Source organism: Sceloporus occidentalis, unplaced genomic scaffold (genome assembly GCF_023333645.1).
Source record: "Sceloporus occidentalis isolate IW3139 unplaced genomic scaffold, rSceOcc1.0.p SCAF_3, whole genome shotgun sequence".
Taxonomy (NCBI): Eukaryota; Metazoa; Chordata; class Lepidosauria; order Squamata; family Phrynosomatidae; genus Sceloporus; species Sceloporus occidentalis.
In genome coordinates this window covers 110,989,265-111,061,353 of record NW_028316983.1, presented here as the reverse complement: position 1 = coordinate 111,061,353, position 72,089 = coordinate 110,989,265, and positions in this window count along the sequence as shown.

Genomic DNA, 72,089 nt, shown 5'->3' with positions numbered 1-72,089 from the left:
GTTTTCATTTTCAGTTCCAGAAAATAACAAAAATCTACACAGCACTCCTAATATTCTATGGTAAACTGTTTTCAAATAAATTGCACACATCATTACAAGAACTTTTTAATTCTAAATTTTCTTTGTGATTTAAAAGAATTTGATATTCTTTTTAATTCACTCCATCTTAATATAATTTTACGGGGACTCATATTGATACCTGAATGCAGTGTCTTGCAATTTCCTGTTTTCTTTTCCCTAATATTGAGTCTTCTACTCCCTGTGAATGTGTAGCTAAAAGCTTGTGACTTGTTACTGCTTTGTAAGTGTTTATTATATACTATTCCACTATAAGCAGAGTTGCCTTAATTTTCTGCTGTTATGACTTTCACACATTCCTGCTCTTAGTTTCCATTAGTTGAATTAGCCAACTATCTTATCCTATATTCTAGCTGTAGCTTAGGTTTCAGACTGCAGTTTTATTGTGTGATGCAATGGTGTGTAGCTATTTCTAATGGCTTATGTCCATAATATTTATTTCACATTCATAGAAAAGGGTCATAATCCAGAACAGAAATTGATGTACTTAAGCCTATGGAAATAAGTATTTATTTATTTAATTAATATCTTGCCGAATAATGACATTGATATGGGTTAACAAAGATAAAACCTAATACAAATATGATTAATATATAAAATAGGTTTACAACACCATTGAAATGATTTGTTTACAGCCCCTTCCATAGTCATCCAGTACATTGTCAACATGCTTGAAGAAAAAGAGAACAAGTAGGAAATCATACCTCCCATCTACACAGAGGTCTAATAGTGCTTATCTCTTTTAAAAATCTCTGGGTATTCTGCTGTACTTGTGGTGCTGAAATAGCGTTGCCAAATCCTTTCTCTGGGAAATTCAACTTCAACAGCTGCACAAAAGTAATGCAATTGGGGTGGCTTACATTAAAATTGTACATTCCCAAGACCATCCATTCCAATCCCCCTTAAACACACAATTAAACACTATTAGAGTTAAAACATACTTAAAAATTATTATCATGACAAAAGCAAACAGCGGCTGTAACGAGGTTGGATCCAAGCTGGAATCCCTATTTTAGCGTCCAGGGATTTACTCAGGAAAGGCCTGAGTAAATCCCCAGCCACTAAAATTGAATGAATATATATATATATATATATATATATATATATATATATATATAATCTATTCTTAACTAGTAGAAAACTCTGCATTTTTGCAGAAAACAAAGTTTAGAGAGTGCCAAAACTTGGGGGAAAAACATACAAGGACTTTTATTTCATAAGACCCAAACACACGGACCAAATGGAAGCAGCACTGAAGCCACAATCCAGTCCTCAGGACAGAGCAAAAAAGAGCCAGGATAGTCTGAGTCCTGGTGGCACCGGTCAGCCTCTGCATCCTTAGCCCACCTTGGAAATAAGCCTTGTGGGCAGTGGTTTCCGACCAGCTCTGGCCAGAGCGGACTCAGACTGCTCTTTCATGCCTGTCTATTCCACCCCATAGATACTTTAATAGAATATGATCAGTTGTACTTCCAGGCAAAATAACCAGCCATTTTTGCATGGTGAGAAGAAAAATAATTGACAATTTTGTAGCAATTCAGTAGTCATTTTTAATGTATTTTCAAGAACTGAATGTTGAAAATGGACCTCCAAATAATCATTGGCTTTTGGGCGTAAGCGATATTGATATATTATTGAAATAGAACAACTAATAATAGACAATATGCATGTGGAGAGAAAGGTGATTTGATAATGTATGACTGAACATATGAGGAAAAGTTGAGGGATCTGGAAATGTTTAGCCTGATATATAGAAGATGAAGGAGTGACATGATTCAGCTCGTCAAATAACTAAAGGGCTGTCGCAAAAAGGATGCTGCAGGTTTGTTTTCTGCTGCCCTAGAGGGTATTTGTTGCTGCTGTTGTTAACTGCACTGAGTCAACTTTGACTCATGGTGACCCCATGGATGAGACTTCCCCAAGAGTCCCTGTCCTCCCCCTCTCTGCTCAGGTTCTGCAAGCCCAGCCCTGTGTCCTCCCTGATTGAATCTAACTATCTGGAGTGTGGTCCTCCTTCTCTCTCTCTTTTTATTTTTAAATATTTTTATTGAATATTAAAAATCTTTTCAAGGTAGCAGTACATAATGCCAGCATAATGCAATATAAAAAATGGAACATAAAATAAGTTAAAGGATGAGGAACTTTTTCTACTGCTTTCTACTTTTCCCAGCATCATTGTCTTTTCTAACGATTCCTTTTTCTTTATGATGTGGCCAAAGTATATCAGCTTGAATTTAGTCATCTTCGCTTCCAGGGAGAGTTCATGTTCAACCTGTCCTAGCTCCCATTGTTTGTCTTTTGGGGCATCCACAGTATCCTTAGCAATCTTCTCCAGCACCCCATCTCAAATTAGCTGATTTTCTTATATTGTCTTTCTTCACTGTCCAGCTCTCACATCCGTACATGGTGACAGGGAATACAGTTGCTTGGATGATCCTCACTTTATTTTTCAGAGTTATGCCTTGATTTATTTATTTATTTATTTATTTATTTATTTATTTATTTATTTACTGTATTTATACCCCACCCTTCAGCCCTAAAGGCTCTCAGAGTGGCCTACAATTCTTATTTTAATTAGATGGTTTTCTGCCCTCAGGCTTAAAATCTAAAAAAAAAAAAAGACAAAAAAGGAGAAAGGAATGGTGGTGGGGAAGGGGCCCAGGTCCAGCAGTTCTTCTCTCCCTCTGAGGCCTGGACCAAGGCAGATGGACTGGAGGGAGGGCTCTTCTTCTTAATCTAGGTGGGGCCTAATGGCATTAGGCCTGTCCTTTCATTCCCTCCAGGCCAGAAGATGACAGTTGGCAAGGAGGGAGGGCCTTCTTTACATTCTATACGTTAGAAATGTCTTTACATTTCTAATCTTGTCCAGTTCTTTCATAGTCACCCTTTCCAGTCCTAGTCTTCTTTTGATTTCTCTGTTATGATCAATATTTGAACCAAGGTATGATAACTCTTTGGCTATTTCAATTTTCTCACTATCTAGGACAAATTATTGTAGACCTTCCTTGGTTGTTGTTGTTGTTGTTATTGTTAGCACTTTCTTCCTTGACGTTCTTCAGTAATTGTTCCAAGTCTTTCTTTGTTTCTGCTATAAGTATTGTATCATCTATATATCTTAGGCCTGGTACATACGGACAGTAAATGGCATCCTGGCAGAGATTCTACGGTTCAGGAGCATGCAGCAACCACGTGCTCCCGAACCCTAGTCTGTATGGATGCCGCCATTATGGTGGCCTCCCGTCCACATGGGGGCCGCCATGATGACGCAAGCATTTTTCAGCTCCTTTTTGGGGCAGATAGTTGTTGCGGCTGTGTGGTTGCCACATATAGGTTGAAGCCCTAGAGCCCTGGTGGAGCAGTGGTTAAATGCCTGTACTGCAGTCATTCACTCAAGACCACAAGGTTGCGAGTTCAAGACCAGCAAAAGGGCCCAAGCTCGACTCAGGCTTGCATCCTTCCGAGGTCGCTAAAATGAGTACCCAGACTGTTGGGGGCAAATTAGCTTACTTGCAAATTAGCTTACTTGATGTTCACTGCTATGATCTTTGGAATAGCAGTATATAAATAAAACAAATTATTATTATTAATAATAATAAATTAGGTGATAGTATGCCTTACCTGACTCCTTTTCTGATTTCGAACCATTCCGTTTCTCTGCATTCTGTTCTGACAGCAACTTCTTGTCCTGAGTACAGGTTGCACATCAGAACAATCAGGTGTTGTGGCACTCCCATTCCTCTAACTGAAATCCACAATGAAGCACATTCAGATTTTTTTCTGGAATTCCCTGCTCTGCACCATTATCCAATGTAAGTTTGCATTATGATCCCTAGTGCCTCTTCCTTTCCTGAATCATGCTTGCACCTCTGGTAGTCTCTGCTGCAGAATTTTGAGCATGGCCTTGCTTTCATGGGAAATTAGTGTGATGGTTCTGTAACTGCTGGAATCTTTCTGTCTCCTTTTTTATGTATGGGAATATAGATTGATGTCCTCAAGTGTGGGCCATGGCTTTGTTTTCCATATTTATTTACAGATTTTAGTTAAAACCAATCTACTGTCTCTGTGGATTGTAGAAATTCTATTTGTAGGTCATCTGTTCCAGGGGATTTGTTTTTTCCAATTGTTTTGAGTGTGGATTTCATTAACTTTCCAGAATGTGGGGTCCATCTTCCTATATTTTTTCTTCCCATGATCCATTCATCCTTTCACATTTTTTAATATCTATCTCTTCTGTGCATTGTTTTTAACTTTTTCAAATACATTCCTTGTAGAACATCTGCACCCTTTTTAAAATTTCTCTTTGAATTCTCAGAGCTTGTGGAAGAGGTCTCTTGTTCTTTTACTGTTGTTGGTTTCTTATTTCTCTGCATTGATTGTTGTAGTAGTTCTCTTTATCCTTACGCATTAATTGATGGTCATTCAGAGTTCTGATCACGTTTCAGTCTCCTTTTCCTTTTTCTTCCTTTCTTTCTTTAACTGCTTGAGACATTTTGTCTTTCATCTATCTTTCTTCTCCTCTTTTTGTCCTCTGGTATCATCTTTCTGCTTTCCTCTTTGATTATGGCGTGTTACAGACTGCCCAAAACGGGCAGTCTCGCGCTGCTGCTGGTTGCTCTGCAAGGGAGCTGCAGCAGCCAAACCGCACGGCTCCCTCACGGAGCAAAAAGAAGTCCTAAAATGGTGCTTCTTTCTGCAGTGCAGATATGATGCTGCGGGGCACCAATGGCGCACTCGCAGCGTCATATGCACTGCACGATGTGAGGATGCAGCGCATCCGCTACGTAAAGATGGTGACCCCTGTGTGGAACGGGCGCCGCCATTTTGTATGGACTGGGTCCATATTAGGGTTAGGGGCGTCCGGAAGGGATGCCTCTTTCTAATCCTAATATGGACCCAGTCCGTACTTTATGCCCGTCTGTAATGGGCCAAAGTCCCCAACATCTGACTATAGTTTTTCTGATTCCTAGCCAACTAGGCTTAATAGTGTGAATCTATTCCTCACATTATCTTCAAAATCTGTTGGGATGTTCTTTAGAACATATTATGTCATAACAATTGTTTTGGTGTTCTTCAGCTTTATTCTAATTTTGGATATTAGTAGTTCATGGTCTGTACCACAATAATTTGTACCACAATGTACACCTGATCTTCTTTTTTCTGTAAGAAAGAAGTTTCTTCATTATTGCTTACATATTATGTAATCTGTTTGGTTTTTATGTTGTCCATTCAGAGATGTCCATGTGTATAGCCTCTTCTCTGGTTGAACAAAAAAGGTATTTGTAATGAATAGGTTGTTGTCCTCACAAAACTCTATCAACTGCTGCCCTGTTCTCTCCCTTGAACTGAGCCCAAATTTCCGCTACTGTCTTTGTTTCTGCTATGCTTCTTATTTTGGCATTCCAGGTCCTAATGATTACCATTCAGTCCTGTTTTGGTGTGTCCTCATTTCTTCTGGGACCTGGTCACAGAAATGTTTCTTCTTCCTTTGTCACTGTGATTGCCATGTATTCTTAGATTATGGTGATGTTTACTGGATTTCCCTGAAGACTTAGTGGTACGTTTTAGTGTGACTTAATATTATATGTTTTGACTGAGTTTGACATGGCTTTCCTCACTGTTAATGCTACTCCATTCTTTCTCCTTTTTTCATTCTACAGTAAAACATTCTGTAATTATCTGACTCAAAATTTCTCATTTCTGTCCATTTTAGCTAATTCAATCTTAGTATTGCTATGTTATACATTCCATTTCTTTTTTAAAACTATGTGCCAAAACAGACCAACCAGCAAAGGTGGCTTCCAGCCTGCTTGGGGGCTTGGCATGGAGACAGTGCACCCCCCCAAGATGCCAGGAAGCTGGTTTCATGCTGGGCTGTGGGCTGGCTTCTGGGTACTCTGAGCGCCTTTAGGGCTGAAGTGCAGGGTATAAATACCGTAAATGAATGAATGAATGAATGAATATTCCAGCCACTGCGGGGGCAAAAAAGCCAGTTTTAGTCACCTGAAAAAGGAGTGTCTCTTTGTTGGTCTTTTCAGGGAGGCTTCAAGGTAAATTTGGGTTCCAGCATGTGATTGCTGATGCTCCAAACTGCCTTTAGAAGGGGCGGCTTAAAGCCACCCCTTCACAGTGATCTGTTTAGTCCCTATGTCTAATTTCCCTTGACTCATGCTTCTGACATTACATATATCTAACACACCTCTAGACATTATTTTCATAACGAAGCGTGTATGTTGCTTGGCCTCCCTTTTTATTGAGTTCTGTCATGCCCTTGACCACATCTCTATGCATATTCTTTGTTCTATTCTTTTATTTCCCTGTTTGTGTTCTGTAACTATCCCTTGAATTCTATTTTTAATCCTCCAGTCCTGCCCTCCCTCCTTCCTCAACCTTCTAAGTTTCCCTCCGTTCAGATTTATCCTTTGTATTGCCCTCCTCCTCTACCCAGAGGGTATGGTAAGGCCTAAAGGTTTTAAGTCACAGGTGCATAGATTTTCATTGAGCTTTAGAAGGTACATCTTGATGTTAATATAAGTTTGATACAAATGCCTACAAAGGTGGTGAAGTCTCCTTCTCTGAACATCTTCAGATGGAGGCTGGACAACTACCAGCTGGGGATACTCTTGCTGAACTTAATAGCCTATAGGCCCTTTTCCAACACTTCTATGATTCTATGACTATATTTAAACAATAGTGCCTGTTATTGTTTTTAGATTAGAAAAAGAATGCAAAATTTTAAAAGAAAAAATAAGTCTAAACTGGGAATAGCTATAAACATTGATTTTGCATTTCTTTCTGTGCATTTTTTATATAAATTTGACAGAAATAACTTTTTTAAAAAGTGAAAGAAAAACCGACAGATTTAGCTATTCCGAGCTTCAGGAAACCCTAAGGTTTGCAAATACATAACCTTAAAAACCCCAAGGCAAACATCTGTCATTCTTACTTATGGCAATCCTAAAGTGAACATATGTTTTTCTTCTTTGCAAGATTTGTTCAGAGGAGGGTTGCATTTAGCTTCTTCTGAGGCAAAGAGAGTGTGACTTGCCAGATCACCAGTTGGGTTTCCACAGCCAAACAAATTATTTGAACCATGTTTCCCAGAGTCTTAATCCATTTCTTATATCACTACACTATGCTGGCTCTCAAAGGTAATATCCAGATAATCATACAATAGGTGAACAATGGCTGAGGAAACACCTTGGCTATGAAAAGTTAAGTATGCTGTTATGTGGGAAAGAAAAACAGTAAATCATTGATGGCAGCAGAGGGCAGAAAGAGAAGGTCTTGCCTGGAGGGAAGGTTGGCTAAGATCCTGAACAACAAATCTCTGCTTGGAGGTTAAGGTACTTTGCAACAGTATGTTATAGGTCCCATTTGTTTATACTTATTACTTCTACTCAAAGCATGATCAGTAAAACACAAGTGTTAAAGGGAAGCCTTTTTAAAAAAATTAACTGTATAGGCTAGTTTGATTAAAAAAATATAGAGCACCCTTGATTTAACATCAGGGCAATATAAAGTACCTACATTTTTATCTTTCATAGTTCTGCAAGAATCTCCCATATACAATAAATTATTTCACCAAATTAAATGATGTTTAACTCTATGGGCTATTCATCCAGTCTTTCTTAATGCCAATGTGGATAACATATTTTTTCCTCTATATAGTTGCTAAAGTATTTATTATGCTGGAGTAGGTAGTTTCTGTTTTCCCTTTAGTCATGAATTATGGGTACCATTTTAGATGTAACTGCAGCAGAACGAGCACTTATCTTGGGAAATAAACTGAAATTACCTGAAAAGAATAGGATTACAAAGTTGGCAAAAACAAAAACAAATACCTTTAGGAGTGATCTGTATTATGAAAATCTTTAAAAGGCATTTTCATAGTTCTGAGAAGGATATTTTTGACTTGGAGAAGCCAGTTTAAATTCAAATATGAAAGCACAATGTTGTCAAAAGAATTGGAGATATACAAGGAAGAAGCAAAAACTTCTGGGGGACCTATAGAAACATCTGGAAGAGTAACAAAGGAAATAAAGGTAACAAGAGGTACCAGACAAAGATGACTGTTATCACCAATATTACTTACAATGATAATAGAGATATTAGCAAATGTTGCAAGGAAAGATAATAGTTTAGAAGGAGTAGGATTGAAAACAAAACATAAAATTAGTTTATTTGCTGATGACACATTATTAACCATTAAAGATTTATTGAATAGACTGGGAAAAATAAAAGTACATTTAAACGTGTTTGGTGAGATGACAGAGGTACAGATTAATTGTAAAAATCAGAAATTATGTTATTTAATTATAGAAAAGAAGAGGAATGTGAATTTGTAATACAAAGAGGTTTAGAGATACGATTAAAAAGTAGTATAAGATACTTAACAATAAATATAACAAAAGATTTAAAGGAAATGGAAGAAAAGAATCTGATAGTATTAAGGAAAGGAGTGGAGAAAAAATTCTAGAATATAAGAATATTCAACCATCATGGTTTTGAAGAATAGCATTAATTAAGGTAAAAATGTTACCAATTTTTAAAAATTAGGATGCTACCACTAAAATTTCAGAAATCAAATTGAATAAATGGCAACAAAAATTAAATACATATTGTAATGGAGGGAAAAGAACCAAACTAAATAAACAACTTTGGTATAACTCACAAAAAGAGGGAGGGTTGGGCCTTCCCAAAGTAAGATGATATTATGAGACTAATCAACTGAGATATGTGACAGAAGATATATTAAGTGTGGGAGATTTAGTAGGATTAGACTTAGATACAGAGGAAGTAGATTGGAGAGTATGGAACATTGGGGGGGGGGATTTACGAAGAAAGAAAGTAAGATAATTGAAAACCAATTTATGAAAAATATAATAGAAATATGGAGTAAATATAAAAAAGAGTGAATGACTGATGATTCAATAATAACACCAATAATAATGGAAAAGAAATTTCCAAAGAACTTCAGAGAATTGTTAGATAAGAAGTTAAAAAGGAGGAAAATAGAGGAAGTAGAAAATTGGGTGGATTTAAGGTTAGAGAAAGAGAGTATAAAGGAAAAACGTATGGGGATAAAAAATTTATGGTTCCATTTTATGCAAACAAAACAACGGATTAAAAATTGGAGAAAAAGGATTGCAGAAAGAAAAAAGTGAACACAATTTGAACAATTAATTCAAAAAGGAAAATAAATGGAGGAAAATGAGAAATTGAAGGGAATTATTAATAAAATTTATAAAATGTAGATGGAAAATAAGGGGGATAGGGAGAATATTTTGAGAGGAATATGGTAAGAAGAATTAGGATGTAAAATATGTGATAATCAATGGGATGAAATTTGGGAACAAAGACATTTGAAGAATTTAATGGTATTGATCAAAGAAAATTATTATAAATGGATATGGAAATGGTATTTGATGCCAGTGAGATTACACAATATTGACAAGAATAATTCAAAAAAATTGTTGGAAAGTTTGTCAAGAAGTAGGGTCACATATGGATATGTGGTAGTAATGTAAATATGTACTAAATTTTTGGGAGGAAATGATAAAAGTATTATGAATATAAAAATAGATAGAAGTCTGAATATAGTATTGTTTCCATTATATAACTCATAGAAATGGGAAAAAAGAGAAAAAAGATTTGATAATAAATTTGATTACAGCAGAGAGATTAATTATAGCAAGATGCTGGAAAATGAAAATAACTGTACAATTGGAGGAGTAGGATACAGAGGTATGGAAATTAATGATTAATGATAAATTGACATGTAGATTGAAATAGAGCTCATCTACAGTGAACTGGATACTGACTGAGCTGAGAGTAAAATGTGGGCTAGACAAGGTGTCTGTTACATGGATTAGCCCAAAGGGTGCTCAACAATAGTTCCTTTTCATCCTGGAGAGAAGTGGCCAGTGGGGTCCCACAGGGGTCTGTCCTGGTCCCAGTGCTATTCAACATCTCTATTAATGACTTGGATGAAAGAACTGGAGGCATAGTTATCAAATTTGCAGATGACACCAAATTAGGAGGAATAGCTAATCCCGCAGAGGACAGGATCAAAGTTCAAGATAACCTGAGTAGGCTAGAAAGCTAAGCCAAAGCTAATAAAATGAGGGCGGAAAAATGAAATGCACAGATATAGGATGGGGGACACCTGCCTGAATGAGATTACATGTGAAAAGGATCTAGGAGTCCAAGTAGACCACAAGTTGAACATGAGTCAACAGTGCGATGCTGCAGCTAAAAAGGCCAATATGATTTTAGGCTGCATCAATAGAAGTATAGTATCTAGATCAAGGGCAGTAATAGTGCCACTCTATTCTGCTTTGGTCAGGCCCCACCTGGAATACTATGTCCAGTTCTGGGCACCACAGTTCAAAAAGGACGTTGAGAAACCGGAGTGTGTCCAAAGGAGGGAGACTAAAATGGTGAAGAGTCTGGAAACCATACCTATAAGGAACAACTTAGGGAACTGGGTATGTTTAGCCTGGAGAAGAGAAGGTTAAGGGGTGATATGATAGCCCTGTTTAAATACCTGAAGGGATGTCACATGGAAGAGGGAGCAAGCTTGCTTTCTGCTGCTCCAGAGACTAAGGCCCGGAGCAATGGATACAAGCTCCAGGAAAAGAGATTCTACCTCAGCATTAGGAGGAACTTCCTAACAGTAAAGGCTGTTCAACAGTGGAACATACTCCTTCTGAGAGTGGCAGAGTCTCCTTCCTTGGAGGTCTTTAAGCAGAGTCTGGATGGCCATCTATCAGGGATGCTTTGATTGAGAGTTCTTGCATGGCAGGGGGTTGGACTGGATAGCCCTTATGGTCTCTTCCAACTCTACGATTCTATGGTTCTCTGATAGAAATTAAAGGGATAAGTCAATCATCATGATTAATTTAAGTCCCAGTGGGTCTATATTATTATTGCTATTGCTGTTGTTATTATTATTCTGCTTTCTCCTGAAATCTGGGATGCAAAGCAGCTCACATTTTCAAGAACAATACTATTAAAACATACAAAAAGAGAGCATTAAAACAGAATCAAACTATTTTTAGTTCTAAATTCACTCTTAAGGTAAAAGAATAAAGTGGAATTTAAAAAACAGAAAGCCCTTTAAGATAGTTCATTTAAAACCATGCAACACTTCCTACCCTATTCTTTAAAAATATTATGTTAAAAACCTGTCTGAATTAAAAAAAATAGTTTTAGCCTATGGATAGAAGGACAATGAGGAGCAGGCATTCTAAGGATAACTCAGGGTGCATCTACATTGTAGAAATAATGCAGATTGATACTAGTTTGTTTCTTTGGTTTACTATTGAGAATTTTATTGTGCTTTTTACTGGGATGTTTTTATGATGTTTCTATATTGTATGTTTTTATATTGTATATTGCTTACATTTATGCTGTACCCCACTTTGATCATTTTTTGGAAAAGCGGGCTATAAATAAACAGTATTATTATTATTATTATTATTATTATTATTGCCATGGCTCAGTCCTATGGAATCCTGGGATTTATAGTTTGTCACGGCACCAGAGCTCTTTGACAGAGAAGGCTAAACACAGAGAAGGCTAAACGTCTCAGAGTTACAAATCCTATAATTCCATAACATTATGCCATTGCAGTTAAGACAGTGTCAAACTGCATTAATTCTGCAATGTAGGTGCAGCCCATCTTAGAATACAGGAGATGTTGACTAATTAAGTTATAATTTTAGGGACACACAACTTGTGCCACATCTTAGTATATTCCATCAGCTACATGTAACACACTGGCAAGGGCTTGGCAACTAGTGATGTAAACTGTGTGCTGGTTAATCCTTGTATGTTAAGATGGACAGCCTGGCAGAGAGGTGGGGAATATCTTAACTGCAAAGTGACAAGATTTACTTATTTATATCTTCATTTATTGTTTGATAGTTTGATTGACTGATTGATCATTTTTTCAATCCCGTTTGACATTTCTAAGACTGTTTTCTGGGCATTTCTGAAAATGGGAAAAAATGAAAATGAAAATGACTCTTGCCTTGCTGCATGGATTATTAAAAATTAGAAATATTGGATGGATCGGCTGCCCATTTGTGAAAAGTAAATGCTACTATGTTTGCTTAGCTTTTGGAAAATGGAGAAGACATTAGAGTTGTGTTGCTTTTAAATTGCAGTAAGCAAACCTCCTGAAAAAATGTCTGGTGTCTTGCTCTTGTATCAGAGGCAAGATTTCTCATGGAATCATAATAATTCTCAACAGACTGTCTCACTGCATCACCACAGCTTGCCTCAGCAATAAACATTACATCACAAACAATTCTTCACATCTCTACCATTACCCACCATTTTTCTCCCTCATTTCCCCATATGGGAGGGAATTTTGGAAGCAGCTTTGATCATACAGTGCTCATGCAAGGGCATAAATGCACCCCTGTATCAATTTGGTGAAGTATCCATTTATTGAAATGAATTTTTGTACTATACACTCAGATACATTTGGACTCACACGCTTGACGTGTGGAAGAGGGAAGCAGATTTATAAATATGAATGATAAAGTTATGCTGGAGAATAATGGACTCTTTTAAAATTAATTTCATTTGGCATTTATTGGCAACCATTTATATCACATTGAAACTGACTGGAAATCCCCAAACCACTCTACTTGTGACATCTACATTAATACCAAAGTAGTTCAAAACTGATTAACTGCATCATTATTTTAAAGGGCTACAGACTTTTCTAATGCCAACTACCTGGCACAGGACTGAAACTGCAATTCCATAGATACTGTAGAAGAGGTACATTCATCTTCCCCTTAAAGATTCATTCACTTTTTGTCATTTCCTTTAGTGCTCCGATTTGCAAACAAAGATCAATCCATTTGGGGCATATCGTCCTTTAGCTTGTCCCTAATATTTGGTCCTAGAAATGGCGCTAAAATTAGGAATTTTGGTCCAGAGATCAGCAGTTCAACATCCCAAATACTGATAAATGGACATTACTTTCACAGAAAATGAAAGTGGTGAGATTTTTCTTATTAAATTATCTGCTTCCTCACACTTGATCCAGCTTCTCTAATTTTCTCACCCATCCTTGGGTTCAGTATGCAGCAAGTAGATTCTACCTTCAGCTTGGTTGCACTGGGTAGACAGGCCTCAATTTGTTGCAGCTTCTATTTATAAAGCTTACAACTAGGTTGTTCATATTTCTTAACCAGTAGTCGTTCCCAAGGTATCTTCTTATGCCTTCATCAATCAGATATGGATTTATACTGGGATCACCTGTTCTTGTTATCTGCCATGAAGCATAACTCAGGTAATTAAATTAACAGATTGCATGTGGTTTTCTTCTTTCCCCTCTCTAATTTATTGAGCTTCTTACTGTTGCCTCAACCTAAATGACCACTGATTTGCTGTGACTATGTCCAGATGCCATTTTGACTGCCATTGCATAGCTGAGAAAAAAGAAACATCTGCTGCCTTTCTGAACCTCTGGTATAAATATGTTAGTGGATCTTTTCATATCGACAGCATCAAAGCCACACTGTCAAATCCAGAATCTCAGCCCATGACTGAGATGAAAAATCTAGAGAATGTGCCCATATACATTATAATGTTCAGAGTACTTGGCTCTAGGGCCTTGGGTGTTATCTTAGGTCTTCGGGTGTTGTCTTAGACTAGATCCAACTGTTTGTTAATCTAGCACTTTCTGCTCTGACTGGCACAAGACAGACAGGGTCTCACTTCAGAGGCCTTTTCTGTTCACTTGCTCAAGCATGTCAGGAGCTGGAACTAGAATTTATAGTTAACACAGCATCATGCGGACCAGAATTCAGACGAGAATTTATACAGAACTAATGGATTTAACTGGAATATTTCTTCATCCATATGCGATCATTTTCACATTAATGCCTTTTTGTTTACTATCAGAGCCTATAACACCATGATAGGTGTGCCTTAGTTCTACCATAAGTCAGAAATGACTTGAAGGCACACAACAACAAATAAAATAAAAAACTGTAGGAGCAGAAATACAGGCATGTTTACTCAATGCTACCTTAATGAATGCAAGAAAATGGAGACCTGACAACTATGATTAAGAAATGTCACAGGACTAAAAGTTATGCCAATCACACTTGAATAAATAATTGAGCATAATGTACAGAACTGTTACAAGAGAAAACAGAAGAAACATATTCATACCGACAGCAAGAGTACTTTTAGGGCAAGAAGTGCAGGCTTCTTCTTTTAAGTATATTTACATGACTCAAGAAAGCAAGCAGCATCTATTTAGTGTTCTCCTTCTAATAGCAACCAAAAAGGGAAGTGAATTTTGTAAAATGAGCTCTAAATTCAATGTAAATAAGCAGTGTAATCTTAGCAATGAACTTCAAAGGTAAAGAGATGGGAAAAAATGCAATGCAATCATAAGACATCAAAGGAAAAGTCTGATATCATCATCATCATCATAATTTTTCTCCTTCCTTTTTGTGTACATGTTCCCAGAATGTATTTAAAGATTTTTTTTTCTAATCAACTCTGTTACATTATTTCTGTCCTTTGCAAAGAAATGAGATCCCAGCAGACAAACTCATGGAAGAATCTGTTTTCAGAAAAGTTAATAATGATCCAACTGAACCATGAGTCATAGATTACATATATGGCCAGCCTTTGTGGTTTACTATGATCCTATGCTGATGAGATAGAGTATAAATTTACACTCACAGCTGATAAAGAGTGTATAGCAATGTGTCTTCATTGGTGACAACCTAATCAACTTGTGCGTTTCTATGTGCAGTGTACAACTATGTGCAATGCACAGTGATGAGCAATGTCCAAATGTGAAGTCAAAGGCTTTCATGGCCGGCATCCATAGTTTTTTGTGGGTTTTTTGGGCTATGTGGCCATGTTCTAGAAGAGTTTATTCCTGATGTTTCACCAGCATCTGTGGTTGGCATCTTCAGAGAAATGTGCAAATGCATCTGAGGCCACTGTGAGGGTACTGGCAAAAGTTTGCTCCTTACTGGTGGCCCATTTGGCACTGAGGCTCCCCACTTTCAAAGTGGTCCATCTTTCAGAGCTTGCCACAGTCTCCAGCTAATCATGGGCCGATTGTGGTTAGAGCAGCCAGAGGGCATTCCAAGTTGCCAGTCTACAGTTCTAGAAATAAATTGGTGCAGTAGGAGTAAAGATAAATCCTATCTTCTAGCAGTGGTGAAGATAATTTCAGCAGTACTAAATGTTTTAACATCAAAAGTCTGAGGGTATTGCAGAGCTTAACAAAAAGCCATCCATCTGTAAGTCACCATCTTGTCTCCCCTATATCTTATTTTAAGTGCAGAAAACACTGTTTCATGCACAGAAAATGCTGTTTTCTGCGCAAAACAACCACGTGCAAATTTTGTATAGCATAAGTCCTGAACTGTGAATAAGCCTTTGAAAACTGCAGGGTTTTCAAAAACTTTCTTGCAGGAAAAAAAATACTGAAATTACTCACTGCTAAACTTGATAAGAAAATTAGTTAAGACTAACATCCCAATTCACCATTAAACAGAATGAGGCAGCTAGGGTGATGTTCCAGCCATTCCTTCTTGATTCCCCAGGCTATATCTTTTTCTTAGTAGTGAAGAGTTAGAAGAGATTCTTGCATCCAAATGTCAAGTAAAATGCTACTACAATTATCTGCTGGGGCATAGCCATAACAATTGGGCATCAACACTTTGTTTAAAAACCTTCAATGAAGGAATGTCAATCACTTTCTGAAAAGCTTAATCCACTTTTGAACATCTCTTACTATCAAGAAGTTCTTCCCAATTTTTAGTTGGAATCTCCTTTCTTATATTTTGAATCTATTGAATGGGATCCTATCAGCTTGACAAGTGGGAAACAAGCTTTCTCCATCTCCAACTTGACTTGCCTTCAAATATCTTGGAAGACACAGTTCTCTGTCCTGCATAGCTTATCCTGCACCCTGTCAAGTATCCTGTCAGTGTCAGGGGTAGCGGAAGTCAATACTGAAATAAGATGAACTTTCCATTCCTGTCAGCATCTATATGTGGAATGGACAGGGCTACAATCTTGTTCGTTGTCACAGACAACAAAAATAATGGGCATGGTAGGAAAGTTTCCTTTGACGCAAAAACTCCTCCCCCAAAACTCACAAGAAATAAATTCCAGCGATTGTGTAGCATATACTGTAGGAGCCCTTCAAGAATTCCTCTGCCATGTGGCTACAATTCATTAAAGTAACAGACATGCTAGGTTCTCAGTTCAAAAGCACATCATTTCAACCTCAGTTTCCAGTCCAGAGAGGCAGCAATTCATGTGGTTAATACTGTTCCTGGACTGACCCACTTCATTGACTGTATCACTCCTTTGAATTGCAGACTATCCAGTATTAAACTGGTTGTATTTTAACAAGGAACATATTTGAGGCAGAGGTCAGCTGAATTTACAAATTTCATCTCAGCCTTGTTTCCATGGGCTCTGAAGAGCTGGTCCTTATCTTTTGGGAACTGTTCTACAGTCTTTACAGACATATCTTTTTTCCTTCTTTTTAACTAAAAAAGTGCTGCGTTCCGTATTTCTTCTTTCTCCACCTTGTCCTCGGCTTCATTTGTCTGCTCTGCCATTTAATCCGATTGACTTTGGCAACCCAACCAATACAATTAAATGTCAGTTTGTACTGACAAAACCGTAGACCTTGAAAGCAGGTGGAGGAGAGGGGAAGATAGGCTCTAACATCAGTAGCAATAGCCAGAGCAATTAAAGTGTATGAAAAAACTGTTAAACACTATGGATATTTGTTAAGATAAACATGCCTTCTAAGTAACTGATCCAATTGCATTAGTGCAAAACATATATTAAAACAGAGGGATATTCTACTTAACTCTAGTGTTATTATATGATGAGAGAGTAATTGACAGTTGAAAGTAATCATAAGTTGTCCAAGCTCTGCTTCTCATTCATTTTAGTCTTCTGTCTCACTTGTACATCTCTCTGTGTTCCTTAATGATTGTAAAATATATTTTTCATAAACCATCCTTCTGCAAAGAATACAAATCAGAAAACGCTGTCTTTAGTAATGCCTTCTCACTCTAATTCATATTCATTTGCTCTGTACTCCTGCACTGACCCAAATTTCAACTAATTACACACATGAGAACACAACCTATTACACACACGAGAACACCATACACATGCCTATCATGCCTCAAAAGTTGGTCATTCCATTAAGGCACTGACTTGGTTCAAACACTGCAGGTTCTGAGTCCATGAACTACAGCACCAGCAAAATTGAGGCAGGTTTCTTGGCCCTTTAGTAGTTGAAAAGTTTCTTTCCCCAGCATTTTCCAGAATCTTCAGTGAGGCTGAATTCCAGCTTTACTTAGCCCAGCATCTCCAGTTTGGTTTAAGCACGAATTTTTAAATGAATGGACAAATCTGAATAATATCTAGTGTGTGTGTGTGTACAATGCTGAGAAATATACTGATGTCAAAACAACCTAAATGCAGCCTACTCATAAGAAATGTCAAAAGAACAGTAGGAAACTGAGCTTGAAAGAACAGGAGTAGAGGAGAAGGATTACTACCTGTGTCTAGTAACCTGTGGGTGGATTGTGGCAGAAAATAGTTGAACATTACTTGTAGTTTTATGAATTTATTCCACAGATACACTGCAAATCCCAAGGAGTTTCTATTAAGCATGTATAAGGGTTTTATCTGTCCATACCTCTTGAATAGAAGATCCCTGCACTATGTCACAAACCTGTGGTAGTCCTTTCCATTTTGAAGAAGTTAGTGATATGCCATAATATTATGCACTTGGCTCCTGTATTGCTTTTCAATTTACTTAATGGGTTTCCAATGACTGTCCACCAGCAAAAGATGCTTTAGACTGATTTTTTCATTCTCCCTGAAACTGCCATGCCACCTTCTGGACTGTTTCAGAGTCTACCAAAGTCAATTTTGGTTGACACAGGTGGCTTGTCATAGCTTTTCCTATGTTCCAATTTCTTCAGCAAAGAAGAAAGGGCTAGACAACAGGAACTCACTGCTCTTATCCAGCACCTACTTCTCTACTTTTCCTAGTGGAAGGCAGTGATATGAATAACCCAAAGTAAACCCACTTTTCCCTCCCCTCCCCCTTGAGAAGATAAGAACTTGTGCATCTGACAAGTAGTCAAAAGCAATTGTAGGCTTAACAAAGACTTTAAGAATATTTTATTCTAAGGAGTACATCGGTTTTCTGGATATCTTATCATGCAGTATTCGTCTCAGGGATATTTTAGAAAGTTGCAAAATTACAGATCCAGATTACAGATTACTTTTTAAAAACACCTTGGAACTGACAACCTGCTAGGGAATACAACACAAAACCCTGATGTCCCCTATCTAAAATGGTCCCTTGCCACTTATGCAGAAGTAGACCTTCTCTTCTCAGTTCTTCCCATTGCTAAGGAAGAGGGAGTCTTACCTTTTGGAGATCATCCTCTACCTGTCTTCCTCAGATCATCATTGCAAGGAGAGCTTGAACGAATAGACCAATAAATCCCTGAGAACAAAGGTAGTAAAACTTTTAAAGCCCTGACCTCCAAAGGTTCTAGATGTTTTGTTATTGTCGTTGTGTGCCTACAAGTAATTTCCAACTTATGATGACCCTAAGGCAAATGCATCATGGAGTTTTCTGGGACTTGAGAGTGTGTAGCTTGGCCAAGGTCACCCAATGGGTTTCCATGACTGTGCAAGGAACTGAACCCTGATCTCCAGAGTCATAGTCCAACACTCAAACCACTATACCACCCTGGTTCTCTAGATGTTTTGGCACCTTTATATTCACAGGAAGCTTGATTGTCAAATGGTATCTCCCCAGTCTTACTTAACCCTCTACCATCCTAAGTGATAAACTAACCCCTTGTTAGCTGTGTGTACCTTGGTTAATAGTCACTAGATAATGTATATGGGGATGTAAGGTAAGGAGGAGACAGCGGAATCTCATAGTTATTTTACCAATTGGTTTATCTGATCAATTAAGCGTTCCTGGGAAATTAGGATCAAAGTAATGTACTGGATGTAATTGAACAAAATGAAGCTCATTCCATCCAAGAGAGAGGTGCTCCTAATAAAACAAAACAAAGATTATAGACTAGAGATTCATAAACTAGAGTATATCATTCTTGGTGACATCTCATCTGGCTACAATGACACTATCCTTATTTACATCCTATTTGGATTACTGTAAAACCCTCTACATGCCAGTGCCTTTGAAGAACATTTTGAAAACTGCAGCTAGTACAAAATGCTCCAGGCAGACTGTTAGAATGTAAAGCAGACTGCTTACCATCTCTAATTTAAAAAAAAAAAAAAAGCTTTGTAGTGTTTTAAAAGCTTTTAACCACAGAAAACAACAATGCAATTATTATTATTATTATTATTATTATTATTATATTTATATCCAGCCTTCCTCCCAGTACAGGGACTCATGGCGGCTGTGACTGTGTAGATCACCAATAATTATGTTTCTGCCATAGCACCCTCAATTTTCATTTTTTTTAAAAAAATGTTTTCTATCTCTTGTCTAATATAGCAGATTTTTAAACTTATCACTGGTTCCTGCTGTTCAACCAACCATTTCTAACAAGAGTTAATATTTAATCAAGGATTAAAATAGGAGAGCTTTGTAAAATGTCCTACAAAACTACTCTCTACTCTGTTTCCCAATATTCAGTGGAATTCATACTTGTTTCACTATTTAGGCAGTTGTGTAGGATAACAATGAAAAAGCAGCTCTGAGGTCCACAAAACCTATCCTGCTTCATTCTCAGAATTACATTTTTTATAATTTGTATTAGAGAAGTATAAAAGTATATTTTGTATTATATTATACCAGGGCAACCATACATTTGATCACATAGCAAACTTATATTTGATATTTAAGTGTACCAGGGAATTCCAGAAGTAAATTTGCATGTGCTTTATTGACTACAGCAAGGACTTTAACTGCATAGTTCATGGACTGCACTAAGAGGAGTGAGAGTTTCAAAACATCTGATTGTCTTGATGCATAACCTATATGCAGGATAAGAGCCTGTCAATAGAACAGAATATGGAGAAACAGAATGATTCTCAATTGGCAAAGGGGTAAGGCAAGGCTGCACTTTATCACCCTATCTATTCAACCTGTATGCAGAAAACATTGTATACAGAGCTGGCTTAGGAGCATATCACATGGACAAAAAACCAGACTGCGCCCCAATGGGATGTAGCCAGGTCACGGGATGCAGGCAGGAATTATCACACATAATCCACCAGTGATTCCACCGGGTGAGTGCAGCTTTCTGACTTTGAAAAGCAGCCTCTGAAGCACACCTTGGACCCAGGGTGCAGCCAAGCTGCACTCGCCTGACAGAACTGGTGGCAAATTATGTGTGATAATTTGCAGTCAAGTTATTTGTCCATGAGATAAGCTCTATAGATTCAGAGGCAGGAGGAGTAAAGATGGGAAGGAACATTAAAAACAAATAAAATGCAGCTGGACAGTTAGTTACAAGAACATGAGTTGCCTGTTACTTGGAACGATTACTTAAGAAGGTCAAGGCAGAAAGTGCCAAGATGAGATTAATGCTGAACATTAAGAAAACAAAAACAATGAGCACACAAGATCTAAATGAATTAACCTTAGACAATGAGAAAATTGAAATAATCAGAGTCCCCATACTTGGGTTAAAATATTGATCAAAATGGAGACTGCACTCAGGAAATGAGAAGAAGATTGGGAAGGGCACCTATGAAAGAAATTGACAAGTTCATAATTCTGAACACTAAAGTGAGAATAGCCCAAAACACTGTATTTCCCATTTCCATGTGTGGATGGGAGAGCATGACAGTGAAAAAAGCAAACAGGAAGAAAATGAACTCATTTGAGATGTGGTGCTGGAGAAGAGTGCTGAAGATACTGTGGATGGTCAAAAAGGTAAACAAATGGGTTCTAGAACAGATCAAGCCCAAACTCTCTCTGTGTCATGGCCAGCCAAGATGAGCTCTCGGAGGAGGAGGAGGAGGATGAGCCTCCTCCAGAGCAAGGGCTGATTGAGGCTACGCCAGGTGTTAGTTCTGCTCTGCCAGGTCCCAGCTGTGCTTCCCCAGCCCCAGAGCAGGAGGTCCAACCAGATCCTAGTGCTGAGGAAAGACCTCCTATGGTGCCACAGTCTAGTGGTGACTCTGGAGACGAGGCGTGCCTGCAGGTGCCTTCTTATCAAGAGAGAAGGGCCGAGAGTGCTTGCAGGCGCAGATCCAGGAGGATTGCAGAAAGACAATTAGCAAACCAGCCTCAGGTGGCTCAAGGGAGAGTTTCCCTGATTTAAGTGGGAGAGAGGCTTGAGTTTGTTGCTAGAATTTATTGCATGAGCCCTTGGTGTGATTGCTGTCGCTCTAGTTCCTGACATCTTGTTACCTTGCTACTTTGTTATCTTGACCTCGGACCGGACCTTTGTTATCTCTTGGCTATTGTGACCTCAGACTGTTTTGACCACGCTGCTTTCTGGCTTCCTGACTTCGGCTCGTCTTTCGGCACGCTTGACTTTCTGCAACCCCGACATCGGCTTGTTTCCTCGGCTTGCTCTTTGACTGCTTCTCCACAAGGTTTGTTTTGCCTACACGTGTTGGCTGCAGGCTTGGTTATCAGCATAAGTCAGAGATTGCTGGCAGCAATCCCGGACACTCTGGAAGCTGAGATGACTAAATTGAGCCTGTTGAGCTTTGGCCATATCATGAGAAAATATGAATCATTAGAAAAGATAAAGATGTTAGAAAGAGTGGAAGGCAGTAGAAAGAGAGGGTGCTAGATGGTTGGAGTTGATGAGGGAGGACATAGGCCTAGGCCTGCAGGACCTCAGCGGAAAGGTTGAAGACAGGGGGACTTGGGAGTCAAAGTTAACTCAAGGGCAGCTAACAGCAACATAATTTTTTTATACTGCTAGACATAGACCAAAATAAATATTTGATTAATTGATTGATTGACTAATATAGTTTGAGTGAAAAGCTGTTTTTATTTTTACAGTATATATGAAGGCTAGGAATGTGTAGAACCACCTGCAGGGATTTGTTGGAAGAGTCTGCCCAGACATGGTTTCTCACAATGGATCCAACTTTTTATGTTGGAAGCACCTCTGTTCAATGATACTATGAATTGAAAAGCAACCAAATTGTTCTCTAATCTAGAAGGCCATATGTATGGTTGATCAGCCAAGATATTACGAAACAAATGTCCCTCTAGAGAACTTAAATACTCCTTATGACAGAGGTAACTTCTATGATCCACTGGGGATGGCGACAGATAAGAGAATGACTTCCTCCTAATAGTTCCCCCCTTCCCCATATATCCATCCCCATTCAGTCTACTCAATGTCAATATTCATGGAGAAAAATGGTGACAAAGATAGCTTGGAGTGTGTTCTCAATGGTACTGATACATTTCCTGATTAAGATTTCAGTTCTGATCGCTTTTCTTCAGACATTTGTTACTCTTGACAACCTCTATTGACATGGCAATCATTAACAAGCTGAGATTTAGTCAATATAGATTCTACTGTTTTTGTACTTTAGTTTTCTTCTTAATTAATGGCATCCTTAGGCGTATCCTGCAGAGCTATTTGTATCAGATACAGAAGTTAATGGACTGTTTGTTTCACAAAAAACTCTCTAACGTTTAGGGTCATTTTAACCCTGAAATATCCTAGAAGGTCTCTGGCAGAGATAATTTAATTTCAAGAATGTCTTTGCAGGTAAGTATAAATACAGTTGAATATAATCAAGACCTTGCAACAGAAGTAGACTAGTTTTTGGAAGATCAGCAATGAAAGAAGTAGACAAAATCATGAAGTGTGTAGATGGGAGTTTCCATGTGATCATATTTCCCATTTCTATGTATGGTTGTGAAACCTGGAGAGTGAAGAAAATAATCTCATTTGTGATGTGGTGTTAGAGGACAGTTCTGCAGATACCTCTGCGGATTGCCTGGAGAGGGCCTTCTCTCTGTCTCACCAGCCTCTCAGGCTCATCTGGTGGGAATAAGGGAAAGGGCCTTCTCAGTGGTTGCTCCCAAGCTCTGGAACTCCCTCCCTAGAAAGGCCAGGATGGCTCCATCTTTGCTTTCTTTTTTGACAGCAGATAAAAACATTTTTACATAACCAGGCTTTCACATATTGACATGGGTGCTATTCTGTTTTTGTTTTAAAGAGATTTAAATTTAAAAATTTAATAACGTAATGCTTTAATCATTTGAATTGTTTAATTGTTTTAAAACTTTGAATTTTTAATGTTTCATACTGTTTTAACTTAGACTGTTTTAAATTTTGTTAAATGCCTTGAATCCCTGTACCGGGAGAAAGGGAGAAAAGCAGCATATAAATCAATAGAACAACAACAACAGTAATAATACTCTGGACTGCCTAAATAAATAAATAAATAATGTGCTTTGGAGCAAATCAAGCCTAGAAACCAAGATGACTAAACTGAGATTGCTGTACTTTGGCCATATCATGATTAACATGGCTTACTAAACAAGACAATAATGCTTGGTAAGATAGAAGGTAGGAGGAAAAGAGTAAGGCTTCATTCCAGATAGATAGACCTCAATTGAAGAAGCCACAATCCTATGTTTGCGAGACCTGAGCAGAGCTGTTGATGATAGTGGTGACTAGAAAGTTTCTCATTCATAGGGATACCATAAACTGAAGTCAACTTCAGACTACCTGCTAGGCGTTCTTGCCTATGTGCATCAACTCTGCATGTGTGTATGCTAGACACAGCTTGTCTGCATAACCCAGCAGAAACATCAGAAGATGATGTTTCAGAGGATGACATAAAGCTGGTGGAAAACTTCTGAAGCCTGCCTTAGACCGTGGTGGAAGGCAGGTGGGAGCGCTGAACAGCCACACCACTATGGAGAGTGGAGGAGTTCCTCTATACACCCTGCAAATCAAACTAGTAAACCCAAAAGAGGCAACAAGTGTGAACTTGGTGGCAGCAACAGATTGTAGCTGTACTCAGTGTTTTATAAACCAAGCTATAGTCCAGGAGTTTAATTTAGGGGTTAAAAATCTTGATCCAATTACCTTCCAGCAAATGGATGGTTCACTCATGGGAGGGGCTGCTACTCTAGAGCAAACGAAGGCAGCATGGCTCTGGGTGGAGGACCACTGGGAAAAAATCAGGTTAGTGTTGGTCCCCACTTCAGATTACCAGCTGATCCTGTATATAGACTGGTTGCAGTTTCACAACCCAAGGATCAGGTGGAGGCTGGGAGAACTGATCTTTGAAGACTCATGATGTAGAGAATACATCAGAGCTCCCAAATTACATCCAGGGGGTGAGTTAGTGGCTGTTGCCATCCAGTCAGTCCCTTTGCATGAGCAAGTGGGAAAAACTGTTCAGGAAAACCAATTGGGCTACCCCTCTGTTTATAGAGACATGGCTGAAGTGTTTGCTGAGAAGGAGGGTGACCAGCTCCCCTACACTCAGAGACTGATTGTGCAATTGAATTAGAGCCCAGGGCCCAACCCCCTAATCCCAAATTATATTCAATGACCCCACTGAAGCTTAAGGGCCCTCAAGGAATTTATTCACAAACATGTGAATGCTCAAAGGCAAGTTCAGAAAACCTGTTTATGTGCAGCTCTATTGGCCGTGCAGTAAAATACAACAAAATCCACAAAACAGTGATACCTTTATTGGCCAACCAAAATGCAAAAAATGAATCATGCAAGCTTTCAAAGCTTTACTGGCTTCTTCATCAGTATGTATGTATTCATGTAAGTATGCACCTTCATGTTACCTATCGACTTATGATAACCCCATGAATTCCAATTGCACCCCCACTGGTTAAGTGCTCGACTTAGTACTGAAGCCATAAAAGCATTCAGAATGAATTTCAAATGAACATTCTTGTCTCAACAGTTCATTTGCAAATGAAGCATCTAAAGATTCTCATTCCTAGCCCAAGAAGGTGGCAAATTTATCAGCTTGTTAATAAAAATTTTAAGGGGGAAAGAAACCAAAAATCCATATGTTCACCAAATTGGAATGAATAACTGTCACATCCCTAGTAAAGTTTCTTCCTGGTGAGACAAAATTCAGTATCTTCAAATCCAAGTTGTGAATTTTTTTGCAACAAGTCTTCAAAGGTGTGCTAATGCTATTTTCTTCAAAATTCTCAAGTCTATCTCTAGCCAAATTACGGTTACTTCATGACTTAAGCTTGCACTTCCATGTAGCCAGTAAAATCAAGGAGTATATAAAGCCACCATTTATGCTTGGAAAGGTCAATTCTGAGTTGCACAGGCCTGGCATATCATCTGCAATGTCACTGGAACATCATTCTTTTCCTCCTTAGGCACATACAATGATTTCATGAGATTTGGAGTCAGATACAAAAGACATATCAAGAAACGTAGGTCCAGTATAGACCAGCACTTTGCGCCGGCCTGAGGCCGAAATTAAGGCTCAGTAGGGTGGAGCGTTCCAAGGCCCAAGGCCAACTACTGTGTGCCTTGGGTGCGACCTTGGGTGCCATTTACATGGGGCATGCCATGATGATGTGCCTCATGCGCCATGTCCAAACGGTGTGGCACACAAGGGACATCATAGCGCCACACCAGGGCACTTATGGCGCCTCTGTAGTAGCACACAAAGGAGCTGCATTTCTTGGCTCCTTTTTTGAGCAGATTGTTGCTGTGCCGTGCGTTTGCCACCGCAACGATCCGGGGAGAAAGCCACCCCTTTCTCCCAACCTGTACAGCTCCATAATCCCATACAGAGCCAATGATAGAATGCCTTCTTTTTACAGGATATAACTGTAGAAAAAAAGTTATTTTCCCAAGCACCACCTGCATTTGTTATAATTAGCAACTTCTCTTGTGTTCACCTTTTCTTTTATAAAATATTAAAAATATTACAATGAAATCCAAAAGCCACAACAGAACAATATCTTTATGGCCAACCAGAACACACAAAATACATTATAAAAGCCTTTGAAGCTCTACTGGCTACTCCATCAAGTAAAAGATGTTAAAAATAATCACATAGAAGAAGAAAAATGACAATGTTAGAGCCACAGGCCTCCATTTTGTATCAGATGTTGTTTCTGTTGTTCCACAAAAGAGTAATACTTTCACTGGCCAAACAGAATGCATAAATGCATCATGCAAGTTTTTGAAACTTCATCAGGCAAAAGCTGTTAAAGAATTATTATACTATAGCAGTAGTTTCCAAACCTTTTCAGTCTACCATGCCCTTTTTTCATGGGCACCAACTCTAGCACCTACCATGCATATTTGTTGATATTAGGTCTGTTATTCTACTGCAAATTCAAAACAATCCATCTCAGTCAGTGCTCCCTCTGCACCAGGTCATCATGAAAGCAGCAACCCAGCTGTTTGCTGAGCAGTAACTAAGAAACCTCTTGCCCATGCCAGCCTTCTGGCAAAATATGGCACAGGTGAGACACTTCTTGGTCACTGTCCAAGGGATCTGTGAGGAACATTTCCAAACACTTTATAAGGGAACTTTATATGTTTTTTGTTAGTGACTCCAAAAGAAACTTGGCATCAACAATGGCATATTTAGCAAAACTTGAAGTACCAAAACACTGGAGAGCCTTTACTTTGGCACGTTACCATGCTGTTCCCTCAGCTGTCTTGTAATTTTAATCCATTGGTTCATGTTATAGCTTCTAGATCAGGATAAAACAAGCTCACTCCACAGGGCATCCTTTCCTATATTTAAAGATGTCAATTATGTTACCTCCCAGTTTTTCCTTCTCCAAATGAAACATACTGAGCTCCCTAAACTGAACTTTTTAGGATTAAAATTTCAAAACTTTTATAATCTTTGGCACCTTCCTTTGAACACATTCCAGCTTGACAATGTGCTTCTTCAACTGTGATACCCAGAACTGAATACAGGAAGAAGCCTTTTAACTGACAGGATAGAAACTGGTGCACTTTCAGAGAGTGGAATTGGTTGAATAGTGGAGCCCAGTTTGTTTGTTTCTTTGTTTTGTAGTTTGCAAATGCATTTTGACCACCAAAAATGTAAACAACACACTATATTTCACTTATGAATGCATGCAAAAGCTAAATAACACAAAACATCAAGCAAGATTCAGCATTCCCAGATCAAAAGCTCTAAATGCAAGTGGGATCCAGTGTCAAAACAGCACAGAGTGAAGAAAGAGAGTCCTGGTAACAAGTGGTGTCATTATGGTTGGTGTTACTCCCATTGACTCCTCCCCCCATACTGCACCATACAGGATACTTAGTATTTTTTTTGTACTAATGTTACTCTAAAATTGTAATTTCTGCATATCAAAGAATGTTCTGACATAAACATGTTCTGACAACTAGTAATATTACATTAATATTTTTAAATTACAATATCATATGCACAGCTTAAATGTATTTGCATCTACATCGTTTCATGTGGTTACAGTGAAAATTTGGTAAGTCATGTTTTTAAAGAAAATCTAAAAAACCCAAAAATATATTTTAATTAAAATTTCAGGGTTCCAATTTTAGTTTCCTGGGTGTTAACCCTTTTAAAGGAAACAAAAAATATGTAAGTATGAAAGTTAAACTTGTTAGAGTTCAGTTTTCATCAGCAGAACAGCAAAAGTGTGGGTCAGACTATTTATTCTAAATCTGCCTAAAGAATAAAGACTCCAAAAAAGACAAACATGTAGTTTGTAGTTTAAAAACAAATAATAATGACTTTAATAAATAAATACATAACCAACTAAATCCTATCTTAACTAGTGATGGTTAGTGATAGCCATAGTGATAGCAGGAAGAGACTGTTAACCTTACTTACAGGAGACTGTTACTCTAAGACAGAGAGGAGATTGTTTAGAATCTTGAGAGAGAGTCTGTTAAACAGCCTCCAAGAGTGAGTGACAGGAGTCACGTGTACAGATAGATAGATAGATAGATAGATGTCCTTGTCTATCTAAGCAGGGAAAGGAGAATGCAATACATAAAATTTCCAACAAATTTTAAATTTTACCTTTAAAAGGGGGTCTTTCCATTCTCTTCCCACTGAATCTCCTCCACTCCCCTTCCCCCTCTCTTTTATTTTATAGGGATCCAGGCAAACACCATAGACTGTTTATGCCCCGAGGTAGATATTTGGGGAGCAGTGGTGTCACCCCTCCTTAGGATGTTATCTTGTATGGTCTGCACGCCCTGCACCCCTTAGTGATATCCTTGGTGGTAGCTAAGCCACAAAACAGCCCAAAGGTTATGAGACTGCACAAGATGTTGAGAGTATGAATTTCAATATTCTCTAGATGAAACGGGCCTATATTGGAGGAGCTGAAAGAAATAGCTGAATCTCATCACTAGAAACTTCAATCTCATTCTTCTTCCAGAAGGGGTCTTTTATGGATATCTTACAGGGGTTAATGTTGCTACTGATGTCTATTAATCTGCAGGGTTAGAAGTGACTGACTATGGTTGTGGAACCAGCATCTTGAAAAATAAAAGCAAAGTCAATAGTAAGTACATTTCTATACCGCTTATCAGTGTACTTAAGCACTCCCTAAGCAATTTACAAAATGTAAGCTACTTTCCCCCAACAATTTGGATATTTTTTAGCAAGCTCGAAAGAATGCAAGCCTGAGTCGAGCTTGAGGCCCCTGGCTGGGATTGAACGTACAACCTTGTAGTTTGTGAGTGAGTGGCTGCAGTTCAGGTATTTAACCACTGTACCACCAGGACAATGAAGTTTGCCACAGTGATGTCTTTCAAATTTCTCAAAGAAGTTCTCTGCAATAGGCTATTTAGTTTTGTGGGTATCTGTTTACTTTTGAACTTCTTTCAAAATATATGAACGCTGAAATCACACATTGAACCACTGGCTGACACATGTAGTCATGTCTGTAAGCATGAATTTTTATGAAGGTATCAGAAACATTATCAACAAGCAGTAGAATCTTAAAGGAAATTTTCTGTTCCCTGCAATAAGACTCATCTGTATTCTTGAAATAAGCTGAGTATCAAGTTGCAAATAAAATAACTTTCATCCAAGCTTTTGCATTACTCATGTAATGCAAAACTGGAAGTCTAGAATTTAAATAGGTTTTTTTAAGGGATGTTGGAGACTCTGAACAGTATATAAGCATAATGCCAACTGCATTAATCCTTAGCAATAGAGTTAGCCTATCTTTTGCAGGTTTGCATGTAGACATAGATTTCTCTTCTGTTCCAATATAAGCTCTAGCTGGCATTTTCTTCTATTATTGTATAGGCTTATTTCATATACACTGAAAATCTATTGCTTTGTAGAACCAACATCTTCTTTAATTTTTGCAAACTCTGCAGGATATGTTTCTGCAGCTGTGGTATCTATCCAAGCTGCTTCTGCTTGCACTTTTATGTTATGCAAATTGGACTTTGTCTTAAAACTATTAAACCAGCTTTTGCTAGCCTCAAATGTTTCTTCTGCAGATATTTCTCCTCTTTCAGCCATCATCACATTGGAATTTATCACATGGGGAAAACTGGAAGTTTAAAAGGGTCAGAACCTGTGATTATTCAGCGTATTAGGCACAATTGTGCAAGTGGTTTTCATACAATATTGTGCGCAAACCACTTAGAATCCAACAAGAAAATGACATAAACCAGGAAATAAGCATTTTGGGGAAAATATCAGAAATTCATTTTTATTTCATTCACGAATTCACTTTTTTGTGCAGTTGCTGTAGTATGAAAGCTACTTGCTGTTTTTTCATGGGATTCTCCCTCTTTTTGTGTTTGTTGCCAGATTCCCATGGTTCTTTGGTGCAAGTTTACTTTCAGTGCCATGGAATAAGTAAAATATGTAAAATAAGTACCCGCTATTCTTCATAACTAGAACTCTGATGCAAGGACAGAGAGAGAGGGGGGAAGAGTCCTAGTGTGCTCCTCTCTCTTCCTCTCTCTCTCTCTCTCTCTCTCTCTCTCTCTCTCGCTTCAGCCACGGCGAGCCCCAAACTGTCCCCTTTAAGGGATTTTTGATTTCAGCTCCTAGAGTCCCAGGCTGTTGACCAACATGGTCTTTTGACCAAGTGAAATAGAGAAAAGGCTGTGTTCCCCCTTGCTCTTTCATGTGTAAGTCTCTCTGTCTCCTTCTTCAGACTTCCCCCATAGTCAGGCCTCTTAAAGGAAAATCTGCTGAGGGAAGGCAGAAAAATACACAGAGAGATTTGTCATGGTCTAAGTGTGAAAATCATTTGCTCATTTGATCCCTTTTTCGGGATGTACATGCTTTTTCTCATTATCGGGATGGAGGCACATTTGGTCTCATCATGTGAAAACGATTGGAGCATGTGCGCACAAGCGCAGATTGATCACAGATTCTGCACAGGATGACAGTGTTTTGTGTGTGAAAATGATTTGTGCAATTGTGAATTAATAGCGGGTTCTTACCATTTTAAACTTCCAATTTTCCCCAATGTGATAAACCCCATTAAGTAGACTTAGGTCTTTGGTCTGGATAATGGCTATGTTTAAAGGAATATTGCAACAAGTTTGATCTTGAATCCACACAATTAAAACTCTTTCCATATCAGCAATTAGACTGCTCCACTTTCTATTAACTTTAGTATGCATTGGCATAGCATTTTTAATTTTGTCTAACTCCTTGGTTTTATTCTTATTAGTTGTATTAACTGTATAGCAAAGTATGCCTACCTTGCAGCCTACTTTACTCATGGACATTTACTCTGTTCTATCTAGTTATACTATAATAGATTTGGTGCCCAAAATGTCAGAAGAACCAGCGACAGAATGCAGAGTTAGGGGGAATGATGCTATGCACCTTTGGATGAATGAGGCTGCAATAAAGAATTGAGTCAGGGCTCCTCCTTCTGATTATCACAGACTTGCTCAGTAGTGAGAAGGAGCTGAAAGCATTCTTTTCCTTATAAGCTGATCAGCAGATGAACATATCTCTTTCACCCAACGTAGCGTCTAGCTGTTACTGTGGGCCAGGGAGGTATTTGCATACTTTAACAGTCAGATCATGTAGTATTACTGAATACAGAGCAGATATGGATCTCTAGGTTACAAATCCAAAATGCCAGCCAGTGACTCTAAGATTACATCTGCAAGTCCCTTTAGTACTCTTGGATGCCGTTCATCTAGCCTTTAATTCATTTAGAGAAGCTAGGTATCTCTTTACTACCTTTTCACCTATTCTAGGAGGCTTATCACATGCATGTTAATTCAGCTTACTTCTATCCAGTTTAAAATTTAATTCAGTCAGCATCCTGATATTATCAGATGGTTTTTATGGCTGAATATGCCACCCGAATACAGCTCAGGTCCATCCCCGCTTCCAGAGCTGCTCCATCAGCCATTTTCTTAAGTCAGAAAACAGCCGGATCTGAAATGAGCTGGGAGAAGCGGCTCTGGAAGTGGGGATGGACCTGGGCAAACTCAGTGGTAAAAACTGTCTGATTACATCAGGATGCCACCTGAATTAAATTTTAAACTGGACAGAGGTAAGATGAATTAACATGCATACAATAAGCCTCTAGGCTGCAGTCTGGTTACTGCATCATTTGTTCTATTTTCACTAAATAGAACAGTTTTTTTTTCTTTTGTGGCAAAGAAGGTATTGAACATTTCTGCCTTATCTTTGTCTTTGTTAGCCTTCTCTTTGTCCCTACCATTTCCTCATTCTTTCTCTTGTTCCAAACAAAGCCATAAAAAAAAATTTAAACCTGTCTTGCAAACCCAAGTTTTAGGTCTCCTGATCTCTACAAATACAGGTTATTCATCTTTATATCTCCTTGATGATCTGCTTTCATTTCTTAACCGGTGGGGCAAAGCAGACTGTCCACTCCTGATTGAACCCTAATCAGCCGGGGACCACAGTGACTGGAAAGCCCACTCTCAAAGTGGGCTGTCGCTGCAATCTCCAAATGAGCCACCAGCAAGGAGTGGCTTTTGGTGCTCCTTTTTCTGGCAGCTTCAGGCCACCTTAGGCAGCATCAGAGCAGCTTCCAGACAAGTTGAGGGTGTGTGTGTCATCTGCACACCATGCCCCCAAAGCAGCCTGAAGCCAAACCTTTGGCCATCTGTTTCAGGCCTATACATGTCTTTTAAATTTCATCTCGTATGAAAGTTCTTTGTATGTCCATTCTGTTTCTTTAGTCATCTCCCAATTTTTGTCCTTTTTTGGAAATGTTTGAAACTGTGCCTTAAATATCTTACCTTTATAAGAAATTCATGAAACCTTTAAGCATTTCCTACCATGAGATCTCATCTAATATTTCCCTAAACTTATTGAAATTAGCTTTCATGATGTTCAGAGTGCTATCTCTTTGGTCTGTAGAATAAATCCCTATACGATATTGTCACTGGCACCCAAGGATCCCACAACTTCTACCCCCTTGACAAGCTCTTCTCTGTTGGCAAGGAACAAATCCAGAGTAGCTGATCTCCTTCCTGCAAGGTAACTGAGGAATTTGATGGATCTTATATTCTTGACAGAGTTTGACTTACAACAAATACCAGTTTGATTGAAGTCTCCCATTACTACAATATCTGATACCCCAAAGATCACAATTCCGTGCAGCTTCCTTCTATTCAATATAAACTTGATATTAAAGGGGCTGTCACTAGCCTGGAGGTGCCCCAGTGCAGAAGAAGCTCTTTGAATATCATATAATGATATCTTTTAGGCTCAGCTTGGGAGCACTTAGCCCGTATCCCAAAGGAATCTGCCAATGATCAGAATCTGCTTAATCGCCTCATTGATGGAAACAATTGTGTGTGCAATATCTGTGTTTACAAGTAAACAGAAAACCAAGAGTATCTTCCTCCAGAGAGATATGCCTTTGCCTAGGGACATCTGCATGGTTGACCAGGTGATACTCAAACCCCTTGCTTATTTTCCCACGTGGAAAATACATTTAAGTCCCTAAATTGCACTGGGATATGTTTTTGCCCTATAGATAAATAAATAAATAAATAACTTTTTTTATTTCCATCCCGCTTTTTGCCAAGCAATCAAAGTGGTGTACAACAAGTTAAAATACAACCATATATACACTGTATCCCCCCCCCTTTAAAACAAGATTAAACAGTATAAGATTAAAAAGCAACTAATCAAAAAAAAAATCATCATGGGCAGAGTTCACTAGATGGGAAGTCTTGTCTGTGGCCGAGTATGTTATACCAGGATAACATACTCGTGCCCACTTGAACAGTCCCAATTCTGTCTTGGTCAAGGTCAGATAGACACTCTGTTCAGATTGCTCTTGACTCCTCTGTACATGAAGACCACCCATGATCCTAAGGCAATATGCTGAGCCAGACTCACTTCACCATGTCCCCCCAGTTAGAGCTCCATGCCTGAATCCAGTACAGTATGATCTTTTGCTAAAACCACTAATTTACTATCAGCTACCTCATTTATATCATTAGGTCTTGAACATGTGTGTGAGTCATTCATTCTATGATGGCATCATCTAAATCTTCAGTCTGGCTTTGGGACCTATAGTAGAAAAATATTTCTTTAAAATTTTACTCAGATGCTCTTACCTGTTTTCTATGCTAAGTCATGGATCTCTTCACAGGTGTACATATACTTGACATATATTGATAATCCTCCTCCTTTCTTGTATGGTCTATTTTGGTGGAATAGGTTATATATCTCTGTTATTGCTTTCCAGCCATGAGACTCATCCCACCAGGTTCCAGTACTGCCTATTAAATATCCTGTATTAAGCATTCAAATTTATCTTGTTTATTTATCAAGCTCTGTGCATTAGTATACAGACATTTAAGACTATGGATCATTCTATTTCTTGTTGAGTATTGTTTTTCTGACCACTGGTGGGTTTTTATACTATTAATCCAATTCACTTTTATAATTGAGGCTCTTTTCCCCTGAACTTGGTGTCCCCCTGCCCTCTGAATGCGGTGTCCCTCACACATGTAATTTAGTTTAAAGTGTTCCTGATCAGATTTGTGAGAATCCTAGCAAATATGTTCTTACCAACCAAGAACCACTGTGAGATATGATCTATCTTTTGCCAGAAGTCCTAAAATCAGGCCATGGTACAAGAAGTCAAATCTATTTGGGTGGTACAATCTGCAGAGCCAGTTGTTCAAGTCGAGTATACTTCTTCCTCTTCCTTCCTTCAGCTGTTTTTGAAAAACATGTCCCTCAGGAATTTCAGCTTCCTCCCCAGATCCTCTTAGTACTTAGCAATGTGATGAAGGCTATATCCTGCAGTGTCATTTGTTCCAATATTGATCCAAAGGAAGGGCTAACATTTGAAGGGCTTGATTACATTTTTCAGTCTCACTGTTATACCCTGAATTTTATGCCGTCCCATTGAGTGCCGAATCTGGTGGCAAAATGCCGCTCCTTTTTGAGCCAGCAAAAGGTTATCCTTTCCGCCACTGCTGCAGCTTTGCAGTACTCCGGTGGCACGTGGCATCTAAGCACTGCACCACCGAAGTGCCATGGAGCCAGCCCACATGTGGGCAGATGGGTAGCTTCCGCGTGGCATCAGGCATGCGTCACAAGGTGGCTTTTAGTGCCGGTCTGTACAGCCCCTCCTCTTTTAAAGGGACAAAGTTGATTCATGAAACCATTTCAAAGATCCTGGGAATAACTGTCTCTTCATGTTTCTTCAAGTTCTAGGATTTAAAGCTTCATGTTCTATATACTTCACATCAAAAACTTCATGTCTTCATATCTTATTTCAATGAACCTATATTCAGTATTTAAAATTATTGGACATTACACCTTATTATGATTGTTCCCTTGATGGTATTTTAAAAAAAAAAAACCTTCAGGGATAGTATGCCTTACATTGTGGTTGATTTGAGATTATTATTGCTGTATGATAATTTTTAGAGGGAATAACAGAATTCCTTGTTTAAATTGCATTATTGTTCAACTGTATGAAATTGTAAAAAGGATATTATATTTGATACATAATACAATTAGTAGTAAATATATGCAGTTTATAAGAGCAGTAAATATTTACATTATTTATTAAAATCGTATTGCATGAGTAGTATATCATTACTACCAAACTTTCCTTGTTAGCCTTTTGAGAATGTGACTTGCCCAAGGTCACCTACAGGGTTTCCATGGCCGAGCAGAGATTTGAACCCTGGTCTCTGTAGTCATAGTCCCGTGCTCAAGCCACTACACTATGGTGGCTCTTGGTTACCCAAACTAAAATTTTATCTCTAAACATTAAGTCATTTTTCTGAATCTCACAAATGTTTGAGTGGGGGGGGGACCCACTCTGTATTACAAAGCCCTATAACCAAATGGAAAGCAAAAATGGATAAGGTTGTTCATTCACAAACCTTCACATTTCACATTGTTGCTACAATCCAAACTCATTTATACAAAGGAGTCTGATGAACATTAATGACTCAGCTCTGTCAAAAGAGGATTGTGGACTGCATTCTTAATGAAATCAAGCTTTTCTAGTTACAGTGGCAGCTGGTGACTTCCATGCCAGAGAGGTGGAGGCGAATCTACTCTTGCTTTAGTCCAAACTTTACATGAACTATTCAGAGTGTTGAATGTGTTTGGATCACTCCTACAAGGTTTGTCAGGAATTGTCCACTGTCATGGAAGCCACTAGCTGCCAATGACTGGCTGTAAACAATTACAGTAAGTCTGGAGTTAGACTTCTATCACATCGCTATCGCTAAGTCTGAATGTGGAGCAGTGCTAAACAAAATTATGCTCATTTACTGGAGTAAGGATATGCAGGTGTTATTAATGCTCTTTCACCAGAGAAAAAAATTCTCTAGAGTATGGTAGTGCAGCATGAGATGCAATGCATGGGGCTTCATAGTGAAGGAGGAATAAATGAAAACAGCTTCTCAACTATTCCACTATGCAAACCCCACTGGATCTTGGTGTCTTCCATGAATGGAAGAAGCTTTTTCACTAGTACAATGACCCTTCTATGTTCAACCAAGTTATTCCTCCCACTTTTTTTTTTTTTTTACATTCAAGGGACTTATGTATACATCTGCATAATTTGTGAACCATCAGCTATGTTTGGTAGCTGCATACTGTATGTTGCACACACACACAGTGGTACACACACACCCATACAACACACACACACATACTTTTTGAGTCCTAGGTTGCTATTTTCATCTGATTCCCACAACCTCTAGCAGCTCTTGCCTCTGTGTCTACAAAAACTTCCTCTTAACAGAGCTGAAAGGAGTACATTTGAACACTGAGTGTTTACATTACATCTAAGCAAACTTTGGCCTTTTGTGACAAAACAGAAGACTTAACTTTTCTGAGCACTGCAGAAAATAACTAGTACAGTACAAGTCGATGCCTCAGTACACAAATAGGATAGAGTTTAATCTGGCCTGTTTCAGCAGTAGGAAATAATTAGATATCAACAGAGAAGTAGTGAAGTGTAGCTGTGTTGCTGAACAGAAATTTCATTAATTCCCCTTTCTTCTTATGCTTAATACGATTTTAGATTCAAGTAATTATACTTGGACAAGGTTCTTTGGTTAAAAGTGGATCTGATTATTGGAAACCTAGACTCCTAGGTACTCTAAAGCAATAACTGATTACAGACCACCACCCTGTGTATTGTGCTTCCTTCTGCAAAGAGGCCACAGTGGCCCAGCTTTAATTAAACAAACTCCATCATATTAATGAAGAATGTATATAGTATCCATCAAAAAGAGCCCCCAGATAGCCAAGATTTTAAGAAGCTTATAAGCCATTACTTTCCCCTCTTGCAGTAAATGCAACATCATAAAACCTTCCTTAATATGAAACCTGGGGATAAATGCAGACATTATATTATAAAGGACTAAGTTTAATAGTGTTTTCTAGACAGGTGGTCCCAATGGGAATCATGCATCTGTGCCACCAGGGCAAAGTTGTTGAGGAAGAGATAGCGTGTCTAATATTCTTGTTACTCCCCCATGAGCATAAGCAGGAGAGAGCTCTAGGGCTATGAAAGTTTCACAACCTCATATTCCTGTATCATTTTTCAATGAACTTTTGTCTAAAAACAATTAAAAACCTATTAATTCTTACTTGTCTTAGAAAAAGGTCATCCCCCAATTAAAAAGGCCAGAATACACAATTTTTACCATAGGAACAACATGATAGCCTATTTATTTATCACATAACAAACATGTGCTGTTGTACTATAAACATTTAAACACTATACCTTTACAAAAACCAACATTTTTCATTTATTATTACTTAAGATGAACCGTAGTTGCAGTTTGTCCTTGTCTTTGCAAACCTCATACAGTCCTTGCATCACTTTAATCACTCTTTATTAAAATGGACAGACAACCACACATCCCTCACACATACTATTCACTTTGAGGAGAAACACAGGCTTCTCATTTTTTAGACACATGTCCAGTGTGTTAACATTACATGTAAGGAAGCTGCATCTTAGTATCTGTGGAAACACACAGGCACTGAAATACATTGAAATATATTACAGCATCTGTTATATACTCCTATAACAGGTATTTATCTCTATAGATAAACAGTATCTAATACAACCTATATTTAGAGAAGAGTCTCTCTTTCTCTCCCTTTCTCCTATCATCATTTTAAGGATTTTTACCAACTAGAAACAGCATCAGTAGCATGGAAGCTGTCAAGACAGTAAAATTTGCCTACTTTGGAGGTTCTACGAAAAGCTTAATTTTCATCTCCCAGGAGGTAGCTTTTTACTACCCTCAATTTCTATATGTCCAATCAAAAACAGACTGTGTGTGTATGTGTTTTCAAGTTGCCTGTTGATTTATAGTGACCCCATTAAATACACAGGGTTTTATTAGGGATTAATCCATGTTAACCTCAAAAACAATTCTCCAATGGAAGTGAGATTTATATGTAGTAATTTAACAGGCAAATCGCCTGAGAGTGTCACTATCCATCCTTTTGAGTGGCCTGCCATCAGATGACTGCATCAGATTGTAGCAGCCATCAAATATCAGTAACTCTTTTGTACCAATGCAATATGCCATTTGGGTTGTTTCATTGTACTTTTACCATTTGTTTGATATTTCTCTTAAAAAATGATATCATTTTCTCCTTTCTCCCTTTGTTATAAGTTGGGTGGCTTCATGTCCACAATTAGCTAATGAGCTGGTATTTCTTATTCTAATATCCAAATTTTTACTTAACACAGACAAACATTTCTTTAATATTCAAAATTCAAGGGCTTAAATTTTGCAGCTCTCCCTCTCTCTATACACACACACACACACACACACACTACACTACACTACACTACATTAGTGATCAGCCTGTAACAATTTACTGATTCCATATAACTGGAAGGAGAGGACAGGAACCATGCAAAGCTGTGATATATGAGAATGAAAAGTGAATACACTGCATTCAGGTACAAAATTATATGAAAAGCACCATTATTTAGAATGCAGACAGGGAAAAAAAAAAGACAGAAACAGAATTAGATAATGGGAATCATTATAGTTTTTCTCTGATGTCGCTATAATCTTTTTATAATGCATCAAGTAGTATGTGGCCTTTCTCTGTAATTATTAGAGACCTTCAGAAACTTATAAAACTTCCACAAATAATATGAAAAGTCATCCTCAATAGCAGTGTAATAGCTACTTAGTGAAAGTTACATATGAATAATGATTCCCCCACCCCACCCCTAAGAAACAGTAATATTCCAGCAATGAATGTTATTTTTGAAAAGTCATTAGTTTCTCTGTTACAATTCTAAGTATCCTCACTCAAGTAGCTAGCAACCATCAAAGCTACACATCTCTTTTTAATTGAGAAGACAATACAATAGCACAATACAAAGAGAAGCAAAATGATCAACAAATAACCATCACCATGCCATTGCGGTCTGGGTGGAGAAAAATATCATATGAACACAAAAACTGCCACCGTTTTTTAAAACAATTAATGTCTCACTTTTCAAAAGTAACAAAATAGTTTCTTTTTAAAAGTATGAATATACAAGCCATTGCACTGTGGTACAAAACATATTCTTGTTTCCTCTGATTGAGTTTGACCTCAACACCCACCACATACCTCAAAATAGCACTTTGAGGCACAGCACAAACACTCAAAGCATGTACTATTTTTCCTATACCATTTACTGTGGCTAAATCTTATAAACAGAAAAGTAACTAAGAGGCTGTACAGACCAGTAGTAAGCGCTGGCATTGGGGTGGTGTGGGGCATGACATTTGGATGACACACATGCTTATGCTTCACTGATACCGGCATCAGACTGCCCACCTGACTGCAAGGCAGGCAGAGTTGCAGTGCTCCTTTTGCATAGCATTCATATACCACACACCAAAAGGAGTGCCAAAAAGTGCCACCATGGTGACAAAGGGGCTACTTTTCTGGGCCAAAAAGAAGCAGCATTTTGCCTCTTCTTTTTGGTCCAGAAATGCAACTGTCATAGCCCTGATCCTTTGGGGCAGACTGCTTTGCCCCCAAAAGCTGAAGTCATAACACAAATTGTACCCTTTGTTGAGTTATATTCATCATGTCAGGTAGTTACATCTTTGCTATTGTGAAAGGGAATGGCCTTTTTAATTGTGGAGTTAATATTTTTCTGTGAATACCTCTGGGGAGAGGCTCAGTCTCTGATGATGCATCTTCCCAGCAAAAAAAATAAAATAATAATAATAATAAAAAATCCAGTTTGGCACCACTTTAACTGCTGTGACTCAAGTGCCACAACAAATGACAATTCCCAAAATTCCATAGCACTGAGCTATGGCAGTTAAAATGGTGTCAAACGGGATTATTTCTCCTATGTGGATGCAGTATGAGTGATTAGTGAGGGTGGCAAAGTTAGATACTGTGTAAAACTCTCAAGACACACAGATAATTAATACTACTACTACTACTAATAATAATAATAATAGGATTTATTTATATGCCGCCCAATCACTGGGAATCCAGGCGGCTTACAACAGAGGGGATAATAGACGGTTCCCTGCCCTCAGGCTTACAATCTAAAAAGACACAACAAAAAAGGAGAAGGGAATGGTGAGGGGGAAGGGGATCAGGTCCAGCATTCCTCTCTCTCTCTGAGGCCTAGACCAAGGCAGATGGACTGGAGGGAGGGCTCTTCTTCTTCAGGCTAGCCCTGGTGGAGCTGGGCCTGCCTGGTCAACTCCCTCATAGGCCAGAAGATGACAGTTATGGAGGGAGGAGTCTCTTCTTCCAGGTTAGCCCTGAAAGAAAATTGACTTCATTAACAATGGCCTGAGACAGACCATTGAGAAATGGCGGCCTGCAGGTGCCTGTGTTTTATCCGCAGGAACGGAGCAGCCCCCAAATGGCGTGCCATTCACTGCAGAGCAAAAAGAACCCGGTATTTCCATTGGTGCACTTGTGACGTAAGCGACGCACGGCACCTTTCAGCTGCCACACAGTGCTTACGTCACAATGACGGTGCCCATATACACAGGGTGCCACAATTGTAATGCCACCACTATGTACTAGGGTTAGGGACCATGCGGTTGCCGTGTGGTCCCTAACCCTAGTATCGGCACTGGTATGATGATTATTGGCAGTGTGTACCGCACCAATGTTACCATTTGCATTGTGCATACAGTATCCAAGAAGATACAGTGTAAGCACCATAGTGACATTTGATTCTTTTTGTGAGTCATCTTGGTTCACATTTGGGAAGAAAAGCAGTATATAAGAATTTTCTTTTAAAAATCCTACTCAGAGTACAGCCATTGATAATGAATATGCCTTGATTGTTACATTAACTAATCAACTAATGTTGTTGTTGTTGTTGTTGTTGTTGTTGTTGTTGTTATGTGCCTTCTAGTGGTTTCCAACATATGGTGATTCTATGGAGAACCTATCATGGGATCTTCTGGGGCTAAGATAATGTAACTCACCTAAAGTCACCGAGAGTGTTTCCATGATAGAATGAATATTTGAATCCTGGTGTCTAGAGTCATAGTTCAGTGCTGAAACTACTATACTGTACACGCCAAATAACCAGTTAATCAAATAATATTAGTTTCACTAATGTAAACCCCATTAATCAACATGAATCTACTTTGCAGATTACCACATTACATGCTCTTAGTGCTGCCATTTCCCTTTTACTGCTCTGTCTGCCTCCTGTTGCATTCTGGGGTTTGTAGTTCAGTGAGGCCTAAGAGCACTCTGGCTGAGAATTCTCAATGCCCCCCTTCAAACTACAAATCCCAGAATGCAACAGGAGGCAGCCAGAGCAGTTAAAGTGGAATAGCAGCGCTACTAGAGTGTAGTGTGGTAATCTGCTTTGTGTAGGACTAGTGTTGGATTCAGTCCTTGGAGATGTGTCAACATACATGTCACATTTCTTCTGGCTTTAAAAGAGGCTTTTTTGGATGTCCTGACCAAAAGCCCCTAAACATTAGAGTCAACACTAGTAGGCACATGTAGCAGAGCGAAGGCTGACATATGGGATGTAAAGGGAGGTTAATTGAGTTCTAACTCTTTCAGGCATGGGAGCTTCACTGGTTGCAAGAATGGTGGCTTGTCCTAAGCCAAACCTGTAAAAAGAATTGGCAGTCTTGTTCCTTGTGCCTTTTTTAGCTGGTCCACAGAATCCACATAACTCTTTCGGCAAGATATCCCACAGGAATTTGGAGGCTCTAGGGCTGGAAAAATGCCCCCCGCCCCCTTAAGAAAGACTTTTTTGCATACAATTTCCATATTTTGTCAAAAACAAAGCAAACACACACCATATCACCATAATGACATATTTGAATGTGAAAATCTAAACTAGGATTATTCAGATAAACCTTGATTGAAATATATTTGCAACTTTGTAAGTAAGGCTGCACCAGTTTCACAAATCTTGTTTTGATTTGTATCACTTTATCTATAAATGCTTTAATTGGTTCTACGTATGAAAAGCCATAAAAATATTTCTCTATGTAGTACAGCCTCAGAAACAAGCTTGAAAGGTGATGCATAGCTGAAATAGGTAGTACTGGATTAAAATAAAATGTTAATTGCTCTTCTGGATATGTATATATGTGCATTTTTCCATTGTTCTAACTACTTTTGTATTCAGCTAACATTTCTAAGCCTCTGGAAGGTTGATATTTGCATTTGTGTGAAACAAAGAGGGGCTATATTTTATTTGTAAAAGCATAAACTCAAAAGGATTGATAATTCATAAGTTTTCCCCCTTTACAGCATCTATAGCAACAGACACTGATAAAGAAAACAAATGTCAGCATGATAGCTCAGCAAAGAAGTGCTAAGGGCCATGTTTTGAATCCCAATTTTACCTTAAGCAGCAAGCCTCAAATTAACAAGACCGTGGTTAATCTTTAATGTGCCGTGTCACTCAAAGGGTCATTTCCTTGACTGAAAATAGTAAAAAAGAAAGAAAGAAAAAGGGGGGGGGGGGAGAGAGAGATGGCAGCTCTTTGGAGAATAGGTATTACAACAACCTCAATTAGTTTTTTTCCTCCTCACTTTTTTCTTGTCACCACTAACATATTAAAAAGACTTAGCAATTTCAGGGTAAATTAATCAGCTAGAGCTTTGGTTGGTTCATTGCTGAGGAGCACCTTGCAGAACTCAATGGCTGCTTGCTGATTGTCCATCTTTGAGCTGACAGTGAGCTATATATTTTCCCTGTGTGATTTGCATCGCAGAAGGATTAATAAACACCTCAAGGAAGAAGTCCCAGTGAGCTGGAAACTGAATGATAACAAATGCCAGTTCACATCCCCAGGGTCTATGCACACTAATCACCCCCCAACATGATAACTGTGAGGAAAGAAAAGAGTTGGATGCTGTTGACTGAATTAAATAATTGACCACATTTTTTCCCAACAAGAGACACACATAACAGCAAAGAGGAAGTGGAAGAAACTATATGTTGAAAACTTTTCAACTATTGAATCCCTCATGGTCAGTGCTACAATGTTAGGATGCCCTCACTCCAGGCGGCAGTAAAGAGGGTAGTGGTTGAGGTCCTATTAACTGGCAATCCACATGCAACACACCTGGTCAAGCCAAGGTATTCCACTCCTGTAGATTCCCAAAATCTGAAATGTAGCCTCCCAGCAATTTTTTCATGTTGTCCCTCGTCCTATTTCCATTGAAGGATGTTGTATGGTGCTTTCTCCCTCTCCAGCTTTCCATCTGCCAGTTATAATGTGCATACAGTAAAGAACTATGCCAGTAATCACAGAAAAAGTCAAAAAGCAGAAAAGATAAAGCTACCAGAACAGTCCAAAAAAACAAACAACCATTTGTAATGACCACTTTAATGAAGAAAAAAAAAAAAGAACTCTCTGGTCCTCATTAACAAAGGTAGTCCTATAGCTAAGAGAGTGAGGTGGTTTCAGTGTTGTCCATCTGAACAGTCAAAGCACAAGGATGTAGGGCTTCAGAGGCCACAAAAATGGGTGTTAGAGGGAACCTATTGCAACTGTTTTCTTCAGTTGCTAGAAGGCTCTGTCAGCATGACCAGGGATGACAAATATTAGAAACTGAAGTCCAAGGCATTGTTGCTCCACTATGGAAATAAAGAGAGCAGACACAAGAGAAATGGATTGAATAAGGGCCAGTTTATTAACTATTGATCTATTTAACTGTTAACTTCTATGATGAACACTGAGGGAAGCAAGCCGAGATCTCCTTCAGTTTCCCCTGGATGAACATCAGAGACCTCGGAGCAACCCAATTCTATGGTGCTCTGATGGAAGGCAAACCTGGACAATCCCTCTCCAAATCACATGACCTAAAGTGAGAATACTACAACAATCCTGATGGTTGTTGTAGTATCCTCACTTTAGGATTGGATTGCTCCGAGGCCTCCACCCCACCCCCAGTCCAACAACCTAAAAAGACAGTTCCAGATCCCTTCGCTTCACCAAATGTCTGAAATGTTCATGACAACTCTTACTTTCCTCCCCCCTCTACCTGGCAAGTGACTACCTATTTACCAACCCACCTTGAGCCAATTTCAAATTCCCCAAGATACAGTGTAGGAGAGGAGGGAAACATGAAAAAGACTAAAATCCTACCCAATCCTGAACTGGCCAGCATTGCTTATACTGTGCAAGAAGTAGGGTGGGGGTAGATCAATCTCCAGCATCGAAGAGGAAGTAAAGGGAGTACTCAGATCTTATAAATCCTTTGGCTCTGCCCTCTCACAGGCCCGGTACACACTGGCGGTGAAGCGTCGCCCCTCTTTGCTATGTGGCGTTGCCACACACATCATCTACATGCTCTCCCTGTGGGAGGTGCCACTCAATAATGGCACCGCCCACACGTCATAGGGCTCAGGAGTGTGCCGTTGGTGCATGCTCCCGAGCCCTATTATCGCCACCAGGACACAGCTTCCTGGAGGTGTGTACCACGCCACACTCAACATCATACTGCTGAGAGCCATAACCTTTCAACTTTGGTCTTCTTCCCTTTGTGGGCTCCTTCTGTGTGGCACTGCAGTATGTGGAACTGCATGTAAGGAACTGGGAACAAAGTTATTTTTTTCAATCATAACTGCTTACTTAAATCAAAACTAGCTTTGAATCACCCCTCTAAGTAGTGCTGAAAGGGTGGCTAGCTCTGCACTTCATGAATGCAATTAGAATGCTAAATTTCATATTTATGCTCAGCCCTAATGAGCATTGCTAAGTTATTGTGACTTTTAGAATAGAAAAGAAACAACTAGCTAAAATAAGAAAAGTAAGAAATAGTGTGCAGATTTTTGTTTTGCAGTTTAATCTTAAATGAAGCTAAGGATAGCCTTTGGGCCTTGCAATTTCTCTCTAGCAGAGCTACTTTTTTTCTGAGCTGCTTTTCTAAACACCACATCAATTGATTCAAATTACAAGAAAAGAAATTCCACCTAATCATTACGAAGGTCTTCTTTAACACCAGAACTGCTTGACAGTGGTATAGATTACCTTACAAAGCACATGCCTAGCCTAGAGGTTAAATGCCTTAATGAGTGCAAGTTGATTTTAATCCAAATGCAGGGCATAAATGCAAGTATGCTAATTCCTAGCCACCTTCATAATCACCTGTTTCACAAGGTAGTAAATGTTGTTGAATTTCAGATGAACCTCCTCATATCCAGAAACCAAGCCTTATGAGAAATGCCCTAGGAAGCTGTATATATTTAATTTGGAGAAAAGAAACGTGAGAGATGACATGAGAGCTCTCTTTAAATATCTGAAGTAATGTTATGTAGAAGATAGAACAGCTTGTTTTCTGCTGCACCAGAGACAGGAAGATAAACCAATGGGTTCAAATTATACACAGAAAGAGAAATTTCATCTAAATATTAGGAAAAAGTTATTTCCTGTCAGTGCTATTCAAAAGTGGAAGAGATTACCTCGGTGAGTGATGGGTTCTCTATCTTTGGCAATCTTTAAACAGAAGTTGGGTGGACATCTCTGAAAAGTGTTTTGCTTGTGTATTCCTGCACAGCAGGGAACTGGATTAGATACCCCTTGTGGTCCCTTCTAGCTACAGAATTCTTTAATTCTATTCCAAGCACCATTACTAAAATGTCTTTCTCACCCCCAAAGCCTGAAATTGTACCCATATCTTGAAGCCTTAGGATACACACAAACACACACACACACACACACACACACACACACACATCCTCATAAGGTGTTGGTGGGCTTTTCTAACTTTATTTCCATCCATTCACCATTACAGGTTCATTTAGTGAGACCACGGGGAAAAGCAAATTGTGGAATTCTTTCCCAAGAGAGGCTCAGTTGGCCCTAGTGTTGGTGCCATCTGGTGTGGGTGGGTGAGAGGCAGCGATGGCAGGCAGCCCTGCTTCTCTGGCTGCTCATGGAGAGTCAAGGCATTGGGGAAAGGTGGAGACAGGAGCATGTGTGCATGCTCACTGCTCCTTCTCTATTATCTTGTCTCCTTCCTCCAAGAGAACCAGGACAAGAGAGAAGGTGAAGGCACCAGCAGGAGTACCACACACCTCCACAGTGAAAGGAGGACACAATCAGGTGTCCCCTCCACTCAGATGTAACTCTGTGCCATCTGCCACCCTGCCACCCCAAACCCCTGGGGATGGCACTACCTGGGTTTGCTGGATTTCTATTGGCATGTAAAAAAAACCTTTTCATATCAGGCCCTTTGTGATTAACTTATTGTGGCAGAAGGGTCTTTTAATGCTGTTTTTTATCCATGTCACTCTATTTTAATGTTTTAAAAGGTGGGGTATAAATTTACTTACTTAGGGGTTCTACAGACCTAAGGGGTGGCCTGCAGGTGCCTCTTTTCACACCAATCTTTGAGTCTGGAGTCTGGATCGCTTTGAGTCTGTAGATACCGATGATGTGGACAAGATCCTTTGAAGTGTTAGGAAGACGACCTGCTCCCTCGATCCCTGTCCCTCATGGCTAGCGGCTCAGGAGGGAATGGTAGTAACCTCTATGTTACACCGTATAATTAATACATCATTGAGGGATGGGCAATTTCCATCTAGCTTGAAATTGGCCATAGTAAAACCCTTGCTAAAAAAGCCCTCCCTCGACCCCCTGATGCATAGTAATTATTGGCCAGTATCGCTATTGCCATTTTTAGGGAAGGTGATCGAGAGGGCGGTCGCAACCCAGCTTCAATCGATCTTGGATGAAACGGATTATCTAGACCCATTTCAAACCGGCTTTCGGACAGGTTACGGGGTTGAGACTGCCATGGTCTCCCTGGTCGATGATCTCCGTCTGGGCATGGACAGGGGTAGCGTGTCCCTGTTAAGTGCTCTTGGACATCTCAGCGGCTTTCGATACCATTGACCATGGTATCCTTCTGGAGCGCCTAGTGGAGCCGGGAATCGGAGGCACTGCGCTCCAGTGGTTCCGATCCTATCTCTCAGATGGTGCAGCTGGGGGACATGTGCTCCGATAAGAGGGCCCTCATATCTGGGGTCCCTCAAGGAGCCATTCTGTCCCCCATGCTCTTTAACATTTACATGAAATCGCTGAGAGATCATCCAGAGGCATGGGGCGCGGGGTTATCAGTACGCTGATGATACCCAAATAGTCTTCTCTATGTCTCCGACTGATTCAGTGACCAAGAATGGCATCTCTCCTCTCGTTGCCTGTCTGGAGTTGGTAATGGGCTGGATGAGGGAAAACAGACTCAGTTTGAATCCAGAGAAAACGGAAGTACTCGTGATAGGCTGCCCTGGCCCAGGGATGGCGGTGATTCCACCTGTCCTAAACGGGATCACGCTTCCCGTGAAGGACTCAGTACTCAGTCTGGGGGTGCTCCTTGACTCGTCGCTCCACCTTACTTCTCAGGTGGACGCGACGGTCAGGAGCACCTGTTATCAGCTTAGGCTGAAACGCCAGCTGCGTCCCTACCTGGGCCGGAGAGACCTTGAAACGCTCTGGTAACCTCTCGGTTGGATTTCTGCAATGTGCTCTACATGGGGCAACCCTTGTACCATACCCGGAAGCTGCAATTGGTGCAGAATATGGCGGCAAGACTGGTCACTAATACACCTAGGACCAGCCACATAACACCAGTCCTTAAGGACCTTCACTGGCTGCCTATTCGCTTCCGGGCGCAATACAAGGTGTTGGTTATTACCTATAAAGCCCTAAATGGCTTGGGCCCAGGGTACTTGGAGGACTGCCTCTCTCCGTACAATCCGCCCCGCACACTCAGATCAACCGGGAAGCAATTGCTAAGAGTTCCGGAGGTCAGATTAGCTACGACCACCAGAAGGGCCTTTTCCATCTCGGCCCCCAACCTCTGGAACTCGCTTCCCGATGAGCTCCGCTCGGCCACCTCACTGGACCTATTTAAGAAGGGGTTAAAAACACACCTTTTCGAGCGGGCATACCCCTGACTCTTGACCTCCGACTCCCAATGTGCTCCCCTCCCTCATCAGCATTTTTGGGCTGGCATGAGATGGAGTTTTAATGTGGTTTTAATTGTGGTTTTATCATGGTTTTATTGTTGTTTATGTATATGCTGTAAACCGCTTTGATTTTTAGAAAAGCGGTATATAAATAAAAACTTTATTATTATTAATCTATGCCAGATTGGGGACGCAGCTACTTCACACTATGGCCCTGATCCAGCCTTTCAAGCCATGGCAACATGGCTATGTGGTGCTCCTTCAATGCTGCATCATATGGATGCAGCACCAGAGGAGTGCCATGACACTGCGCGCCATGTGGAGCAGCACATGGCACCATAGCACCCTGGGGGCAGAGTTGGGGCATGTGTCATCTGGACACAATGACCCAACTCCACCCCCAGGACAGCCTTTCAGGCCAGTCTGTACAGGGCCTTACTTACTTATTTCATAGAGAGCATCATAATTTTCTATAAGTGACTAATAACTTCCATGGGGATGCAGTAGCTTAGTGGTTAAGATGCCAATTCTGATGATCAGAAGATAAAAAGGTCGGCAGTTCAAGACTCAAGTGCTGCATGATGGGGTGAGCTCTTGTCACTAGTCCCAGCTTCTGCCAACCTAGCAGTTGGAAAGCATGCAAATGCAGGTAGATAGATAGGCACTACTTCTCACTGGGAAGGTAACAGTGTTCGGTGCAGTCATGCTGGCCACATGACCACCAGAGCAGTCCTCAAACAGTGCTGGCTCTTCAGGTTAGAAACAGAGATGAGCACTGCCCTCTACAGTCAGTTACAACCAGACATTCATGTCAAGGGCCTACCTTTACCTTTACCTTTTAAGAGCTTCCATGTCCTTCACCTTGATCTATCCAAGAAACTTAACCAATTTTGGTCATAGGCTTCAGCACACTGAACAGGCCCTTGAAAATCAAGTATAAACCTACAACGAATTCACCACTCCAATGACCTAGAAACCAGCTGCCAAGGATTTGCATAGCTGTGGTTGGATTATTGTTCTACCAAGCAATGGCTAATTAGTATCACCTTTTTTTTTCTTTTCAAAAATCATATTTTAAAGAAGATGACTTTTTAAAAGAGAAATCAGATGATTTGGGAATTTAAGAGTCATAAATTGTACTTGGTGTGCTTGTTATAATCATACCAGTGGATAGGAGTATAGACTCTGCTATTACTCTTGCAATATACCATTTGTTTTATGTATACTGTAATGAGCAGCAGGCTTCAGCTCATCTCTAATGGGCATTATACCTCCCAGCTATAATTTTACATAGTCAGGAAGTATAAGCCACTTTCCAGTGGGTAACACTGTGAATAGATCTCCTGCAGTAGTAACAGTAGGTTCTCTTTTCCAGTGCAGTAAAATTTCTCTGATGGGAAGTTAATTGAGCAGCAAAAGACTTTAATTTTTTTTTCAAAAAGAAAAAAAAAAATCAAGCAAAGCACATTAGTGTATCTCTGTATCAGTCACATAAACAGAGTCGGGCTGTGTTAACCATCCTCCAAATTCTATACTCTCTTTGAAAGTGCAGAACCAAGCAAAGCCCTGAAGATGTGTACTGTTTTTAGGACTGAGAAAAAAATACTATCACAACATTCTCCACCTTATTTATCAGAGGCAAAAAGGCTGATTGTGAATGAAGAGTGTTATAGGAGTATAATTTTCCAATAGATTTTTAGGAGAGGGGAAAAAAAATCTCAGAAACATTTGTACAATTTTAACCCAGAATGGAACTATTGTGTTAGTTCATACTTCTGGAGGAAGGAAACAGTTGATTCTTAAAATGTAGTGGCTTAAATATGCAGTGATTCCTGAAATTATCTTCCCTATTTACTGGCAAAGAAACAGGGGAAGGGCACTTCATTGATTATTCTCTGGAGAATGAGCTGACATTCTTCAATACAGGATGGACATTTTTTTTAAAAAAGAATATTTGCCAGAATTTTTTTTAAAATATCATCTCAGCATTAGTTTTGAAGCTTGTTGATCTGTTTTTGTGTCCTCTTGCACTGGCAGCTTCTCAGAATCATTTCTTCTTTTTCTTTTTCCTATCACTATCCTCATTTTCTCATACTATCAATGAATCTGATAGTCACCGGTTACTTATCCAAGATCAACTTTCTGTGATCACTTTGCCTCTGCTTTTGTTTACAAGTACCTCTTCTGTTTGATGTTAGAACACCATTAACCCTATTCAGTCATTCACAAAGTTTCTTTACTCAATATGTGGAGAAGGTGAGTATGGCGGGTTATAGACCGCCACTTGGGACGGCTGCAGGACGTCCCATTTTAAAAAAAGGGGCGTCTCTTCTAGACGCCCCTGGCTCTAGTACAGACTCTGTCCGTACAATATGGCGCCGGCCATTCCACACGGCCGGCGCCATCTTTACGTATCGGACGCTGTGCGTCCGAACGTGTCGCTGCACTAATGATGTCGCGAGTGCACCAGCGGCGCCTCGTGACATCATTAGGGCGCCACAGAAAGAAGCTCCATTTTGGAGCTTCTTTTTTGTTCCGTAAGGGAGCCGCACGGTGTGGCTGCGATGGCTCCCTTACGGAGCAAACGGTGGCGGCGGTGGCAGACCGCCTCAAAGCGGCGGTCTATAACCAGCCTATGTTAGCTCTACCTTACATGTTATCATTTCCTTTGGATTCCAGACATGGAGGGGTAAAGACCTCTGATGTGGAGAGTCTTCATTATCTAAGAAGGATATTGAACTAAAATCCAGTAAAATAGAGGTTCTAGTTCACATGGAAGGATTCCATAAATAGTAGAGGCCTCCAGTTGAGAAAGTCACTCTCTACAAGTAGGTGATACATTAACTAAGGAAGAGGGACTAGCATGATAATCTTTCTTACATCTTGAGTATGATTCATTCATGAATGAAGAGAACCTTTCTTCCTCCCTTTGATTTAGTTGGGCAAATTTACACTGATAGTGTGTGCTGGTTATTATGAAAGAAGATGGAAGGCAGATATGCTGTGGTGACATCAGTATGACAAGTTTTCCTTCCTAGGAGAGACTGATTAGTAGAATGGCATAAACAGAGTAGTTTTAAGGTGACAATGGAGTGGAAAAGACAGGGGAAATCTTTATCAATCATGGGTTGCTTATTTATTATGATTCATCTTTAATTGCCAGTGTAGCATTCTATGAAATCCTGGGGTTTGAAGTTTAAGGATGTCCTAGAGTCCTCTGAGAATTAAATATACTAAAGTGCAAATCTCAGCATTCCACATGGAACCATGGCAGTTAAAATGGATTAATAGCACTATAACTGAGTAGTGTGAAAGGTGCGTATGATATTAGAGTGTCATTCCACCAGCTCTTTCCTCTCCATCCACCCTTCCCTATTTTGTTGTAACATTTTAGGTTGGAAACATGCAAGCAGGGGCTTTTTTATTATTGTATGTAAGCTGCTGTATGAACAGTTGTGACTGATAATGGGTAAGACAAGGCTTAAATAATTGAATGAATAAAATCATTTACATTATCACAGTTCTTAACTGAAATGACATTAGAGCATATGGGAACTAAGAATGTCAGTGCAAATGAGAAGATAGAAGCTGGTACAAAGAGTACCATCAAGACAAAAATGTACTTGAAGCAACAGCCCTATCACACTACCCAGTTACACTTTATCTGCCATTATTCTGACTCATGGAATCCTAGAATTTGCAGTTTATGGAAAGGTATTTAAACTTATCTGCCAACAAGCTTTAGTGTCTCCTCAGACTGCAGGATGCAGGCATGAGAGTTGGAGTGGAATCATATTGCTACACTATCAAGTATGAAAGGGCTCTATGTATTGACAGTCACCTCCTATCAGCATTTGGAAAGATATTCTGGCTGGGGAATTCTGCTGGCATCCCAGAAGAACTTTTCCAAGCTTTTGCTCTAGGTAGTCATAAAAGTCAGCTTTGCAGTACCCAAATGTTTGTACAGTTATTTGTTTGACTGTGTCAAGATGAATAAAAAGCTATATCTCCTATTAATACTGCTCAGTTATAAGGCAAAGAGAATAACAATTTCCAATTGTTAGCAATTGCTGCATGATTTCCTGTTCGCAGATCAGTTAATACTTGTAATTGCATGTTTGTGCTAATAACCACAGAAAAATCAGGACTGGTAGTTACTTTCCATACATCTGTCTCAATTGATTGGACTGGCAGCCCTATGAACAGAAGCCAAAATGCAGGCTGCCCAGACGATCGACTCCTGTTCAGATTTATACTCATTTCAGTCAATATTGTTTTGTGTTTCTGTGCAACTAAACAGAAAAAAAAAAGCTGCTGGCTGGTAGTTCAACCAGATATATCAGCCTTTCCACCCAGCAGCAGACAATAGTAGAAGAATAATGCCTATCGGTGTCTAGAGTAGCCACTTATCAGTTTGACAAATTATGGGCAGTCCAGCTGTTCACTGTATCTGTGAGACAAAATGAGTGGGAATACCAGGAGTCCCTTGAACTTTTAGGTAGTTTGAATGGTTCTTTTTGAATTATGAAGAAAAGAGTGAGCTGGAAAACAAAGCATCTCATCACTTTCCTAAGCATTCTGACCATCACCAATACACTTCTGTTGCCTGGCACAAAGAGCGCTAATATGGAAAGTATTGCAGGTAAATGGGATGGGGATTGGGCATGTATGAAGCAAGAGGAAGGTATATCTACTGTGCTAATAGGGAGCTGGTGAAAGAGGCAAGGCAGCCTTTGCTGTGCAAAAAACAGCATTTTCAGAAATACTACTTTCTGCACAGTAAATGCTGTTTCCAAGCCCCCCCCCCCCCAAAAAAGTTGTTTGCTATTCAAAACAACTTTGTGTGAATTTTGCACATAATAAATTCCCAACTGCAGTGCACCCTTTATGCGGGGATCCGTTCCGGACCTCACCCCCACATAAAGCAAAAAATGCATATGCTAGAGCCCCATTAGAAGTAATGGGGCTCATGGGGCTCATGCCTGCGGCATGCTGTGAGGTGTGCACCACAGGTGCATGCCCCATTACTTCTTCCAGGCGCGCCAAGGCTTCTTCCAGCACAGGCTTCCAGCATATGCTGGAAGCTGCTTATGGTGTGCCTGTGTATAAGGCAGGCGCACCGTACAATATTTTCTATGCTAAACATAATTGCTGCTTTCCTGCATCAGCAACTTAGTTAGGAATATGTAACTAAATAATATTTCCTGGCCAAAATGTAACTAAGTAATGCATAATTAAGCAATGTCCCACCTCCCTGGCCACATTGAGAAAAGGAGATCTATTCAGTTGTTGTTCGGAACGCAAGGAGGAGAATGTTTAAAGCCCCTCCCTCCACTGAGTGATGTTGTGGCAAAAACAGAAGTACAACTCCTGCCACATTTCTCCATCAGAGTCTCACTGATTGGTAAGAGAGACAGGAAGCATCATTCTTCTTGTTCCTCAGTCAGCAGCTAAACAGATCTCCTTCGCTCTTTGAGACTGCTGCCTATAAAGGTGGGCTTGAGCAATAGTGCCACAACTGTGGCTATATGGTGTTACTGAATATGGAACAGTTAGGAATCTTTAACACTAGGGGCTCATTCACACTCACTTTTTTGTACCAATGAGATGCAGGTCTTTGCAGTGATGTGATCCTGTATCAGCACTCACATTACATTTAGTGCGATTGGATCTCTCCTACCCAGTCCGGCATTGAATCAACATGACAGCGCCTCATGGCCAAGAATGGATTCAAGCAATCCAAAGCAATTTGATTTGGTACTGCATTCACACTATCAAAGATGTGAATTGCTCCAGACCCCCAAAAAAGACATGGTTGTTTTTTTACACACACATACACCTGCAAAACTTGTTGGGTGCATTCAAAGTGTGAATGACCCTAAAATAACCTGGTTTCCACACCGGGTTATTTCATAGTGTGAATGACCCCCAGGTTCTCTAGGATCAGCACCCTTCTTCTTCCTCCTGCAATCATTTTTCTAAAAGGGGGAGTCATTGCCTCTTGGAATACAATAATTGGAATAAATTTCCCTTTGTTATCATGGCCTTCATTTTTATCTGTTAATTGAACCCATTCTGTTATCTCTGATGGTATCAGCACTTGAGAATACTTCATGAAAAATGGAGGTCAGAATATTTCATGAAAAATAAAAGAACGGATTGATGTGTGTGTGTGTGTGTGTGTGTGTGTGTGTGTGTAATCAGTAGCTATGCCTGGGCAGATTTTGTGCTTACTAGGTTTCTGCATGATGCCCAGAAAAACAAACCATAATTATAGACATCATTGTGCAGGATTTGGAAGCTGTTGCATATAGAGACTAGAGGGCTGAGGAGGTGGAAAATAAAAGCAATCAGTTCTAAACTTTATTTTGCATGCAGATTTGGGAGGTGAAAGTGCTGGGGTTTGGGTTCAAAACAGCTTATGCTATGGTTTGCTATTACTTGAGCCAATATGTATATAATAGAAATATAATAAATATAAAATCCAAGAAAGGAATAAAAAGAAAATAACACTTCACTTGTTAATGCTGATATGAAGGTAATAAGGTGCTTAGGTCCAGACTGTCTGAAAGTGTGTATCTTCCCATATCAGTCCATCTGAGTGTTGACACCTTTAGGGCAGGCTTTCTCTCAGTCCTGTCATCCTCACAGTCAAGTGAGGTGTAGATGCAAGAAAAGGCCTTCTTGGTGGTTGCTGTGAGGCTATGAAATGCCCTGTCATGGAAAGCTAACCAGTCCTCCCCTTTTCTGCAAACATTCACAGACCTTTTTGTTCAGACAGGCATTTGACCACTAACTAAAGGCTGTTCTTTATTCACCTGTCTTGTTATGGTTTTTAATTATTAGAGCTGTTTTAGCACAGTAGTTGGTTTAAATGCTAATTGTTTTTCTCTTTTTCACTTTTAGAACTGATTGCTATATTTTCTTTTAATTTCTGTTATTTCCATGTTTTCCATATGCTTGTGCATTCTGGCATGTGCTGTTAGTTTATATTACCTGCAGTCTTAAGAAAAAGAAACATTAATGTCAAGTAAGGGTAGAAAGAATATTTAGAAATACTTGTGAAATGACTGAAAAACATGTATATTGAGTGCTGAAAAACTTTGGCAAGAAGAATCCTGGACTGATGAAAATTTTCACAGTTTGGGATTTATTCTGCATAAAGTTCACATGTGGTTGTTTTGCACAGAAAAGGAAGTATTAGGTTAGTGTACTGGGTATGTTGATTTTAATACATAATAGGTTTAAATGAGTTTTAACTGTTCTAAATAAATGCTTCCCCCCCCAATAAATGTTATTTTTTTTTTAATATCCAGGCTGTTTTTGCTATTTTGTTTTAACATACAGTGTAAGCTGCTTTGGGTCCCATATGGGAGAAAAATGCAATGTTAAATAATTATATACATTTAAGTTATATACATTTATATAAATATAAAGTACATAGATACATAAATTTTCCATACAGGGAACAGAAAGTTCTGAGGGAAAAAATAAATTTATGTGGCAAAATATTATTTCCTGCAGAGAAAATGATGGAATGGCAGTTTTGTTCTGTCAAAATTTTCATGTGTTTGATTTGTATTAAAATCAAAATTTTCTATGCATAAAACAGCTTTTTTGTGCACAAAATAATATTTCTGTTTAGAAATATTTTTGCACAGAAAATGCTGTTTCTGGTGCAAAAATGCTATTGTCTGAAGAAAATAACCACATGTAAATTATGTTCAGAATCAAATTCAAATTGTGACTAATATTCAAAAACTGCATGTTTTTAAAGACTACCTTGAATTTGGAAGGACATTATTAAATTTTAATGTTGATTTCTTTGGAAAGAAAATCAGTGAGTAATTACATTCCTACTGTGCAAGCAGTTGTTGGATTTATAAGAACGGATATTTAATTTTTCTAGCCAGCACTGCGAAACCTGAAAATTTGTTCCAAAAGATCATTCAGTGATACAAAAATAACTATGGAATGAGATGCCACTGGTGAACAGGAACTTCTTAAGTGACTTTTACATAAAATTACATTTCTCTTCCCAATTGCCACAAGCTTGAACCAGCTAAAATTAGTTGTATCTAGGTTCCATTGAAATTAATGATGCAAATTATTTATGATGGAGCAAGTGGGACATACATAGCTTTAGCCTGACCCTCCAAATATTGTTGGCTTCAATTCCATTGCCATAACCAATGGTGAAGAAAGCTCAGAGCTACAGACCAGTGTCTGAAGGGTTGCACAGTTCCCTCCTCTGCTGTTGATAGATTGAATTCAAGGTTTGCAGGAAATCTCTGGCACATTGGCAGCAAGACATTTTCCAACTTAATATTTTTATTATTAGATTTAGGAATCAGAATGCATCATTTGATTGGCTGTGTCATCAATTACGTGTGCTTAAGGAACAAACAACTTGTGTTTATATTGTATACATAGATAGTGAAAGGGAAGGATGGTACAAAGTCTTTCAGAAGTTTATCTATGTCTCTTCTGATTCCAAGATTAATGGTGTTGCACAGAAAGCTAAAGGGAAAGAGCAAAGGGGTGAAGCAGAAGACCCTTCCTTTCAGAATAAGCCCATTCCGGCTTCAAAGCTTCTTTATTGTGGCAGAAAAAACGTGGACCTTTTGTAGCAGCATCAAAGGGAGTACAAGCAGACATTAAAGCAAAATAAGTCATTGAATGGAATCTTGAACCACTGATCTTAGAGAGTTTCTGGGAGCCTTTTAGTCTCAAAAGAAGGACATGATTTCAAAGAGAAGGTCCTCATGTAAGCACTCGTATGTTTTCAACTTTGCTTGCATCACTGAAGGGGTTAAAGAGTGCATTCCTCAAAATAGTGAGCAAAAAAATGGGCAGCATGAAAGGAACTATTAGACATCAAGTATAAGAGATGAAGGAGAAAAGGAGTATCATTTGTTGACTAACAGAGAAAGTTGGAAATAAAAGCAGACAGATTTCATACTTATTTGCTAGACAGAGTCCCTATTTCTTCAATATCTGCCTCCAGAAAATAATTGTCCTCATTTAATTTTTTGATGACACCTTTTAAAAGTGTTGTTGAGTATATGCACCAGTGTACACCAGAATTCCTTAGCTTTTAGCCTTTTCATATGGGTGTCTATGATGGGGAGGTTGAGAATCTATTCCATCGAGAAATAAGAAATAAGAAGTCTTTGAGGACTTTCTCCAGTCTACACTTCCAAGACTGTCTGCAGATCAGGCAATTGGCATATTAACAGAAATATGTAGATGTTCCTTCAAATTGCTTTGTGCCATTGAAAGTGTAGATAGAATACTTACCTGGACCTGTGTGGTATGGCACTGCAGAGGCAGGTATGGGTTTGATGGCTTCCATGGTTAAAGGCCAGAGGTTGCTGCACATGGTGCAGCACATCAAGACATAGCACATTATGGGGGAAGAACCAGAGTAGACCCTCACTTTGTGGGTCTCTGCTTTGCTGAGTAATCATGAGAGACATTGATTTGTGATTGGGCCTGGTCACTTGACAGCATTGGATTGGCTGGCACTGCGGTGTGATCCTTCCAGCTGGATCCACCCAGCCATTTTTCATTCATTTAATTAGATTTGTTCATATTTTCTTGATTTCATTTAGTCACATAATTGTTTGCATTAACTTATTTGTGTTTGGGATTTTATTGAATATCTTGGATGCGGACAAGGGGGTAGGTTTCAGTCTGATCAGGTGCGGGTTGTGGGTGGCAGCATTACAGCCACAGCAGAGCTATTGGTGAGGGATTGGTTGGGGTTTGCAGAGATGGGGAATGGTGTGATAACAGCAGCCCTTAAGGAGGCCCTGGGGTGGGACAGATTTGGGGGCAGTGTTTTTCTCCAATCAGGCCAAACAACTTGCTGGATTTGGTAGGCTTGCATGGGTAACTAGACCTCAAACCTGCCACATAGGCATGGACATGCTTATCATCCCTCTTGTGCTCCATCAGAGGCACTGGGGTTTATGTTACAATATAAGGCAAACACTACATAGTCCCTGATTGAATCCAGTATAGGCTTCAAATGAACATACGTAGCATAGGCTCCAGATGTTATTCTAGGCTGTGGTGAGGCCTGTCTCTGCTTTGTTCTATGTGCTGAGGGGGGAGTTGAGCAGTTTCTATTGATCATAATAGGCCTGTTCAACATATATCTAGGCCCTAATTCCTCATGTAGGTACAGCCCCACTACGTAGGGTCCATTAGGCTGTGATTATCTTATGGCTAGGCCTGATCTTTTCTAGTAGGTCCTGTGATGTAGCCTTGTCAGATCACCCAGTCTCATACCTCCTCTGTGGCCTCCCTGCTACCTGGCCCACAGTCTCTATTGTTGTGCCACATGCTGCTTCTGAAGGCTGTTGCTTCATTGTTGGACCTCATTAGGTGTTTTCATTGCCTGCCCCCAATTTTTTGCAGTGCAAACCTCAGTAAGTTGTCATGTCACATGCTGCATCTGGGGCATCCTGGCAGGTTAAACCTCATTGTGCATGCATCTGGTCATGAGTCTCACTGCAACTGTGGCCTTTTGCTTTTTGACAAGCTGATCTAGACCCCTTTGGGCCTTGATAGACTGTTTTGAATGCTGGCTCTACTGGGGCCTTATTAGGTTTACTAGGCAGTGCCTAGTAGTACTTTTATTTTAGTACACTGGGATTTAGTGGGCCTTAATGATTGGAAGCAGAAGATGGAGAAACTCTATTCTTGCAATCAAAACTAGACCAGGTGCTGGCTGTGGAACAGATCATGAACTACTTATATCAAAGATTGTTTCTACTTATATCAATACATTAGAATAAAGTAGGAAACAGAAATATCATATCAAAATATGATCACAGCAGTATGCCAACAGAATTTACAAACGATGTAAAAAACAGATTTGCTTTACAAAATACAAGTGACTGGGAAACAGAGAAACTATAGTCAGAAGCCAAGGACATAGTCAAGGAAGAATGCAGAAAGACACTAACAGCATAGACTCCGATAATGTATGGAGAGAAAAATCCCAGAGGGGCAAGTGGGGTTCAGAAAAGGAAAGAGGCGATAGGAACCACATTGTAAACATATAATGCTTAATGGACCAAACTAAGGAAAATCAGCATGTGATTTATAGACTATAGCAAAACCTTTGACTGCATAGATCATAGAAACCTATGAAACACTCTTAAAGACATGGGAGTGTCACTATATTAGTTGAAAGATCTGTACTTAGGAAGAGAGGCTACTGTTAGAACAGAAGAGGAAGAATCAGAATGTTTCCCAATCAGCAAAGGGTCAGGCAAGAATTCACTCTGTAAGCCTAGCTGTTCAACTTGTATGCAGAAAATACCATACAAAGAGGAGGTTTGGACTCAGGAGGAGCAAAGATAGTAAATAATAATAATAATAATAATAATAATAATAATAATAATAATAATAATTTTTATTTATATGTCCTGCCTTTTCCAAGGATCAAAGCGGGATTACAGCATTAAAATAATACAATACAATTGAACAATCAATAAAATACTAATACTGAATTATAAATCCTTATTAGTTCCTTAAAATCTTCAAACCTAAAGATAGGGGGGAAGGAACACCTACACTCTGACATATGCGGATGATACCATACTACTAGCAGAAGACATCAGGGACTTGGGACAGTTATTAAGGAACATCAAAGATGAAAGTCCAAAGGCAGGCTTACTGCTGAATATAAATAAAACAAAAATAATGACTATGGACGATGTATATAAATTAAACTTAGATAATGAAGAAATTGAAATAATTTTTCCCCCATACATTGAATCAAACATTGATCAGAATGGAAACTGCAGCCAAGAAATAAGAAGAAGACAAGAAATAGAAAGGGCAGCCATGAAAGAACTACAAACGATCCAAAAATATAAAGATATACAACTGAGCACTAAAATTAGAATAATCCAAGCCATTGTATTCGCTCTCACCATATGAGGGCTGAACAAGTGCAAAAAATGGATAAGAAGAAAATCAAACTCATCTGAGATGTGGTTCTGACGGAGAGTGCTAAGGATACTATGGACAGCCAAAAAGACAAACAAATGGGTCCTTGAACAGATGAAGCCTAAATTTCTCACAGGAAGCTAAGGTGATCATATTGTGGCTGTCATACTTTAGCCACATCATGAGAAGGTATGATTCATTGGAAAAGACAATAAGGCTAAGACAGATGGAAAGCAGTAAAAGAGATGGATAAAATCAACCAAGGAGATCACAGGCTTGAATTCCCAGGGCCTAAGCAGAATAGTGGAGGACAGGAAGTCTTTGAGATGTCTTACCCATAGGGTTGCCACAAGTCAGAGTCAACAAGAAGACAGAGAAGAAGCAGCAGCAGCAGCAGCTTTGGTTTTCTTGTGCTTTTAGGCCTTGGTTGCCTAGTTCCTCTTTATGGCCTCTTTGCAGGATGGGTTCTTGTCATTTTGTAGCCCTTTGCATCTATTGGCCCTTCAGTCTTGATAAGTTTGAGTGTTGGACTAGAGATTTAATTTCTGCAAGTATTTCTGCAGGGCACAGGGCTGTTATTCCTTCCAACTCTAAGATGTTATTATTCTATAATGCTATTTGATCTGCAGGGAGAGGCAGGAAATACAAACAAAATTTATTATTATTATTATTATTAGGAAGTTGGAAGCCAAACACATTACCCCTAACCCCATCATAAATGACTGTACTGGCCAGACACCACACCAGTAGCATAAATCACTGTTCCCACTGTTTATACATTTAGCAAACATGAGAAGGAGCCTTTAGCACACATAAATAGACACATTTAGCAGTCCTCACTGAAAAAGTTTGACTGACCCTGGATCACTCCTTGTGTTGATGCGTTTTTCATAACCTGGAGGGCAAATTTCAGCCTTGATTGCAGAACATGGAAATTTACTTTAAGTGTATTTCATTACTTTTTTTTTTGGCAGTTGAAAGGCAACCAAGAATCGTGCGTTCGTACTCTAGTGTGTAACTATTTGCCTTGTTTTTTAAGTAAAGACCTGAATGTGACAAACCTATGGTGAGTGGTAAAAATTGCACTTTCATTTTGTTATCACCTCACAACTTTCAACAAAACACAAAAAAGTAACATGAGCCAGTGCTTCAATCATCTGATATTTTACATCTACTATACTACCCTATTACTAGAAAGTAATGAAAAACTATTATTATATAACAAAAAGAGTACTGTTATGCCTAGTGAAGTTATAATCATGTTACAGTATAGTTATCAGGCCATGGTTAGCAGTGGTACCTGGTGATTTCCATGTCAGTGGAATCCAGTTCCATGAATCCACTCTGGATTTTAGTCTGAGCTCTAATTGATTGTGGTAAACCTTTTGAGGGGATTATATTGAGCACCTTGGATTTCTTCTTTAAAGTATGAAGTACAAACCATAGCAGATTTTCCATCCTACTGATAATGGAAGCTACCACTTGGTTATTGGATAAGTAAGTAATAACAACTAGCTATTTCTGCCTGTTATTTTCAAGTTCTGCCTGAGTGTTCCTGAGATATTGTACAATAACTTGAGCTTAGTGTAAAATACATAAACACAGAATGCAAGGATTTGAACCTTAGACATTTTTAGTACCCAAACTGAATAGTACTATTTAGTGTTTACATAAAAATCATCTCATGGTTATCACATTTTCACTTCTTTCTGCTTTCTTCATCTGAGAAGCAAAATTGGAGTAGGGGGTTTACAGAGAAGTCATTTTACTGTTGCCATTGTTGAACAGCTGTAAGTCAAACATTTCTGCCAATATACTGGACATAAACCAAATCTTAAAGAGTTAACCTCAAAGAATTTAACTTCTGCCTCATTTAATTGAATTGACCTTGGCCACATCAGTAGGCAAAATGCAACTGCCCTAGTTGCCTCATGGGGATATTGTGAGGATTCAGGGAAAAAGTGACATGCATGTTTCAAATATAATCTTAAAGTAAGCATCAGTGGAGGGCTGCACATTGGATTATTGCTTACAGTAAGTTACATCTGTTCAAATTATGGTGTTTAGAATGCCAGTAAAGCTGCACGTCATTTTCAGAGAACACTGAAGATTACTTAATAAATCATTTCTCCAGTTAGGTTTTGTAGGACACCATAGAAACAGCACATGTTTAGTCAAGCCTTCTCAAAGATGTCTTAATGAAGAAAATTAGGCATAGTTACAGATTTATTTGTGGCACTCTCTCTCTCTCTCTCTCTCTCTCTCTCTCTCTCTCTCTCTGCATGCATTTTTCGCCATTGTTAAAAACAATGCAGTGCATATAACTTGATTAAATTCTTTACTACAACTTGTGTTTTCCTACTACCTATGCTAGATGTAGGTCACACTTTTTCCTATATTAGAATTGGAAAATTGAAGCTCGCTGACAGAGATTTGCAAAAGCCCATGTCTTCTTCCTGCATGGCAGGAGGTTGAATTGGATGGCCATTGAGGTCTCCTCCAACTCTATGATTCTGTGGCCCGGGACAGATCACCCCAATAGAGCAGGCTGGAGGTGGCCTGTTTCCCTCCAGAGGGACGCCGCAGCCACATTCCTCCATAGTAAAAAGAACCCGGAAAAACCGGGTTCTTTTTTGGTCACTGGGAGGATGTCAAGAGAGTGCCAATGGTGCACTCATTATGTAAGCAATGTGCAGCAACATGTATATGCTGTGCGTCGCTTATGTCAATATGACGGCACCAGTATGGACAGGACACTGCCATGCTGTGCTAGGGTTAGGGACCGTGCGCTTGGTGCGCAGTCCCTAACCCTAGTATCGCCGCTGCCACACACCTTTTGGCCCGTCCATCTTGGGGCAATGATTCTATATCCATGAAGGCAAGGCAGAGACTCGTATTTGTTTCTTTCAAACTGACAGTTTTATTCTGACCATTCAATATACTGTTTCTCCCAGAAGGAAAATGACCTATAATTTTTCTTATCTTTTTCTGTAAAGCACTTCCATATTTTTATTTAGCTTCCCTATATATACAATTATTTCTTTTCAGGAATCCTGATATTGGTCTTCAGTACTTCCAAGAAGAGCAGTACAACAGAAAGGCAAACCTTAAATCAAGCTTGCCACACCTTTTTGTAATGTTTAACATTCAACATCAAAGGATTCTGGGTTTTTTGTTTTGTTTTACTTTGTTTTTGTAGAATTAATCGATACTGAACTTGTTTGTATTTGTGTGGCTAACTTTACAATTGATTGAGGTCTCTGACCACTTCACTGGAAATCCTTTGAAAGAAAGTGAAGCTTCAGTCCCAAACAAATTAAACAGATGTACATCCCATTAAACATAGGGGGAATTGCTTAGCAGTAAACATTAATAGTATTGCTGTTAATTTTATTTAAACTCACAATTTGTGCTTCAGTGGGGAAACAGATTCAATAATGATATAGTTCACTGAATATTCCTTTTCTTGAGAAATAATTTGGCAGTAGCCAAGGCAAACTGGGCAGGAACTATCCACACATTTCCACTCAGTGCCAGTGGTTTCTGTCTTCAATCAAATAAGAAATGCATTTTATTCAAATTTCATATTAATATGCTTCTTTAAAAAGGGGGGGGCACAATCATCTACACATTTAGGGATTTCAGGCCATGAGAAGTTACTTAGGGGCTAAACAGATCGCCTCTTTGGAGCAGCTTGCTGCCACCCCTTTCAATGCCAGATCGGGGCTGTGGAAGCTACATGCTGCGGCCCCAATCTGGCATTTCCACAGCACAAAAAGGAGCTGCAAAAAGTGACTCCTTTTTGTGCTGTGGAAAGAGTGTCTTTGTCTCAGCAGTGGTACCTTCTAGCACTATTTTTGCCACTGTGTCATCTGGATGCAGCACCAAAGGAGCACTGTGACGCCACCACCATGCAGTTGGGTGCACGGTAAGATGATGGTGTCAGGGCAGTGTTGGGGCATACAGTGTAGATGCATCCTTAGTTAAGAATACTTAACTATACTTCACTAAATAATGTTCTGGTCCAACCCAGCTGAAAAGGCCCTAATCAAAATTTTAAAAGACAGCTGTTTGTGACACAGTTTCCTGGAACTGACAAACTGCATGGGCAGGTGCCCCTTTACATGCTATTACTGTCATGCTTCCACTGAAGGCTCTGGTCATAGCCAGTGATGTTGGGAAGAAGTGCCTGATGTTGTGGGTGTAGCCAGGCAGCCTATTTCAACCTTTACAGCCTGTGATGCAGGCCTTCAGAGGGAATATGAGGTGGCGGCAGCTAAGGGACGTATGGCAATGCCATGGCATGATGGCAAGCAAGCATGTGAACATCTGGCTGTTGCTGCACCAGGGGTAGAATTGGATCAGAACAATGAGTGGAATATCACAGGGTTGGTCAGTGGCTTTAAACAGAGGCTGAATGGCCATCTGTCGGGGATGCTTTGATTTGGATTTCCTGCATGGCAGGGTGTTGGACTGGATGGCCCTTGCGGTCTCTTCCAACTCTATTATTCTATGATTCTATGATTCTACCCTGCCCATGTATGTAGGACCAAAGTTTCTTCTCTAAGGTAGCAATGAGTAATTTCAGCAATTTTCTTCCTGCTATTAGAAAACCTTATAAAAAACCCACGGTTTTTGAAAACTGTTCACAATTTGTGACCTGTCCTGTGAAAAATGTCCCACATAATTGTGTACAGAAATCAGCATTTTTGGTTCATGAAGCAACCTTTTCTGTGTGGAAAATAGTCCTGCACAGAAAATGCTGTTTTCTACTCAGAAAATGCTGAAATTGAGAATTAGTCTGTGTAAAATTTGCACATGGTTGATTTGCATAAAGGACAGCATTTTTTGTACAGGATGTAATATTTCTGCATTGATATACTATTTTCCATGCAGAAAAGGCTGCTTTCTGCAGGGAAAATATAGATTTCTGCACAAAACATTCATATACTAAGTTTGTGTAGAATAAGACCCAAACTGTGAACATTATCATCAAACTAGGATTCTTATCATCAGAGTTTCTCAGAGCTCAGAAAACATGTTTTTCAACATTTCCTCCCAAATATTTTTGGACATTCTTTCTATCCCTAATGTAATGGAAACATTCCTACATTCCAATTGCTAACAGAATGGATTTCATTCTCCCTATACAACTGACACCTGGTAAAGTAGGTTTGAGTGGGAGTTACCATTGTGACAATAGTGTTATAGGAATGACTAAATAGGAATTGCAAATACAAAAGAGTTACAGAAGAGTAAATCTAAATAACTGTTTTGGATGCATTAAAATGTGCTGTGGGTGAAATTGCTCCCTTCTATCAAAAGAAAACAAGCCCTTCCGCAGCAGTTTTGTAGGCTACCTAATCCAACAGTGTGCAGTGCCCATGATGGTATTACTGCCTCTTCTCAGCTTGGAGTTTAGCAGAACCTTCACCAAACTGTCACCAGCAAATGGCTGGGCCAGTGTGCCCAATAACCAGTGGGCTAAATCTTGTCAGTAGTCTCAAATAAAATAGACACTTTGCATCAACTGTTGAAAGATAAATGAACTTTTATGTAAATCTCATTTATTCATTAGGTCTACTCTAGCTGGGACTACTGATAGGTCTAGGCTTATATGTGATGCAATAGCAGTGGCAGTTTCATGGTTGCACACAGACATGAATCCAAAGTTAAGAAAAGTCTACTTTATCTCAAACGCTCAGTAAATTCCAGTTGTTAACATAGCCTCTGTCCAGTTTGGCCTGCAAAGTCTATGCCAGGAAGCCACACTGGAAAGTAACCAAGAAATCATATGTCAGGGAGCTGAGAAAAGAATTCCTGATGACATGAGCTGTTAGCAGGTACCTGACCCCCAAAAAACAAAAACAAAAGCTTGACAATAATGCTATCCTGCTTTGCTCCTGAAGAAAAATGAATGTTTCAAATATTCACAGGAGAGCTATCTCCCTTTAGTGCCCAAATACCCATAGTTGAGCTTTTAAAACACATGAAAGTGTATTTTTTTCTTATTTGAAGTGAGCCTAAGTGTAACCAGCCTTGTGTTTATAGGGAGTACAGCTGGTTCAGATCCAAATCTGCATGGTATTCATCTGAAAGGCACATATTTCACTCAACAGATCAAATGTGGGAACAATCAGTTCTAATCTTATATAACATTTTGCTGTTTCCACTTCTGCTCTCAAGAACAACTTTTCCCTTGATTTCATTGCATCTGTTCATTGTGAGTCAGGTTGTTCCATGTAACCTATTTTGTCAATGTACAAAAATGTAGGGAGGGGAAATCACATTGTGTGCCGTTATAGGTAAGATGAAAATACATATGACCTTGTGTTGAGGCAATTGAAGACAGAGGTAGAAAATAAAAAGGCAGACATAAAAGCTTATTTATTAAATTCAGTGATCATAATCAGCAGAGGGGAAATGATGTGCAGGGCCAATCTACACCAAGCTGAAAGCCTAAATCCTGTCAGTTTAATGTGAATAATCCTATACTAGGAGTGAAGCAACATGCCTGTCATGCAGCCACACTATAAAGTGTGGCAGATGGTCTTCCAAGAAACATCCCCTACCAGTGCCTCACAGCTCTTTGTAGCTGCTGATGGTTGACCATAAAGATCCAGCCATATCTTGCACATGTTTGCCATAGCCCTAGACTGCAGGTCTCTGGCCTGACCAGTCTCTGAAAATGAGCCTCCATGAGCACACAAACATATCCGTAATCTCACCACTTGCAAAAACCTGTTGATTCTGACCGATTAACCACAATGTACAAGCAGAACAACACACAGTTTAGTGGATCCTTGGTATCTACTGGGATTGGATCGAGGACCACCTGTGGACACCAAAATCTGTGGATGCTCAAGTTCCTTTATATACAGTAGCATACTAAAATGGTGTCCCTTATAAAACTGGCAAAATCAAGGTTTGTTTTTTGGGGGACTTGGGGATTATATTCAAGCTGTGAATGGCAAAATCAGGGTATGCAGAATCTGTGGATAAGGAAGGTTGACTGTACAACTTAAATCTATCACTGATTGATCTGTATAGGCATTAAACTGCTGTGCACAGGACAGATGAGCAAAAACAAACAAACAAACAAAAAACCCTACTCAAACTCCTAGGTTGATCAGTTACTCTTGCACAGAATTTGGGGATAGGTGGGGGAAAGAGAAATAGGCCAGAATAGAAAGAGGACTAGGTTTAAATAGCTTGGTTCCACTGCATATGGCATGTGCCAGCTTGCAAAGCTCTTCTGTGCTTCCCTCCTTTCCTGCCCTCTCTGTAAATGACTTTCCCAATCTGAAGTGCAGCACTGGGCAGGGAATTAAATAATAATATTTGCATGCTTTAAAAAAAATAATGTCCAAAAACATAAAATAGTCCCTACAGCTACAAATAAACTTTCTTCCTTTAAATCCCAAAAGTTGTTTTTGGAAGAAGAAGAGGAAGAGGACTGAAGCATGCAAAAGAGAATATTTAAACATGATAAATGAACTCCATCACTGTGAATATGTTAAAATGTGTAGAACGGTGGTCATTAATCTGTGAAGTTCCTCTGGCACAATAAAAAATAAAGAGCATAATAAACCATGAAATGAGTGAGAGAAATTATGCTCTGGGCTCTTTGTCTTTGGTAGGCACCATCTGAATTTATCATGTTTGCTACCTGCAGCTTCAGTAACACAATGTGGGAAAGGTGTTAATGATCCCTTGTATCATGTTCCTTTGGTCTTCTAGAAATCTTACCATTATGCAAAGTGTGTCTCTTATATAATTAACACTGTTTTTTATTTAGAAATGTAAATGCTTTTCATAGAATCATAGAGTTGGAAGAGACCACAAGGGCCATCCAGTCCAAACCCCTGCCATGCAGGAAATCTTAATCAAAGCATCCCAGACAGATGGCCATCCAGCCAAAGAGGCATAAAAAATACATAACACACAATAAAAACAGTCCAAATTACAAAAATCATCTTCATCCAGTAAAACCAAGAACCAGAACAATTCAGCATGAAAATCAGGCAAGAAACATATAATTCACAATAAAATGCTCAAAGTAAAAGGGCCTCAGCAGCTTGCCAGAAGTTTAAAAGAAAAGGGACTAGCCAAGCCATTATCAAGAGAACTGATTCCACATTCTAGTGCCTCACTAGAAAAGATGGCATTTCACATCTCACCCAATCATTCCGCTGAAGTGGCAGAACACATAACCTGGCTTCTCCTGCTGGATGTAGCGATATCATAGAGGAAAAAACAGGCATTCAAATATTCTGATTTCAAACTATTTAAAACTGGAGTGGGCAAACTGAAATTCATGTTCTGCATGCAGAACATGAAACCATTGAAACAGTGTTTTGGCTCACCCTGGTCCTTCTGCCTTTCGGATTCCACCATTAAAAATATCAATGATAAACAAAATGGGAGGACAGATTATTCTATGTCCCTGGAACCTCCCATGTAGAATATAAAACCATTTATACAGCGTCTTGGCTCACCCTGGCACTTCTGCCTTTGGTACCCACCATTAAAAATACATTTAAAAGGTGAGGCATTATTCTATGTACCTGGACCATCCCAAGAGCAGAAAATTGGCATGAAAGACCTTTTAAATATTCTCAAAAGGCTCACTCCCCTAAACTCCTTCCAAATCAAACTTCCATTTTTCTTCCTATGTGTGTGCCTGTGTGTCTTTCTGCTGAGGTGCTTTTGGGCAGTGCAGTCTTCACAACTTCTTGCAGGGTGGTGGCAGCTTCTGGGCCAAGAAAAGAGATCTCTGGTGTAGACAAAGAAATTGGTCCTTGAACAGATCAAGCCTCAAATCTCCCTGGAAGCCAAGATCATCAGATTGAGACTGTCATACTTTGGCCACATAATAAAAAGATATGGATCACTAGAAAAGACAATGATGCTAGGAAAGGTAGAGGATGGTAGAAAGAGAGGAAGACTACATGCCAGATGAATAGTTTCAATCAAGGAGGACACAAACATGAATTTGCAGGAACCAAGCAGAGAAATGGAGGATAGGGATCTCACCCATGAGATCGCCATGAGTCAAGGTCAATTCAAGGGCAGTTAACATCAACAACACAACAAATGCTTATGAGTGGTGCCATATCATGCTGTGCTTTTAAGCAGTTTGGCACTGGTGAGGAGGGTGAGAAATGTCATCTTCCTTGCACCCTTATTGACAGAAGAACAGACCTCAATGTCTTGATGCAGCTGCTACCTGGTAAAGAAAGTTGAGGGAATGTCAATCCAGGACGAATTCCTTTGTTATGCATACATCCAGATGATGCAGCACTGAAGGGGCACCATACAGCTATGCCATCATGGCTATAGCGCCCTTTGCAGGATGCAAAAAGGAGCTGCTTTTTGTGGCTCCTTTTTGCACCCTCCAAAGGCTGGATCAGGGCCACAGCATGAGGTTTCCATGGCCCCGATCTGGCCAGGAAAGGGGCAGTATCCTGCCGCTCCTTAGGGGCAGTCTGTAGAGCCCCTTACTCAACTAAACTCAGATTTGTCTGTTGTTTTGAGAGAGGCATTCCCAAAGTTATTTCCAAAGAGATCAAAAGTTGAGTACTATAAGGTGAACTTTGGTGGTATACAGCAGACCAGTTTTGCACACTGTCATTATTCTCCATGTGAAAAGAATACCTCAAAGATTTGACAGAGCTCATTTGCTAGGAGATTTCTTTTCTCTGTATTCACTAAATGTGACCAGTCAACTACCTTATATTTTGGATTATTAGGTACATCTGTTTTCAAAGTATGCTTTTCAACACTGTGTACATATCATTTCTTAATATTCCATAAGGGCCAGAAGAGGAGAATCTGGTTTTTTAACACCATCTTTTTGGTGATAAGGTGAGAGCTGCCATGTTGGGTTATTTAATTTTCTAGTTAATAGGGTACTTCTTCATGTTCACTGGAGTGTTTTCATGTCAGGATAGCTCTCAGTCCATCTTCACTAGTGTGAGTGTCAAACGCAGGTGTTCAAATGAGGAAAAGAGTAACTAACCATGTCTTGTGAGCTTCAAATGTATCTTGACAACCCTTTTCCCTGTGCCATTTCATGCTTGTTTGGCTGATGGCTTGCAAGTGGATGAAAAATAAGATGCCTACAGATGCAGCCTACCTACTACTGCTGTTAAGACAAAGTTCAGAATTCATGCTACTGCAGAAGGGCCTGATCAGATTCAAAACAGGTAATGTGAATGTTAAACATATCACTGCTTTGACGGAGTTTTAAAAATTCCTAAAAGAATAAAGAGGAAATTGATATAGGCAATCTCTGGACACATGTTCAGCACCACTCTACAAGTGAGTCTGTCATGAAATGACTCATTCTGCATTCCTTCCCTTAAGGATTCTCAGCATTGGGGGGGGGGGGGGGGATAAGTGTGGTTGGAATATGCTCTCACCATGATGTGTGCCCACCAGCATTTCCACATGCAACAGATCCTAAACCTATTCGAAGGACAGGTAAGGTCATATCTACACCTGGGTGTCAGAGTCATTTCTTAGGGAACTGGATATATTTCTCAGGCTTCATCCACTAATAGTAGTCATAGGTATAGGCACAGTACATTCATTTAGTGAAATCAGTTGGCCCAGTTTATATTTAATTGCAATTTAGAAGCCCATTCTGCCCTCTCACTCTAGGAAGGTTGCAGTCAGAGTTGGGGTTAAGGAATAATGGACAAAGTGGGGGTTAGGGAGTGGGTGCTGGTGGTTTCTTTGTCAGTAGAACAAGGAATCCACTCACAGTTTTTCAAAGAGCGATCCAAAGTGCTAAATCTGTTTTGGAAATAAGCCTTTGCCATCTTTCACCTTTAAAGTTCAGACCTAGAGTGTCTAAAAACCAGTCTAAATTTGCCACCAGCCATGACTAATTTATTCCTTATTAAATGGGAAATGATGAGACCAGTGTGGAGCAATGAAAGGCTGCATTATTAACTAATTAAATAAGTTTGAACTTTGATAACATACAGGGGAGAGGAGCTTAATGTGATTCCAGCTGAGACATGGTGTCCCAACATAATCACCCACTACTCCTATTTAGGCCCAGTCCAGATCAGTGCTTTGCATGCCCCACAACACTAGTATGTGGTGGCAGCGTCATCAACAAAAGCCAACAATTAAGTGAGTTCTATTGCTTTTATGGATCTAATCTAATTGAGACTCTCTACTGAATCCCGAAATTTATTTTGTTTCTATGACTGTGTGGAGCTTTACTTTTTTTAGGCTGCTACTTAACTGTATTGATTTTAATTTTAATTTAGATTGTTTTAACTACAAAACTGTCAGCGTGGTGTAGTGGTTTGAATATTGGACTATGATTCTGGAGACCAGGATTTGAATCCCAGCTTCGTCATGGAAACCCATTGGGTGACCTTAGGCAAGTCACATTCTCTCAGCCTCAGAGGATGGCAATGGCAAACCTCTGAAGTAACTTGCCAAGAAAACATCATAATAGGTTTGCCTTAGGGTCACCATGAGTTGGGAACTATTGCAGATATTTCAGGAAGACAATCCAGGAAGACCCAAGAAGCGAATGAAAGGTTCAACAGTTTTATTAACCGGCTGGCTTCAGAAAAATATTTTCCCAAAGTCTGAAGCCCAGGTATATAGGTGACATACATTTTTATAGGAATTTAGACAAAGAGCTCACAAGCTATACATTGATTGGATACATAGGATACAAACATTAACACCCCTTTTCAGTCATTGGATAAAAAACACACATTTCTGGCCCCTCGTGGCTCCATTATTGCCATCTCTTATCAGGACTGTTTTCAGTCACTGTCACACATAGAAGTTTATCACACGGAGGTCTTTCCATGTGATAAACGTCACGTGAATGCCCCACCAAACGTCACACAAGCGCCATGAGTGTAATCCCCCATGGCGCTATGGAAGTGGAATTGAGTCCTGCTCCATTCCCGTCATGCACTCGTAACCAGGAAAGCCTCTTGGAGCACTTTTCTTATTAACGGGATAAATCATTAATAAGAAAAGTGCTCCAGGAGGCTTCCACCGCTTATGAGTGCATGACGGGAACGGAGCGGGAGCTGTGATTCCACTTCCCTAGCACCATGGGATCACACCCATGGTGCTTGCGTGATGTTTG